This window comes from Aphelocoma coerulescens, chromosome 9, assembly GCF_041296385.1.
Source record: "Aphelocoma coerulescens isolate FSJ_1873_10779 chromosome 9, UR_Acoe_1.0, whole genome shotgun sequence".
In the NCBI taxonomy this organism is placed as follows: domain Eukaryota; kingdom Metazoa; phylum Chordata; class Aves; order Passeriformes; family Corvidae; genus Aphelocoma; species Aphelocoma coerulescens.
The window spans coordinates 19,392,283-19,464,371 of NC_091023.1; positions in this window are offsets into that span (position 1 = coordinate 19,392,283).

A 72,089-nucleotide genomic window follows, 5' to 3' on the forward strand; every position below is an offset into this window, starting at 1 on the left:
TTAAATTTTTCTTTTGCAGTAAATGCAAGGCAGATTGCTTTTGTCTCCTTGGACAGGAGACTACCTTGACTGACCTCATATTCTCTGTGGATAGTAAAGCCTGTAATGTGGTCAGGCATCTCAAAACAGCTGACACAGCCTGATTTGATATTTCCAGTATTTTTTCAATATCTCTTCGTGTGAACATATTTTCACTTTGACAGATCCCTCTGGGTTTACAAAACCTTCTAGACTTCTGCAAGACCCTGTGTACAGATAAGATGTGATAACACAGTACAGTAGAATGTCAGCCTTGTCATGGAGGTAGGCCAAAAACCTTGCAAGAGCAATGGTAACATCACTGAAAATATATGAGAATAAGAACTGCCATCCTAAGTAACCTAAACCCCTCAATGTTAATACTTTTGAAAGGCTCTCTCCTTTTGGACCTTGGCCCTGCCTATGTGTACAAGTAAGTGAATGGAGGCAAATGTAATAGGACTACTCATGCATAAAGCTGGTCACATGCATTAACGCTGGCAGGAACAAGGACTTTCTTTTCATACTTACACTAGAGGATAGTAAAAGAAATGCTGCTCAAAGAAATCCATCAACTAATTCAAACTCTAAGCTAGCTACTTCAGAACCTTGTACAATGGCCACACTCAATGGGTCCATTGAAGACCTGGAGATGAAGTAGAAACAGGTTTCTTTTTGAAGAACATTACGGGATCAATATAGAGCTGTGGATATTAGGAAAAGTCACTTTAATAAAAAGGAAATTGCACATAATGTAACAAAACAATGGCTATTTGGAAGGCCCTGAAGAAATGGAACAATGTAATATGATATTTCTTAACTTCATTTCCCATCCATTGCAGAAATCATAACAATAAAGTTTTCTACATAAGCAACTTTATGAGCTGAAAGAAGAGAATGTATAATTCCTTTCCTTGGACTAAGCCAAAAGAAATGAAGAAAAAAATTGATTCTTCTCTGTTAGCCTCCTGTGTAAAATTTTTCTCCTTATCATCTCATCTAGTCATATCTTTCTGCAGTTTGAATTACCCTCTTTTCCTCAATCTGGTAAGGCAGTGAAAGGATGTTTGTTCTGCTAATTAACTTTATTACCCTGATAACTCCCTGCAGCCTTTGACGAAAACAATTACCGTTCCTCTTTTTTTTTTTTTTTTCCCACTGGCAAAAAAAAAGAAGGGAAAAAAAAAAGGGAAAAAAAAGACGACTATTAATTAGAAACGAGGCCCCGGTCCCTGCCATGTTAGCCTGCCACGTTCTCAGACCCTCGAGCGGGATAGCATTACATTGTCAGTAGTAATTTAGCTCTCATCTGTCTCTGCTAATTATTGTCACATTCATCAAATTCATCAACAAAAGTGCTCTCAGAAGGATTGCATATTTGCAGTTAATACAGCATAAACTGGTATTACCCATCACCACATTTGTGATGATGAGAGGGACACAACTTATTCATCCCTAATTAGAGCAAGCTGGGTAATTAATTATACATTCCGCCTTATTACTTCTGAGTTCCCAGATATTGTTTGTCTAAAAAGGGGGAGAGAGAGGAAGAGAGAGAAGCCTGAAAATTAAAAAAAAAAAAAAAGGGAAAAAAAAAAGAAGGGGGGAGAGAGAGGAGAGAGAGAGAGAGAAATGTGTGATGTGTTTTGTCACATGTGCTATGCCATAATTCCCACCTGACAAACTAGCTGAATCAGTAGAAAATTGCAAGTTGTCAGCAGCAGAATAAACTGCTGTAATAGCTGATTAATGATCAACACCTGTGACAGGTGCTACACGGGACTGTAAACTTGGTGTGATTAACAGTCACCGGACGAATAAATATTAGTGACAGTCAGCGGAGAGCGAGTTTGTGTGTTTTAACAAATCTCACACATTGCAGTTATTGATATTTCCACCGTAGGCACTTTCTTTTTGGTAATTATCCGACAACACTGGAAATGTGTTTTAATCCAGTATGTTTGTTTCTCCTCTCTTTATTTCAGAGTTCAAAATGATGTTTTGACAAGATGACCTCGCAGAGTTCACAACTGCAGACAAATTTAGAATAGCCACAAATGCTTTGTTCCATGTCCGGCTCATGGCAACACTCCCAAATGTTCTTTTGAGGAATTTAAATATACCTATATTATAAGCCTACAGAGACAAAAACAGATATTGTATGTGTATTTTTGGAGCTACATTTTCAAAGCTGGTAGTTCTAAGAGTCAACTCAGTTTTGTTTCTTATGTCAGTGGTAATGACATACACCTGACTGCTGTGGGAAATCAGTATTTCTTTTATTTTACCCTCAAAGAGGCACGAATTTCTTCTGAGGGGCAACTTCATTCTCATTAATTTAGACTTAGAAAATTCCTGTTACAATGGGGCATGAAAGTTACCCAATTGTGTGATTGCTCTATGCTCAGTAGCATTTAATCAATTCCCAGATACTACTAGAGCTATATCAGGATACTCTTTGGATAGCATAAGCCACATTTTTCATCTTTGTGCATGGTTACAGATATGCTGATTAGGTAAAATATATATTCTTGTGCAAAAAGACATGTATTAGAAAGTGAAAAGACATGAACACAGAGAAGCCAGTAACTGCAGATTTTGCCAGCAAACCAATGTCATTCTCAAACTCTAAACACGATATAACAACACTGTCTTCTTCTACCAAGTTCTTTACTGGCCTGAAAAAAGAGAAACAAATCACAAGTCATGATTTCAGAGTTTCCCCTGTACATGTGAAAGAATCTAATTTTTGGTCAGATATAACTGATACATCAGTCTGTCCACATGACAGTTCAGCTATGTTAGGTCTGTTAGAAAAATAAAGCTCTGTATTTTCCTCAGAACAACTTTTTGGTATAGCTAGAAGTAATTAAATAATTGTCATTAAATATATCCTACTTGCCAAGCTTTAACTGTATCATGTAGCACATTAGGAGACATGAAAAGGAGTAAAAGACAAAGAAATTAGTGCTCATATCATTTACTGGAGAAAAATATTTTGAGATATCCTTGCCTACTCACAAAATCTTTCAGTCATTTGAACCTCTAATGGAAAATCCTGAACACATGGAACTGGCCTGTTGATTCTCCTCCCTGACTCACAGTCCTGCATCCATAATAACCAACTGGATATTTTTTTTCCATTTCATGTTTTCTCATAACATAAGGAAAGAAAGCTTTCATTCCTTGGTCTGACTGATTATGAACTGGCTTTGAGGCATGAATTGTTGCATGAACTCTTCTTTCAGATGTGGACAACTGTGGGGAAGGGCTTCAAAAAGGGTGAAATTTTAGATCACCTGAGAACCTCCCCATATGAAACAACTTCCCATGAACTTCCTTGTCATTCTTTTACAGTTGAAATATGGAGGAAATTAGAGAAAACAACACGAGTACTATCTCCACAAGTCCCAACACTTGAATAATAGTTTAAATATATTTAATATTTGTCCTTTAATAATGAAAAGAAGGTGGAAATATCATCCAGTCTGCTCTTGAGGAAAATATGATTTCTATTTTTTTTTACCAATGTGTCCTTCAATTCCCCATTTTCATTTATTCCTGCACCAGAAATATAAAAATTCCAAACAACCCATTTACAAAAAATGCAGAGAGATGAAAATACATTTTGTGGATAATAGTTTGCAAGGTATAATACTTTTGTTTTCTGATTAATCTCCAGTGTAGCAACCTGAAACATAGAAGTAATAGCTTGAAAGCTTTATGCAAAACATATGTAAATTTGTTATGCTTTAGTACAGATACATCTGAAAAGGCAGCAGTGCAGTGAGCCAACAGCCTCGGAAGGAGGCCAAGCCCACATCCAGATGCCACTGATAGAGAGACACTGTGTGGCATCAGTGCTCCCAGCTGCCAGGCTCACCAGGCTTTTTTTTACAACATTTGACGGTACGAGATCTCGCAAAGCTCTCTACTGATAAATCATAATAACACACAGAAACAATTCCAGCGAGTATAAAAAAATCTTAAAATAAGTATTTTCCTATTTAAGCAATCGTTAACTATCTGGAAATCCCATTTTTACTTCATTGAACCAAAGACAGAGCAAATAAGAGTCTCAAAATAAATGCTGAATGTAACAACTTTTTAAGGTGATTTGCATCTTTCAATACTATATTTTATGAAATTGAATCCATGACCAGTTCCACATACACAGACATAAGTTCAGTCTTTAAAATGAAGGGTGGGTATAAAACTCAATGAAGAGATCAATCTGCTCCAATTTGCTGTGCTTTGGAAAAATTTGTAATTTGAAAAAAATATTCAAAAAAAAGGAAAGAAAAATGGAAACTATCAAAAGACAATAGCATAGTAAATTAATCAGGCCTCAAACCAGGAGAAAAGAAATTACTCATTCCCCTGTAAATTACAAACCTTGTTATTTGCCTTCATTTAATATGTTGCAAACCTGATTGAGCAAGTAACTCTCATCCACTCTTTAGAGTAGAATAAGTTAAAAGAAACCCAAGCAAGTTTCATGAGGAAAGCAGCCATTGATGAACTATTGGACTCAATTTAACTAAAACGAATTTGGGATTACAATTCAATGTCACTCATACTGTTCAGGCTATGAATCAATCTTAAATAAGCTTCCAGACAGATATCCCTTTGTTTTGAAATAGTTCACTAAAATTTTTAGAGTAGGAGATATCATAAGAGAATTTCAGATTATTCACTGACCCGTAGAACACGTTATCAAATTTCACGTGGAAATGAATGTGTGTCCGAAGCAAAAATACTGAATTCAAAAGCAAATCCTTTATCTTCTAAATCACACAAGAGCAACAATTACCCCCCAAAATTACAGGAGATCTTGACCCAGACCTACAGTATTAGCAAAGTTCTCCTTTCATTCATTCCCAAATGTGAGGAAAAACCTTTGTCAGAGAATGTTAGTGTCACAAATAAATCTTAGAAATCAATTAGAAATATTACTTGTTTTCCATAGCTATTTCTAGCACAACATATCAAGGACAACCAGAATAAAATCAGAAGAGTATGAACAAGCATAGCTCTCATTCTCTTTTGTTCATGTCACTGCCTTTACCACTTTAAAAGAGAAATAAAAATTAATGATTGTTGAACTGTATTTTGGGACATCTTGGCTTTTTGTGCTTCTTCCTACACTGTTAACTATGTAATTTTATCAGCATCTCAGCATCACATCCACACAAGACTTCTAAGATATTAACTTGATTTCTTTGTACAACTCCTTTTCAGAAGTCATTTGCAAAGCATCTGCATCCTTTAAAGGAAGAAAAAAATACGCAATTCACCTGATGAAGATAGAAAATTGTAATTACAGGCCATCCAACAATTTTGATAATTTCAGCAAGGCAGCTTGCTGAAAACTATGTCTTTTAGTTTAGAAAATCACACAGAGCTGCTCTGGAATGTTGTCTGTGGTACAGAACTGCACAGGGAAGAATTGGGAAGAAAACACAGCAGTTTTGGTACAGGCTCCCCTGTTTGCAAGACTTAGTGACGCTCCTTATGGGTTGAAACGTCTGTGGGTGGGAGCTCACTGGTCCCCTTCATTATCAGTAGCAACATTTCAAGTACATGTGCACAAAGAAGTTAATATTTTTTGCTTTTTGGAAAACCTGAATGAGTAGATACACCCACACTCCACAGCAAGTAAACACTTCAGGAATACATGATGCCACTGTGGAAAGGTAGCCAAGAGAATACCTCTGGGGCAGAAACTTGGCCAGACTTCTGAATTTGTGAGATGGCTGCCTATTTTTTCCACAGAACCTTTAAGCATCTTAAACTTTTTGAACAACCTAATATTTTCCATCTTAAGAGTAATATTCTTTCTACGAATGAATAAAAATCTAGGCAGCTGATAGCATTCTTTCTTCTGTTTGTGATTTTTCCATAAGAAAAGATGGTTCCACATACATTAACGTTCAATTTAAGGACTCTTAACTAAGTCAAGAGATGAAGTCCAATATATGATCTAATTTTGGGTGAGTGGTAGTTTCCAAGATAAAATCAGATTTTAGCATATTTTAGTATTTTTCCTTATATTTTCCACTTGCACATATGTCGCCTATAACCCTTCAAAGTTGAACAGTCAAAGATTTTTAAACAGAAGGATCAGCATTTCCCCCAGATGTCCTTATTAATGAGATGCAAATATATTTTCTTTAACAGCAGCATTAATTTCTCTATAAACTTCAGTGTGTCATCATTGATGCATCATTCCAAAAAAGACCTGCACATACGAAATGCTCATCGATGGAGTCAGCAGTTAAACACATGAGGGATAACACAGCAGACACAGCTTTCATGATATGGCACTGCTAAAATTCCTGGTGACTCTTTGCAGGATTACTGAAATAGCAACTGCATGTCTCACATTGGGAAAAATACAGGACACAGTAAGTGACCAAAATCTAATCTTAGTTACCCCAACATGCACTGAATAAAGTCACTGACTTCAGTGAGGTCATTCTGGTTTTTCACCCTCATATTTGGTGTTCTCCCAAGCAGAAACAGCCTAAGGAGACAAACATCAACCTCCATATGATAAATACTCTCCAAATGATACTTTATTTCTACCTTACAATTCTTCACGTGATTTTATTTTTTCAATGCCAGGATGAGGAAAACATTGTTTTTAAAATCCCTTTTCCCAGAAGTGAGTCACATTGAACGCTGAAGGAAAAAGTCATCTGGGAGAATCATGAACGCCTTTGAAAAACTAACTTAACCATTACAAACCATTGATTCTGCTACCATTTTTATGAAAAGCAGTACAGGAATCGATGGAAGCTGAGGTAGCCAAAATAAAATAGTACTTATCTGACATACGGTTGGTGTTTATATTTAGGAGATGACGCACAAACACAAAAAAAAATCAAATTGCAAATTGAGAAAAGACCCCCTCACAGATCAGTAAGATGAATGAGGCAAAAAGACAGCTTTTTTGCTATTTTAAAGCATATTCCTCACCTATTATCTTGACCATAACACTGTCTCGGAATGACATTTAAATATACAGAAATGTAAAAAAAGAATAAAAATTCTATGTATGCCTACACATTTACATGCCTGTTTCTCCTCTTCACAAATATTCATTACCACTAATTCATTTTTCTGCTTAATTAAACTGTAAGCTGTGCAGGATAAATGTTCTATTCTTTCTCATTACACATTTCTTGAGTAAGTAGCATTTTGAGCAAGGGTTCCTCAAAACTTTGTTGTATAATAATATTAGAATATGGATGCAGTATTTACATGGTTTCCCCAATAAAGGTCCAGCATCAGATTTTAACCTCATTTACAATCCCACTATAAAAGGGACACATGTCAAAGAAACAAGCCAAACAATCTTGCTTGGATTATAATTAGATTTAGCTAATTACTGAATATTTGTTTAAAAGTCACTAATATACACAAACTAAGAAGTTAGATTCTGATGCATGCTTTGATGGATGCAGTGTTTTAGAATTAAGACTTATAAAGCTTTGCAAACATTAGGAGTGAAATTGTGTCCACTTGTTGTAGAGGAACACGAGGAGGCCAAGAGGAGACAAAGAAGTGAACATAACAGGGAAGGTTGTCCCCAGGCAAGCACTTGCCCCACTCTGGGCAGAGTGGAGATAGAGGGAAGTGTTAGGAAACTTCTGCACAGAAATCATTGCTTATCAAAGAGAAATCTATTTCTTCTGTCACTCAAGGCACTTGAAGTCCTCCAAGTACTTTTTGTGTTCCAGGAGCAGTGGATTACAAAAGCATTTTGCACTGCATTTCACTGGGTGCTTAATGTGAATGGTTTTCATTTTCATAGGAACTCTTTTCAAGGTTGCCACAACTATTAACACCATATTTTAAAAATACTACTGGAACAGGTTTACAGGATTTAAAGGAAAGCTCCTGTTTATATATAATTTGCCTAACAAAATATTAACTGTAAAACTTTGGTAGGAAAAAGCCGTTCCAAGTACTAGAATACAGCAATTACAATGTCATATGATTTAACAAATTATTTAACACTTGAAGACATCCTGGAATGTTTAATGGAAAATATAGATCCAAAAATGAGAACCAAAAACCCTCATTAATAAAAAAAAAAAAATTCTCTTTATTGTTGCATTCTCTATTTTCTGGAATAACTTGGAAAGAATCATGCAATGTTTTGTTAGAATGCTGTTCAATAGCTTTCAAAATTGAGTATTTGATTTGAAAGTAGACAGCTATTTTGAAATCAAGTTTAGACAATATATGCTTTGAGAACATAACCTAAAGTTGTCTTTTCTTAGGGTAATTCCATAAAATGGTTTTCAATTGCCTTATTCATTGACTTATTAAAGACCAAAACTAAAATGCGAGTAAAAATATTCAGCTGAGGGATACATAAGAAGTCAGCCAAATCAACTATACCAGTATTTTTCTCCATCCAAAGAAATTCCAGGTTTTCCCCATGAAAGAACAGAGTCACCGGAAGTTTTTAACGATGCTTAAAAGCAAACAAAAGAATGACCAGCACCAGCAGCTCCTTATACTCCAGGCCTCCTAGAAGAAAAGTCAATCTCCTGGGACACTGAACAGCCACAGTTGTGGAGCACCTGGGATCAGGCACAAACTCCAGGGAAATCCCCCAACCATCCCCAGCCTGGCCTTGGCTTTCATGGCAAGCTCCAGCCAGTTCTTCTTGCTGGCTTGATGAATGTCTGCTTCCAGGAAGGGAATTTTCTTTAAAAAGTCTTACTGTATTATAGCTTGCATCAATTTCACGGTTTTATATGAGCACATATTTAACAGATAGATGCTACAGATTTGTTGAAATTTCCTGAGAAGTCCTTATTTGTGGTAGGAAAATTATAAAATGCTAAGTGATACCATTGCAGAGATCAGAAATTCATATGAATGGGGAAGAAAATTGAGAAAAAAAATTTTTATTCTTTTACCTGGAGAGACAGAGAAGGGAGGAAAAGTTTGAATCTGCAGTTAGGCTTCCCAAAGATTCATATATGAACAGATCTAAGGATAAAAATGATTGCCATGCAAATTTTATATCTTAAAATTACGATTTGGAAAATATGACGACATAATGCAAAATAGGTGATTACTTTGAGTCAACTATACGGTTTGCCCACAATAAAAGGGTACAGCTATATTTACATCTGAAATAGTTCTCTATGTGATTTAGAGAAATAAATAAAATGTAAATATATAAGCTTTAGTTTTAGCTTTAATTTGATGAACATGCAATCAATGCATGTTCACGTTCCAGATTAATCTTTAAAACAGTGGGTTTGTTTCTCATTCTCCAATGCTGAGACCACCAATAGTTACACAGAAGCAAGTACAGATTGGACTTATTTTAAAAATTAGTACTTAGATTTTAGTAATATTCATATTTTTACCCTGCCATATAAATTAATTTAAAATTATTTATTTATTAAGCCAAGCTGCTGAATATTTATTCACATTCTAGCTAAGGGAATCAGTAAAAATGTTAAATATAAAACATATGCAATTTTAAGATGGCATTGTATTTCTGAAACATTTTGGTAAGAATATTAGGAATATCTTTTCCAATGAAGACCTAACAGCAATGTTTTGAAGAGTGACAGTGTGATCAGTCAAGGAATCTGATTTTTGAATTCTTGTCCAAACAAGTCCAATCTACATATCATTATTGCCTTCTAAAAAGAGAATTCAGTGGGAGCTATGTCTCTAAAAACTGAAGAACTAAGCAGTACAAGGTACTATCCTAAAACTTTTAAATTTTAATGACATACATTATTTTTTCAAGGGAAGGGAGTCCACCGTTTCATTATTTTCCTTCCTAAACTAGGGAGAAAAAAGCTGATAGGGATAGGGTCACATACATTAACATGATGTTGGTTTAAAAGGTCATCCTGAACTCAGGTTCAGCCCTTAAGCCCACGAGCAACTCCTGAAGGTGCTGAGTTCACTCCTCATTCTTCAGGAAGCCAAAGGCAGAGGGAGGGGCCTCACATAAGGCAAGATCTTAGAAGGCAAAATTGACACCTAACCCAGTTAAAAATTATTTATATATTACATTAATTTTGGTTTGAAAGCCTAATTATTTAATTTTCCATAGTGCACAGTTTGCAAGTGCTGAAAAAATTCTGTATCTTCTCAGCTTCTCTAAGGAGAAAGAGCACAGTACCATCGTGCAACAATAATTTATGCAACCCCTAAGGCAGGGGTACAAGGTAAGGGCTGCCTGGGTCCAGCCATGGAAGGCTTTTTTATGAATATCAGTGGCTCATGAATATAAACAGTTACAGAAAAATAAAATTTATAAAACCTAGACCTGGGGAAAAAAATCTGAGAGATCAACAACTCCGAAAGAATCTAGTGTCACATTCCTAAGAATGTCAGATTAAACTAACATGTGCCAGTCAATATTGGTACACTGTGACCCTTGATGCCTCCTAAGCAAAACTATTAAGTCCAACATTTTCTCCTGTAAGCACTTATCTGTAAGGATGGCTAACATGTCCTCTAAAGCAGATATTGAAACTGATTGGACAATAGGTAGATACCAGACAGGGGCCTGGGGGCCGACCTCTAGAAATAGGGGGAGAAAATCTTAATCTGCAACACAATGCAGCTCTCTTGAAACCCTATCATTTTCACTTCCCATGTGTCTGCTGCCTGACTGTGAATGGATTTGAAAAGGAATGGTTAGTGCTGAAAATTGGATCAGAGCTAACATTCTCTCATTTTTATCAGCAGCTGCCAAAGGTCATCTGACATAATAGCTGATGAATTCAAGCCCAGTGGATTTCATTTGCAATTTTCAATTTACTGAGGCCTCCAAACCCCACAGTGATAAAAGCTTCCCCTATCGTGGCCTGTCACAAACATCAAGAAACTGCACAAACCCACAAGAAAGAAATAGGAGAAAGCTGTGCATCATCACAGTTACAGATAAGGAGAACAGGAAGAAACAGTATCATGTAGAAAGGTGTGGAGCGGCATGTGTGGTTGAGTTTCTAAATGCCAATTGTAATGAAAAGACTATGAAGAGCAATCAAATAACTTCTACAGAATAACATCATGGTTCCCCTCCCCCCTTCAGTTTCAAAATTGCCTTCTAATCTCTTGCTTGACATCCTGAAGATAAAAGTGAAAGTGAAAATAACCTGTTTATTTAGACATGGAAAGTATTGTACCGTTGATATATTTACTGTAGTTTTGATTTACAAATTCCTGGTATTAAGAGACCTATTATCAGAGAAACTATGCCAAAGAAGGAATGCTTTTGTTCACTGGCAGATGGACTGCAGATCTTTACTTCTGATCCACAGGGAACACAAATGAGTCCCAGTCCATGGGTGCTGGAGGTTTCAGAGTCTACTCATCCACATCCATACATTCAGAGACTTTTCCATATGTAACTACATTAACCCTAGATCTTTGTCACATCGATATTGTAAGAAGTTTGCATGTGATCATGATCCAAGTGATCAGGGAAAATAACTAAATAAATCCCAAAGCCCTTCATACTGGCAAAAAACAACTTTTGCTAAAAGGCCAAGTAGCTCATGTTCTTGGCCTGTCCATGACTATAGGATGAAAGAATATGTACAAAAAGAAAAACTACAGTTTCACCTGTAGATGCAAAAAAAAAAAGATTTCCAGAGCCTAACCCCCAATTTCAAAGTACCAATTCAATCCCAAACACAGTAGCAGCATTTGAGGCTACCATCTACCATGTTTATGACTTTAATTTCAACTTTACTACATGTTGCAGTGGTACAAACTCAAGTTTCTCCTTTCAGTAATCTCAACTAAGTCAAATAAACAGGAAACACAAACACTGCCAGCTGGATTCTACTTGGACTCAAAGCCAAGGATGCAAATAACTCAAAGATGGTTTCTACAGTGAAAAGCTCTTGGTTAGTGCAAAACATAAAATCAGAGGAACGCCAAGTACAGACATTATACAGTGAATAATGGCACATTATTCTGTGCTTGGAATAGTTCAGCTTGTCTTTTGACAACTTATAAAGACCCCAAAAAGAGAATTGCTTATGATGATTCTCTGTTGATTAGATGTAGATAAATAAGTATCACAGAATTACAGAATAAGCTGAGTTGGAAGGACTCGACCAGGATCATTGAGTCCAACTCTCTGCCCTGCACAGGACTATGGTAGTCAGCAGTTCACCCTAGCATTGGCAGGTGAGTTAATAGAACTGTTCATGTCAAAAGAACATTTACAAAGGTATTTTTCCTTATTGAGCCTGATAATGGTGGTTTCTTTACCTTTTCAGGTAGGTGGTGACAAAGAAAAAGAAAAACCATGTGTAGATATAGGCAGCACTTCCAGGGAGAGGGAGAGAATTGCCAAGGTACTCCACCACAGAGCTGGCTCCTTCAGGTGTGCACAGAGCAGCCACACATTGGAGCAGCACAAAATACTTTATAGCACTAATACTGTCATTTATTTTCAACACCTAAAAATATGATGTACTTCTCTCTTCAAATAAAAACAAGTCCAAATATACCATAAATATAATTATATCTTGGACAGAACAGAAGAGGTAAAGATGAAATAAGGGATGTAAAGAAAATGCCATGGCTGTCTAGAAACAAGGGCATGCATTTTAATATTCTGTTTCCAATGAATACTTGCTTTGCTTGCTTTTCTTTCTATATGAAAAAAGAAGGCAGTCCTGGCCCTCCCAGGAAAAACAAAGCAATATCCTTTCAAGCTAAGATTGGCTTTTCTTTACAAGATTTACCACACCTGGTGCCAGCAGATAAATTAATACCAGGAATTAATACTAATGCCAACAGCTTTGTTAGTATTTACAGTGACAACAGGGAAAAAAATCTTGTTGTATAACTATTCTACTCGGCATTGACTCAAAATGGTCCATATTATATTATAGTCTTCTAACTCTCCTAGAGGGCTGCAAGCCTTCCATGTGTCTGTTCAGTCATTAGTCCTTTTTTCTGCCACTATAAAGGTCTATGTGTAAGAATCAGGAGGTCCTCGGATCTAACACTATCCCTGGCATGGGATATATACAGCCTTGGCTAAATCACTTCAGCTAAGAGCTTCAATATGCTCTCTGCAAACTGTGAATAAAGTCATCAGTGCAGGAGTAGAATTAATGCTTGAACAACTGATGAAGTCATATAGGGGTTAAGTATCTCCGAGCATTCATTCATGACTGATTTGTAATGATCACAAGCAAAGGCAGTTTCTGGTTTCTTCTCCTTGGAATCACTCATGTCTCAAGTTCCAGAATGGCTTCACATCTCTTTTGAAAGCAGGACACAGCTGGCACGAAGATAATTCTTTGGAAAAAAGAGCCCTGTATTGGTGAAGTCTCACCTGCTGAGTCTTGGTTAGAGAGAAAAGACAATGAGGGAGAAGACTGAAAATATGCAACCTTATTCATCATCACCAAGTTCTCAGCTGTTAACTGGCAAGTTCATACATGAAAGCCTAAGCAAAAAACATTTGACACTGGAAAATCAGATGCTTCTACCATGCAGAATTAGCAAGGATATGTTATAGGAAAGAAGTTATTAGAAACACTGTTATATAGAGGATAAAAATGTGAACATTAAATGAAAAGTGGTAAGTTAAAATGTACTTTTCATAGCCAGCCATTGTGTTATGACCACGAGCTACAGCTGAGCCGATTAGAACATCTACTGACATTAAAACAATGTAGATTAATACATGGCTGAGGAGTTATTAGTCTGGCATAACTGAACACATTACTCTGCAATACAACCAGAGTCTATTTATAGCAATTCCATTTGTATTAGGAAGATCATGTTTAAAACGATGTGCTTTAATTCACTCTTACATCAACCTTTTCATTTTAACCAGCAAATTATTATTTCAAAGCATTTATCATCCCTCTATTTTAAGTAAATCTGAAAAAAAATTTGGGGTTATAATTTGCTTAAATTCTGCTACTTTATAAATGCATGGTAAACTTTATTTATGAATAATAACTGATACTACATAGTCTGCAGTGTCATTTCTGTTCATTTCTCATCATCTCAAGATGATCTGCAGTATCTACAAGAAACAATACTTGCTTCAGTAGATTTGGAGAGAAATAACAGATTTGATCATGGTTTAGAAATAATGAAGTACAATAAAACAGGTCCAATCCAGCATCTGAGCATCTTCCCCTCTTAATGAAGCAAATAACAACTGCAAAAACTCAGTAGTATCTTGTAGGATCTGGCCCTGGGCACTTACAAACATGCTGTGGAAAGTCAGTCTGACTTCAGCAGACTGAAATTGGAAAGAAAACAATTTCCTTGCACCCGTGTTTTGCGTGATTCAGTTATCGGTGTCTGATCTTGTAAGGCATCAAGCACCTTCCTGTGAGGTCCTCCAATCCCACTGAAATGATCACTGGGAGCTGAGGGTGCTCATGGCCAAGCAGGACCAGACCCTAAGAGAGCAAGAAGCCATATGTAGGCACGGGCTGGCCTGAGCCAACCATCACTAAAGAGTGAGGCCAGAGAGATCCCAAATCTGGGATTGTATGGAAAATACTCCATGACCGAACATTTGTTGCAGTAAAATTTAAGCTGGCTCTTTCAATGCTTATTTTACTGTTATCATGGCAATACAGTTCTATTCTTATACCTCAGGGCTCTTCTCCTTCAACCCCCAAGTCTAAAATGGCATTGGGAAAATGAGTTTAGCTGCGTCAGGTTAGCCCTTCTATCACAGAATGCATCAGAAAAATATACAGAAATAATCTCTTACAATTCACAGATGCATTTCATGATCTGTTCCTCTTTCCCAGGAAACAGGATGAACAACACCATGACACAGTGTCCACCACAACCTAAAACTGGTATTTAATTACTTTGAAATTTGATGCTAATGTTTCAGTAAAAACATACTATGCTAAAATTAAATATATGTTCTGCACTGTATCTTCAGTCTTGGAGAAGAAATGTAGCTGAAGGCATGACCCATATCAGTACTCCAATTAATTTTAGGAATGAAATTAATATGTGCTATTGTTCACAACACTGACATTAGAAATGACAAACCTCCAAATGAGAAACTTAAAAATGTTACTAATGTATCACCTAATTAATAACGGTTATCTAAAGTAAATTACACCAATAAGGTACACCAGTTTCTTTACATCCAATTAAAAAATGACTTGAGAGGCAAGACTGAATGTAGGCAAACGTGACACAGTGTAGGAGCCTGAAGGAGGTTGTCCAGTTTTCTCTGTAATACTTTGAATAATACTTACTTGAATAGTACATATCTACTAAGTATAAGGAAATTCAGTTTAGATCAGTTTTATGAAATACTCTGAGAATTTTTGAGTATACAGAGTTATTGAACTGTGAGATTTGGCATCATAAAAATAGCATACCAAACTATAAGCAGAATTAAAAATTATATACTGTGCTATATCAAGGAAAACCCCTATTATTTTCATTTTTCTTCAGTATCTCAGTTTTATCTTATAATAATTTACTATATAATGGTATGTATTGCGTTAAACATCAAAAAAGTAAATAAGCAATAGTTTCTCAAAAAGAAGTCTTCCTCCCTACGTCAATATACTTCTTTTAATGCTACCAAAACAGATGATTTCACACAGTGTAGAGTTCATTATTGACATCTTGAAGACAAAATATCAGAGCTGCTTAATTTCCATATAGGTTATACCAATAAAAATATAGCAAATTCTCAAATGTACATGATTTATATTAATAAATAACAACATTTCATAACACTTCACAGAATTGGAGAATATAATCATTTTACTGATGAGGAAACTGAGGCTGCCAGGAACATAAAGTGTTCAGTATCACTTTACAAATCCTTAACTGCAAAGTCTGAAAAGTAACAATCAAGTATATCATTAAGATATCCTTCTTCCAAATTACAATTATAGCTGCAAACTTTAACGAGAAAACCCACTTATATTTTTTCCCACCAATATATTTTCCTTCTATTACTAAAAGTTTTGCTAGAATGAAAACAACTAGATTAAGACTATGGCAGGTGATTCACATCTCTAAAAGCTTAACCAAAGTTAACTCTTGTGAGAAGTCCATATATTTCCATGGGGGCAACATTAATTTTTCATTTAACAAAGCTTTGTCATCACTTATGGAAAAAAATTAGACAATCAGGATATTATAATAAGACAGAAATTTGTTTGGAAAAATTAAGGTTTTATTTTGTTTGGTTTCTTTTTTTGTTTGTTTGTTTGTTTTTTGGTTTTTTTCCACTAGAGACCCTTCAGGGATTTGTTTGTAAAAAGAAAGTGAGATGTTCCTGCTGAACTCTAGTGAAGACCTCCAAATTACCTTTGGATTTTCTTTTTCCTTTTTTAAATTTAAGGTTCAATTATTATGATTATTTAAAAGTATATAAGTCTTTAGTTTCTATTTTACCCCACCATAATGGTAAATGGTATTGTGATGAAAAGAAAACACTGCAAGTATCTTTGAAATTTTTTGTTCCAACTTTGCCTATAAGATTTTGAAACCACTGAAATACTGAAAGAGTATACAAGATCTCACAGGGGTTATTAATACAAATTTTGATTTCATTTAATACCCTCTTGTCAACTGTTATGTGACAATCACCACTATAGATATGACAGAAATTTTTTTTAACAGTCAATTCCCAAGAGTTCAAAATGTAGGGAATTGTCAATGTTAAGATTATCCAGTTCATCCAGTGAAATAATAAAGGACTATGAAATGATCTTCTGCTAAGTGTACCAAGACATGTTGTAAAATGGTGACTATTAGCACCTGAATGAAATACAATGAAAGTTGTTTAGAAAAGCTGACAAAAGCTACAGTATCCTGTGGGGGCACATCTATTTTGTTTATCTGTATTCATATTGCTGACATGAAGCACATGTCATTATACCTATACATAATTGCATAAATCATTAAAAACTACTACTAACCTTATAATCATGATATTTAAACATTACAGCTGCTTTCTCATTCCCACAATATAATGACTAACTGCCACTAACAACTGATCATTATCATGAGGCTGGGGCAGCTACAGCCATGAATCCAATTCAATAGTACCCAAAGAGGGTAAAGTCCTAATCTGATTGAAATTATTAGAAATAAATTAGGGAAATTAGTTTTAGTGGCAAGAATGGAGTTAAAAGTACTAAAGATGCAAAGGAGGACTTCCTAAACACCTAGTATGTGTCAAAAGATGATGGCCCAGTGACAAAAAGAGGAAAAGTTTCCCTCTCTTTGAAAAAATGAAGTTTGTCAGTGCAGTTCAGGATTCTTTTTACATGAACAATACTAAAGTCTGCATTATGAATCAAATCCTCAGGAGGTGGAGATGAAAACTGACCACATTTTGAAGGCTGTAGAGCTTAGGTTTTTCAAAAGAGCGAAAAAAAAAGAGATAAATTATGAAAAAAATCTGAAATGGAAAGCTAAAGTTGTCCTTCTGAAATACCTAAGGAGTTTGTCATCAATCACATTTCAGGCTCTGTTTGTCTTTGCCAGAATATAAACTGTTTCCCAAAATTTACCCACAGCTGTTGAACACAGATGTCAAATCAGTTTTAGGAGGACCCTACCAAACTGTGGAAGCTCAGAGGATATCCTCTGTCAGAAACATCCTTGTACTCTTGCCTTGTTCCTCCACTTCTCCCTACATCTTGGGCATAATGAATACTGAGCAGAGCAGGCCCCAGGCTGACCCAGCATGTCCTTAGGTACATCTCTTCATTCATGATGAGAAATTTTTTTCTGGCATGTCTTCTCAAAACAGTCCATCAGAGGAAGTGATCTATACCATAGGAAACTACCTTTGAATACTGATTTGTTCAACATGTAAGAGTCCATCTACTTTCCTGTTTGTGAGCACTGATAAAGTACAATGCCTTGCACAGAACAGTGACAGAAGACCTGCCATCCTTCTTGAATTATCATCTGCATCTACCCTCTTTGTCCCACGGAGTAGTGACTATTGCAATAAGGATCTCTGAAATAAAAGCTTACTTATAAATCCATTTCTCTAAGAGCATGGAATTCTAAGAGCCCTTATTCTGCATTTCATTAGTGAGTTTTACTTATTCATTTCATGGAAAATATAGCCTATTTTGCTTTAACTTTTTCTCTGTCATCTCCCTTTTAAGATACGCTCCATATAATGTTTATCTTTGATCAGACTTATTCAGGAGATAGTAGCAGCTTTTGTTTTCAAAAAGTGACCAGAGAATTGGTTTTCTATCAAGTGTGTAGTTAAGACACCTCACACAGCTCTGTTTTTCTGTACTTCTCTCATTCTCTGCCAACTGGTACCTCAGTCTTATTGGTATCCAATAATAAGCCCGATTACAGCTAGCCCTAGGAGACATGACAAAAAGAGAGTCCTCATCTTGCATTAATTGCTCGTATTGAAACTATGCCACATCTCTCGAAGCTAGATGTTGCTTAGTATCCCTTTGATATGATAATGACATGCTTCTTAGCAGATGAATATGCAAATTAAAAGCAGTAATTTGGTGGCATGCACCTGCTGACACTGCACTACTATGCTTATGTGCTCCTCTGTAACACTGCAGCTACACAAAAGCATCACAGAGGTAAAATTAAATTCTAATGTCGTATATATTAAACAGATGCTTCCACTTTTCTTTGTATATCTACTTTTTACAGAATTTGCTATTGGAATCTCAGCTCTCCCTTCATGCAATTAGTGGACATTTATGTGTCATACACAGAAATGTACTTGGAGCTATTTAAGGGCTCTGTTTTTAAAGAAATGGTTTACATGAACTGCACTCTCAAAGAGATTTTTTTTTCCCCCCTTCATAGCAGAGAGGCAGAGGATTTTAATCTTGATGCACAAAAGACCTTCATTCATAAAAGAAATGCATACTTGAGCACAGCAGCTTGCAACAGAAAATTTCTGTGGTAAAGATACTGCAGAGTATACACTTATCCAAACTTTCTGATACTGATGATGAAAATTTTCCAATGGGTTCTGTGAATTCGCTGTGTGTGTTAATCACATGGAGTCAGATCTGCCCTCAGGTGTGTCCTTGAAGGATTTTATATATGAGAAAAATGTTGAGTGTGAAAGTGGAATTTGGTTCCACATTGCCAAGATACTCAGATTCCCTAGGAAGTTGGTGGTGCCAACAGGCTTGGTCCAGGAGGGCACAGCTACCAACACTGGACTGCCACAACTCCTGCTGAAATTGCTTATTATTCCCTGGATATGGACTAAGTGACCCATTGGAGCAGCTCATAAGAGAACAAGTCATCATTTCCAAATGTGATAAGCTACAAATACTCTGATGTTATCAGGCTCAGTGGAATCTATTTACAAACAGGCAACAGAAGGAAGTGAACTGATATTTCATAGGGTTTAAGAGATTAGAGAAGATAAAAAAAAATTCTTTTATTTGTGTATTTATATAACTCAGGAAATACACACTGTGCATTTTACAAAAAAGAAAATAAACACATAGCTAAGTTCCATAAAGTAGGAAACTTTGGTTTTTGGAGAGTTCTTAGTTATTAACTGGGTGCCTCCACAGGTGACAGTCAAAGTTTCTCTACAGTTCTCTGCATCCAAGGTAGGCTGTGAGTCTGTACCTGTTTTCAGGCAAGGGGGCAGCCCACATCTCACAGCTGTCCTTTATTTCACACCATGGAATGGCCATTTGGATGTGGAAAAGAACACTCTCCCTGCCTCTTTGAAAGAGAACAGTTTCATCACAGAAGAGATGTTTTTTCTCCTGGTCACATTTTATTGCCAAAAAAATAAAGAAAGATGGGTTAATGGCAAAGCATGTGAATGATTAAAAGCATTATTTTATTCGCTTCACTCAAGTCCAGACTTTACTGCAACCAGTTTCACTATGCACCTTACATTTTGAGTGTTTTCCAGGTAATATAGGTTATAATTAAAAAGTAAATAACTTTACTTTATCTCTACTGTCAGTGAAGACAACTTCTCTTTCCAGCCATTCATTGTGCATATAATACATGTATTAGTTTCTTTTGAATAGGACTATGAGAAAGACTAAAAATATGAGGAATTTAAACAGGAAGAAATAGAGTGTTTGAAAATAATTCACTAAATGGCAAAGGGTTACAAATTTAGCATTTTTTACACACATAAGAATGATGGAAACAACGCTGGCCCTACTAGAGCTCTTATGTCAGTACTGGGTTGATCCTTGGGTCATGGTTTCCTCTCTCTACACCCCATGAGGAGAGAAGATATTGCAGACAGATATCCCTGATGAACACTAGAATAAGACAAACTCACTTCAAGTAATGCAGTTCAAGGAGAAATACAAGTGAGATATAAAGTAATTTGTGTTAGAATAGATTTAAAATATAGATGGGTTAAAAATATTTAAAAGGCACAGATGTGTTACTTCTTTCTTTATATTTTGAGAGTTTTAAATAGTACAGCCTTACATACACCATGTCAAGGGGTTGTCTGCTGATGACCACTGTAGAGGAGTACTGCACTATCCTATCTAACTGTCATTGCTGACCATTATGTTTCTTTGCTGTTCACTCATAATTTTCTCTGGTTTCATTTCCAAGGTTCTCTCTCACAATGAATATTCATTAATGAATCATCTTTCTGGCTATATTTAAACTAATACCTTTTTCAGCAAAATTCTATTCTTCTTGAGATTTATTTAGATCCACAGCATATTTATCTACTGCATTCTAGTGGTTCATTCTACCTTGTCATGGCAGTCTTAATTTTCTTTCACAATATTATTGAATTTTACCTCATCTTCAAATAACACTGAAGTAATTCTTCAGGGTCTTAAAGTAAATTCCATCTTGTTCAAACAGTCTTTGCTCTCTGTTTCCTCATGATAATGCTGACTAATAATTTGTTTTTCAAGAAATTTGCAAACCATATAAAATTTTCTGGATTATTAAATTCAGAAGAGCAAATTCTATGATGAAAAATTCTGTGCATAAAAACTTGTGTCACACATCAAATCTGTAATTACAACTTTTTATTCTGATTGAAGTAGCATACCTTTACCAAAGCTGAATGGGTTTTGTCTCAAAGAAGGGAGAAAAAAAAACCACACACTGAAAACCAACAACAACAAAAAAAAAGGGCATTTAGACAAAGCAAATCAATTAAAAATGAAAAATTGGAGAAGTCTCTGAATGTTCAGCAGTTTTCACCTTTCACCATCTTTCCCAGTCATGGTTCTTTAACTTTTTCTAAAATTTACTTATCCTATTCCTTCCCTTCTACCAGAAATATGTAAAAAGTGGTTCATATATTTACACACACTCAGATGTTTATACACATTCCCACTGTAGTTGTGTTGTAGTTATCTCTTACTATATTTTTAGTATGTGTTTGGATCTATTTTGCCCAGAAGACATTATTGCATTCTAATATAGCATCACTTCTTGCTTCCCAAATATCCACTTGTACTCTTAAAGCACTCCAATTTGTATCCTTTAACATATTTATAATTCCATTTATAGAGCACATGCCATTTCCTCAGCAGCAGGGGGCATTAGAATTAACAGAAACAATAACTAAACCAAATACATCATTATGCCAAGGAAAGGCTTCAATAAAAACACTGAATTTATAGTTAACAGTTCAGCATAATTAGAACACAGACATGAGGGCAGTATCCTCATCCCCAAAGCTTCAGAAATCATTAATGAAAACATTCTTTATGGATACACCACTTGAAGCAGAATCTCTGCTACACAGAGCTTTTTAAGACCCTCTGGGAGGTTTAAATTTGGATCCACGGGCACCCAAGATGAAGTGACCCTCAGAATCAAGAGTTTTCACGCTGATAATTTGTCAGCCAAATAAATCTCATAGCAGAGTGGCTTATGCAATCTGCTTCCACGATAAACAAAGAGAAAAAGCACAACCAAACCAGACCTGGGACATGGTCACAGAGCAAACCAAGTCTGCTGCTAAGCAAAACCAGTGCCAGGCTCAAGCAGCTACTGCTGGAACCCTCTGGAGCACTGTTGTAAAATCTGTAAAATTCCCTGAGACCTCAGTTATACCCTACTGCCAGGGGCTCAGGGTTCCAAGATAAAACACAAAACACTGTAGCACTGAGTCTAAGAGTCCAAAAGGCCTTTTGCCACACTGGGGCATAAGGCTGGCAAGGATCATACTGGACACAAAAATTATGCAAAGGACACTTCTCTTTTCCAAAGTCACCAGACAGCCTAAGGTGAACTAAAAAAAATCTTTTATTTTCAATCAAATCAGAACACTTCCTTAGGTGCATTAATTTGAAGATGTCCCTCAAAATATTTATAATTGCCCTGGGCTCATCTACAGGGGCAAAGTACACAGTTTCACATGCTTGGAGTTAGTTAAGCAGGATAACCATGGGCTCCTTTCAACCAGTAATGGAATTTCACATTAAGCAAGAGTAACTTCAAAATATTCACATGACTGCAGTAGAAACAGCTTATGTTACTCAAGAAATCAATCTTAGGAGTCTAAGAGCCTTGCAATGTAATAACACTACTTGGTTTCAGCCCCTTCTCTGTAGATCTTTTTTGCAGTAAAATGAAAACAGTAAGAATGTCAGATTGCCATTATCTGTCAGGAATTTGGGCAGGAAAACAAAACAGGTTTAGTGCAATGATGAACAGTTGTGACAAATCATCAGCATTTTCTCTAGATCCTCATCTCAAAGCAGTTTCATATTTCATCTTTAGACTCTACATTCCCTCTTACAGGAAGCAAAAAAATCATCCAGTATTTTACACTATGTTACTTTTACACAATTTAAATAGTACCTCTCCAGAAGAGGTGAAAAAGTTTCAACTTTTTTTGTACACCTAAATCTAACACCAAAGTCTTTGGTTCAAAGTAGTTCATACTAGCAATTATCAATGATTTATTTTACAGAAGTGCTTAAGGCTTCAACCACATCCTGCTACATTTGACCTGCAAGCTGTAGAAGGACATAACAGGACAACTGGTAGGGACTGTTGTAAAGTCCAGTTGTCCAAAACCTGAGCATCAGAGGGGCAGCTTACAATTTAATGGAAGAAAGAGAAGGGGTACAGCTTGAACTTTTCCTAGTAAGAAATCAAATTTAAAGGGTTTTAAATAAGTATTCATTTTTCTTTCCCCATATTGTATTACTCTATTGACAAAAAAAAAAAAAAAAAAAAAAAAATTGCTTTGAGAGATGCACTTGCCTCTGTTATATTTTTTTTTCCATAAATAGCAGTCTAGTGGGATTTGTGGGATTCTAGCTCCACTGAATCCTTCAGTGTTTTAGCCACGAGTCCACACTGCAGTGCAATCAGTTACAAACAATTCCCTTAAAAGCAGAGAAGTCCATGCTCCTGTACTGAATACCAGTATCAGGAGTCCCTTATTTCTTCCACTCCCTGGGCAGAAAGCTCATAGTCTAAACACCAAAGTTACCTCTTCAGTCAGCCTGGGAGTTTAGGAGCTAGGCTTCAGACAAAAGTTCCATAGGACATAGTTGGGATTTCTGGTCCCTCTGCCTAAGAGCTTTGGGTAAAATATGATAAAAGTATGTTTTTATGTACCTAGAGAGCAGAGGAAACAGAAAAAAGAAGAAATGGCAGAAAAAAAATACTCTCCATTTCTTGACAAGGACAAGTACTGACCTTACCAAGTGAATAATGCTGCTCAATTAATTTCTGAACTTCCCCTCTCAGAAACAGTGGGGAAGATTGCTTTTCCTTCTGCTTATACTTTAGAAAACCCAATATTGCTCAAAATGTTTTCACATCTAACCATGTTCTGAAAGCAAAATGTTCTAAAATGTCACACTAAAACTTTCATCTAGCAAAACACAGAAAAATCTGCTACAGTTGTACCTTTAAACACTGCAGCATACGTCCTAGGCCTGATTTTCCACTTTCTATGTACATCCAAGTAATAAAAATGTCTGTATCTATCAACAAAAAAGAAGCTTCTTTTATATAAACCGTGCTCAAGTGAGAGAGGAATTCAGGCCTCATGTTTTTATTCTTGCAGCAGTAACACTGAACAGCATTTCCCTATGTTACACAGACAGGACATGTATTTTCCATGTAAACATATGTAAAGCCATTGTGGGTGCAGACCCCTTGATTTAGAAATATTAGTATCTTATTAAGTAACCATACTGATGAAGAGAAAGTTTATAATGGTAAAACATACTGCATTAAGACCATTAAACATCAATTAATGTAAACAGCTTAGTCTCAGAGCTGTCACTGAATCACTGAATGCACAATGACACAGTGTTACTAATTCACTGTCAGTACAAAGCTGTGTACAAATAATCCTCCAGGCTATTTCTTACTGAAAAAAATGAAAGCAAAAAGTGTGTGACCACTCAGCTGACAGTAGAGTGTTTGTCCAACATTATGTCAGATTCTGTTATTCATCTTTCCTTTTTCTTTTTTTGGCACTCTCTGCTCAAACTAATTGATGGTGGTTCCACTGAAATATCATAGCCTTGTGATTTCTTCTCAGATTTACTGACCTCTTTTTAGCTCTGGGTTTCACATTTTAAAGGGGAAAAATTAGACAAACATCCTTCACAGTTTAGCCCACCCACACATCCCTGGGCCAACAATTCTTCAAATGTGTGGGTTCACCACACATGAGCTCCACCTGACTGATTCTTACCTGGTGCGTGACCTTCAATTGAAAATTCCAACAGCATGCAACTTGTCTTTGGCAAATGAATTATAAGTGTGCCAGCTGCCAGATGTCTTCATTTTAAAACACCTTCAAAACTGCTTTCTGGCATTGATCCATAGGCAAAACAAGCTAAGCTGTCGCTGTAATTTCTATTCTGTGTGCAGAAAGGGGAGGAAACATAAGATGTGTTGCTTTACATCTCTAAGAACGGTACAAGGCAGTGGGAAGAAAACCAACAACAACTCATTACTGATGCAACACATATTTTCGGGAAGAGTTTTTCCAGTACACAGAGCATATCCAAAATTTACATAAATATTCACCCTAATGAAATACTCGTTTGAAGTAACATAGTTCTGAACAAAAGGATTGCCTCTGTACCATGGAAATTAATGCCTGTGTCTCCAAATGTGGACTAGCCAACATATTTTGCCTAAGGTTTGCAAAAACTGTTTAGCAAAGGCACTGGAAGGTAGAGGTCTTAATTAAATCAGTGCACAAGACCTGGAATCACATGTTTTCAATTACTTTTGTTCTTTCCTGTTTTTCTGGCTGTTTCCTTTCAGAATCTGAAATTCATTCTAGGGACACGAGAAGTTTCTGTGTTATTGGCAGATCTTTCGAACAAATCTGCACATACTTGTTTTTCCTTGGCACCATACCAAACACATTCTCCTGTCACAAAAAATGACAATTTCCATTCGCTTCTCTTCGAATACCTAGATTCACCATATTCCATGTATTGGCTCACCCACACTACTCCAGAGCCTAAAATGAGTCAGAATCTCTCCTTTTAGCGACAAATAAAATACCTCTTCCTACATATAACCCCTCCACTTTCTGCCATCAGACTATTAACTAGTAGCTCACTTAGCAGCTGTCCAATCACACACACACATATATATAGCTAGCTTAGTAATTACATGTCTATTCAGGTTTTCTACTGTATACACGCAGTTATAATTCCAAGCAGAAAAGCCAAGGCAAAAAGTGAAGACACTGAGGACTCACACTTGGAAAGTGATGCTTTATATGGTAATTAACAGCCCGGACTGCCACATCTCCCAGTACATTTTTTTAAGGAGCCTACTACATGAGACTGCTGGATCCTGGCTGGCATTGTGTAGGAAACTGCTTTGATACATACAACAAGGATCTGCCATCTATAGCTGACAAAAGAGGAGTGCACAGAAACACAATCAGAAGAAGCAGCTCAGAAATCTCTTGTCCTGTGAAGTTGGAGAGAACCTATTTACAGTAACTAGTCTGAGCTCCACAGTTCATATACATACACTGTCATGTGCCTGAGCTCTGGGGAGAGGTCACTGTGCCTGGCAATATTAAGAGAGCAAACACTCAGCACACAGACTTTCTACAATGGCACAGAAAAGATAGAATATATCCGTCATGCCTGAGTTTCCCTTCAGTCATAAAGCTACAGATATGACAAACTAAAAGAAAACCAAACTAAAACCACCAAACCAAAACCAAGAGGGCAGGCTTTGGAGTTCTGTGTGCACTACACCTTGAAACACTTCAGGTATTGCAGAATAAAAAACTTCTTTTTCACAGTTGACTGATCTATTGAATGCACATACTATGCATGAGGATCCCAAAGCAACAGCTAATGCAATTGATTATTTTTTTAATTGAACATATTATTAAAACCAGAGATTAGAGACAGCATCTAATACCTCAGAATAAAACAGAGCATTTCAGGACTGCCAGAAACACATGGCACCACTGGGAACCACAACTACCTTAGGCACAAGGAATCCAAAATAAGATGTGACAAGTATTTCTCTGGCTTTTCAAAGAATCAAAAAGTGCAGACAGGCCAAGAAGTGGCTGAATAGGGATTTTCAATCCAGCTGTTAGCTGACATAAAAAAATATATACATAGAAAAAAAGAAAAATAATTTTAAGAAAACACCTCAGACTTTTATTTTTGGTTTGAGTTGCAGAAGTTTTGCAGCCATTGTAATCTAAAAGGCCATTTTGTGATGGTTTTCCACTCACAGTGTCCTTAAATAACTGTCTAGCTCTTCTGAAGGATGAGGGGACAGGCACTCTGGAAAATGGTATCTGATATTCTGTATCAGATCTCCTAAGATTTGCTGCACCAAGGATTTATGGGATCTGCAAATCACCCATTGGTTCCAAAATGTTATCATGCATTCATATTTCTTTCTCTGAACACACAAGCATTGAACTTCCTTGTCCAGCAATGAGGCATCATGATAGTTTACAGGTATAGAAAGAAAATAAAAGCAGAAGGCCATTTATAGATGTGTTTTTACACTATTTTTCCCAAAGTACATAGTTCTGTTATGAATATTTACAGGAACTGGTAGCAATTCTGAACTTCTACAACATCAGGTTGAACTTCTACAACATCTGCCTTCTAAGAGGAAGGAAAAGATATTTTGAAGTCCAGATGGTATTTTTTGTGATCATCTTTGCCATCTTGAATAGCTTCCAGATGAACAAACTCCATTAAATTTCAGTATTTTATTAAATCCAAGCTTCATGGCTACGCTCCATCCTCTCCAGAATTTGGGTAAAGACTCTCTTTCTTGCTTGATATGAGAAACCTTCTCTCACTCCAATACTAGGATGTATAAGCCCCTCCAGAGGGCCATTTTCCATTCCCTGGGAAAACGGGAATGGTTGCAGGTGAAATGAGAACTCGGTGGCCACAGCTGCTAATGTGTAAGGGAGAGCAATGCCATTTGCTTCCGAGTGACGCGCAGACTGGTCTGGGACTTTGAAACTGAATTCCCCAGGACTTTGGGTGATACCTTTTCTGTGAAGATGACGACCTTCCCACAGAATTGATAACTGGTCATCCCAAACTATGAGCTTTCTGAACAATATGAACTTCACAGGCTTTTTTCTTCCCTTACCTGCCAGGTCTGCTTATCTTTTATAGTTACTGCTAGAAAGAACAGGATCCAGCAGATGCCAGCGCTTTTAGTACTTCTCATAATCTCATTTGAGGTGATGGCCAGCTTCATTTGGCTAATTACAAGTCCTACAAGTGTATCCACAGCTGTTGTCTCTCTACCACCAAAGTCACTTTTCCCTGGAAGCAGAATAGAGAAGGTCCCCTATGGCTCATGCTGTTTCTTTGACTTACACAGAGAGACAGCCCACAGAAGATCCCTGGAATCCTCTGGATACTGTGGGTTATTTGAAGAAGACATTGTTTTACTCAAGGAGAGGATTGCTGCCAGAAACCTTATAAACTACTCTGGCTTTCACATATTCTTCACCCTCCTACTGTTAACCTCAGGTCTCTCAACAAAAGCAGGGTCATGTGTCCCTCCTGACCAATGTTTCCCAAACCTGTGAAGCAGCTTGTAATGGTGACTTCACAAATCTCCAGGTAAACTATTTCAGCGACTTTTTGTTCTAACTGCTAGAAATATCTTTCTTTCTAACCAAGAAACTTTCTTGCTGTAGTTTATTATTTCTTATTTTTGCTCTTTTCAGTGACAAGCAGCACAGAAGAATTGTTTCACAACTTGCTGAATATAATCCATTACATTATTTTCTCACAACAGCATGAGATCATCCAGTCTGCAAGCCATCACACCCACTACCTCATTCTCTGAAAAACTTCTGTCTAACTTTAATAAAAATAAATATTTAAATCCATGTTGCACCAATGCCTATCTAATATCCTGGATCCAGCCATGGTGCCCAATGAAAAGGCAAATATTAAGATGTGACATATGAGGAAAATGGCTCATTGGGTGTGCTGAGCCAACTTATTTTCTGAGACCCATAAGGAGATGGGGACAATGAGAGCAGCTTTTCCAAAAACATGATTTTTGTGTAAAAGAAGGATATCAAATGCAAAAGACAATATAGAGTTACCATTTATAGACACTACCAGCAGTTCAGGTTCTTGCAGGGTGAGAGTGGAAGTGCCACAAGCCAGCACAGTGCCACCAGTTCTCCACAGCTGAAAACACAATGTAATTCTTTTTCTCTTGGTTTAACACAGAATCCTCAGGAATCACAATCACATCAAGTAGTATAACAGTAAGTAACGAATGACGATTGAATTTCAGAAAAATACAATAATTTATTTTAAAGCCACATAGACTAGAGGGGAAATTCACATATTTCTTCCAACCTGTTAGTTACATTCAAGACATAACATTTATTTGAATGCAAGATATTTCAGTTTTAAAGTTCAGTATGAGAGATAGTGGAGCCTGTTTCTAGTAAAGTCACTCTGATGGCTAATTACTCTTTATGTTAAAAATTGGTATCTCATTTCCAGACTGAATTTGGCAAGTCAGCATCCATCCAGTGAATCCTGTTATGCCTTTTGTCTGCTGGATTAAAGGGCTGCCTACTATCAGAAACCTCTTCTTCAGAAAGCAACAATTAAATCCAGATGTGCTGAAGCACCGAGCTTTACTCAGGACCTTAATACTCAACTGCATTTATATAACCACACCTACTGTCACAGCTATCAATATTGTATCTGTGTATGTGTAGAGTAGCAAGAGGAGTAAAACTACACTCAGAATAAATTTTTATTGTGCATGCTCCCAAAGAAGTGCAAAACAAGAGTACCACATAAACAGTTTAGAAAGTCTGAATTATGTTTTTCCATTCCTTCTCTAACCCCGTATCTGAATGGCCACATTATGTCTAAATCAGATTCAAAATTCTCAGCACAAAAGTTGAAGTGATAAATGCTACTTGTGGAGGAAAAAACACACTTCTGATAGTTTCCCACAATATTTAGCAAGTTTAGGGCTTTTGTTTGTGTAAAATATTACACTAAGTGGAAATAAAAATTATAAATTGTAAACCCCATTGCATTATCTCCTCTATATGAATGGCAAACCTTCCCTATGGAAAAATTTAACAATCTATTCATATTTCGTACCTGTCTGAATAGAATGGAGAGGATGCTAAGAAACTACACAAAGGAAATATATATTGAGATTTTCAGGCATAAAATATTGTCTTGCTAGAAGCAAACAACATTTTATCTTCGCAATTATTATATATTTTCAGATGTACATGTTTTTCTCACTTGCTTCTCTAGGCAGTGGATCCTGGAAGTGCCTCAAAGATCCAATACAAATACAAATCTTTTCCACTCAGTTTGTCAAGCAGTGGGATTTTCTACACCATTTTTCCCAGTCAAACTGACATTACAGCACATATCATAACAAAGAGGTACTAAAGCTTAGGAAGATGTAATAAAATTAGTGATCTCATTCGCAGTGGATGTAAACCAACACAGTTTCACAGAAGGTAATGAAGGTAGTCTGGTTTACCCTCTTAAATGCCTTAAATATTACAGTTCAAATGGACTGCAGTTTAAACCAACAAATGCTTTTGTAGAATACAGACAGTTGCTTCAGAAATAACATTTTGGCTTACATTCAAATTATATTTGACAATATTAATAGATGTCACAAAGCCTAATTTGTATAACAAAACCCATGAGCCTGCTCTGTCATCATCAGCAGCATCAGTTCCCATAGGAGCACTTCAACAGATAAGCAAACTAACCTCAAAGTTCTGTGCACCATGGCACAGCCAAGACCTAATGACAGTAAATTCAGCTCTAACAAGAACCAGGCACAACTTAGTCAATGGTCAACAATACCCCAAAAAGATTTAATTTATTTGTTTTTCCTCAGCACTTTTTGTTTCACTGCCTATGGCAGTTTGAGAGTAGCCAAGGACTATACATTGCTAGAGCAGGCAAATATGAACCTCATTATTCTTAACTTACATATTTTTTTTCTTGTAACGAGTAAAACAATAGGTTTTTTAACTGTTATAAAAATACATTCCCAAACACTCCACAGTTATTTGGGTTTTTCTCCTGAACTTTCTCTGAAACAAAAAGCTCTCAAGTTTTCCTTCTCTTGGCCAAATTTTGTCACATTCATTTCACATGCCACTTAAAATCTCATTCTTCAGTCCTTTCCCTTTTAACTGCCACTTTCACTACTAATGGGGTCTTGCATCCCTATATTTGTCCTGCATCAAGTCTGCAATCAACACCTAATTTTTCAGTGTATTTATCTGCCAGGTAAGTAACATAAGTAATCCATTTTCCAATACATGAATCACATTTCTCAGATACATATCCAGGTTGCACTTGAAGAAACTAGATCACTTAGCACACTAACTTCTCCAAGGTAACACATAAGTACTTCCTTAAGACTGTAAATAAAATGATAGCCTGAAAAGAAGAGTTTGGGTCTATTATTTGGGTCTTTGTCTATTACTGCTCTCTCATAGCTTACTGGTGAAGATGGTCACCCAAAGCAAAACTTCTGTCATGATCTATTAATAGAGAATAAGGATTAATGAAGGATTATGTCATAATGAGTCTGCCTGCAGAGTTGCTTCAGTTCTTGTCCTTTACTGCCAAAATACAGTTCTCATTTCCAACAAACAAAGTCTATCTGAGAGCAAGCACAGAGCCCCTTTAGAACTGGAAACTCCTGTGCATAATAATGAATGACTAACTCTTCTTTTGCCAAAGAGCTTCAGCACTTTCCATGTCATAGGTCAAAGCAGTGATTCAGAGGGGCCTGATCCTTATCTAAGCTTCTGCTACAAAATTAGAATGTGCTGTATCCTTATTAAAGAAATGTTTGTTCCACCATCAATGAAATGAAAAGAAAGCACTTCAATGCAGTTTTGCAAACCACAGCAAAACCCACTGGAGTTAACTGTTTTATTAAAAATATTTAATTAGTCTGTATGTTAAAGATCTAGCATTTGCAAAGACAAAATTAGTAGCATAGTCATAACTTACTTGAATTTGCATGTATTTGAGAGAGTATTTTGTCAAATGGATTGACACTAGTAGCCTTCATGTTGAAAATATTAAAAAAAAAAAGCAATTCACTTTCACAGAAACTACTTTAGCTCCAGGAACATGAGCAATAAAAACAAAATCAGATTTTCTCTAAATTGATGATTTAAATATTTCTTCATATTTACAAAAAAGTTGCCTATCTCTTCTCAGTAGATACTGCATAAACAGAATTTATATACATGAAAGAATTGACCATACTATGCACAACTATTACAATAACACACACAGCTATTGCAGTAATTATCTATCTGATAAGTAATTTTTCTCTATTAAAGTTTTAGCTGCTAAACTTAATGGTTGAATTTAACTAGGCTAAATAAAATTTGGGAATGCAAGCTACTTTTTAAAACATTTACAGCAATACTGAAGGCTGTCTTTTAACATACAGTAATGATTTAAATAATTAATTAGAAGTCAGGTAATGCTAAGAAAAAAATGAGTGAAAAAATGAGACCATTACATCACAGTCACTGCAAAGAGAAAAACCAAATTAAAATTTAATTTGTGCTTGTTAGAATGTTAAACGGCAGCAAAAAGTAAATGAAGTTATACCTGATCTAAGTTAAATTTCAAATAGAATGTAACCAGAGGGTATATTAGGATTGAAAAGCAGAATACTAATCCCTAAAATTAGAAAATTGATCAACTGGGATATGCATCAGAGAGATTCATCAAAGCCTTGCAACAGCCTATCTCCATTTACTGTTTAGATACAGCTAATCTACATCATTAAATTGACCATTCAGCTACTGAAAATCTGCCATGTAGGTCCCGACTTTTCATAGAGGCTTTTAAATATGTATTCGGTAACTACAAAGTACTGAATATATTTTCAGTCTTTTTATACTAAGATTTACAACTAATGACCTTAAGCAATGTCATGCATGTAAAACAAAATTATGAGACCACCCTGGTTTGAGCAGCATTAAGGTATAGAATCATACTTCATTCTCATTCAAATTTAGTAGGATAGAACAAAAAAAATCCATAGTAATATAGCTAAACCTATTTCATAGTTTTACTTTGTAAAACATGCCTCTTCACTTGTATTTTGCTATTACAGGCTCAATATAAGTAGACAATTATCTAAGCTTAATGCCAAGAATGATAATGCATTGAGCACATGCAAAATCCTTGTGCAACATCAACTACAGCCTGCAGGGATAAAACATTTATCAGTTGCTCCTTAGAGCACTGGTGGCTCGAAAATTTGGCTGCCCATGCCGACATTTAGTGAAATCATAGTTTGAGCTTCATTCAGAGCCCGACACAGCAAAGCCCGATACCAGGATGACTCTGCTGGCAACCTGCCTGCCCATACCCACACGCACTGTGGGCTACTTTCTGTCCCACCACTTGCCATGAAAGGAGCCCTTTTACTGAACTGCAGTAGTTGGCACAGTGCCCCTTTCATGGACCAAGCTAACCGTCATCTTGGATGTAACAAATTAGTACATTCTCAGAATAATAATAAGTATGGACATGAAAACACCATTGTTTTTACTTGGAAATGAAGTAACTACATTTTAGCTGGGTGACTTTTTCAGTTCAGCACCACAGGCAAAAATAAATCTTATAAAAAGAATGGACAATTACAGGAGAGACGAGACACAGGCTTTTGCTGTGGGTTCAGAAGTAAAAGAGCTGCTTCACATAGTGCATGGAGATAAAAGTACTGTAAAATAAAATTTTGAACTGCAACTTGTTCCTTTGAAAAGGAATTGTTGCAGGGTGTTGCTACTTGATCTACAACTGATAGAGATTTTTTTTTTTTTGCCTGTAAAGTACAGAACTGCTTAAGTAAGCTCTGTTAACATTACAATGAAATATTTTACAAAATACACTGAAAACATTAAATATTGAGCAATGCAAGTAATAGACTCAAGCTAAGCATGGAAGGATGATTGTGTAGTTTCCAATAGTAAAACACAAACTTAGGTAATGTGAAATTTATCTTTACCTGGAAATAAGTATTTCTAAAACATTGCACACCTGCAATTTTATCTGGGCACTGCGATTATAATAAAAATGCATTTTCTGCTCAAGCTCTGCACATTTCATTGCATATCAGATCTTATAAGAACAGTATCACAGAACACATTTTATAATGTAATTTCAAACTGCTGATAAAAGTAAATTCACATCATTGTTCTCAGCACAGACGTCCTAGGCCAAGTTTTCTGAAAATTACAGATAATTAAAACTTTCCTGTATCATAGCCCAATAGAGTCACAGCTTTCTTGCCAAACTATGATATGAAACATTAATAGGGATTTGAATAACAAGTGCATCCCTTACTGTGTAACTCCTTAGCAGCAGATAAGACTAAATTAGTGTGAAGTGCTGACAAGTATGAAAGATTAAAACAAATATTTCTTGTAAATATGCTAAATATGTTTCCATTTTTTTGTCATGTTCAGCCTGTGAAGCAAAAAATCCAATATATATCACATATATTTCAAAAATACTGAATTTGAGACATTTTAAATAATTCAAGGTATTTTATGTAAAAAATGCAACAATTTTCCTAAACTTTCTGGTTCAAATGAGTCCAAGAATATCTCATTATAAATGGAGACAGTCCTGAAAAAGCAATCAAGCATGACTAAAAAGATCACTCTTTTACACAAAAAAATAGCCTTCTTATTTTACCCTTTGTTGGAAAGACATTTGGCCAGCCACAGGGGAAATACATAATCTACTTTTATATTCAAATAATATATTTCAAAATTCTATGCATACAAGGACCTTAAAACAATTCTGGGTGGAATATATAAGACATGGGTTTATGTGATCCTAATAGCTGAATTGCTGACATGGGCTGACAATTACTTGGGGGGCTTTATTTGTTTGTTTCTGGTACTCTAAAGTACGTGTACAAGTATTTTTTCTGTTATTTCTAATGTGACTTTGAAGGAAAATACCAGTGGAGAGACACTGAAATAAAATATGTAGTGAGATCCTGGCTAGAAAAATAGATTTATTACCAATAAGGAGTATGCATATCTTCATTGAGATGATGATTATTACAGCTACCTTAATGCTGAAGCTGTTCTGATCAGAGCAGCATTCCACCACAAATGTTACATGGGAAAAGTACATCTTTTTTATCTAAAATATACAAACCTCATTTTTAGTGCAGCTTTTATTTTTTATGTTTGTATAAGATATTCACATAAAGAGTATTGATGGTGATTTGCTTTCAGAATCTGGAGGACTAAAGTTACATCCTAATTTTTAAGGACACTAATGTGTCAGTGCTTCTGGAGGAAAATTGCTTTTCCAGGCAATACTGCCGGGTAAGAGTCGGGGAGGAGAGATGCAATTGATGTTTTTCACTTTAAACAAGACGACTGTTATTCAGTTTCTCAATACCTGGGATTAGGAAGATCAGAGTACTATACACCCCAGAAGAGGAAAAGCTTAGAGCAATTACAGTTCCCTTCTAAGTACTGTAGCACTCACTGTAGGTTTTCAACAAATAAGCAGTCCACACACATTTTTTTGCTTCAGAACTGTGTGAGGTTCCTGCTCCTGAACCTCACAATTATAAAATGAAACAGGGAATTAAATTAATGTAACATCACCGTTTCAGCCCTGAATTTTACCACTCATGAAGAGTTAAACTTTTCTCCTATTAGCTGGATATGTTCCCCACTTATGCCTTTGCTGAGGAGCAGTGATGTTACAATATCAGGGCAAAGGACTGATGAGTGAAATGTCAGTGTGACTTGCACTTTCAAGCTTCCTCTGGGCCCTTTCAGCTTCTACAGCAGAGCAGGATGAATATTTGTGCTAACTACACATTTCAGTACAAAGAGCCCAATTCAGGGGGGAAAAAAAAATCTCATCCCCTTTATGGCAACTGTGCACTTTACAAAATACAATTATAAACGGTTTATTCATTCATAGGGAAGAGCCTCTACAACTGTTGTGCAAATAACCTGCCCCTTTGCAGGGATTGATGAGCCAGATCCAAAGCCCAGTGGGGGCAAGGAAAAACTTACACTGACTTCATCTCTTGGGCTCCAGTCTCCTTTGCATTAAAAACCAAGAACTGTGTGACCAAGTTGGTGAGGTAGAGTTGTACAGAAAACCACTACTGAGGTTCAAACACCTGAGCTAAAGCTGCAAATGAGAGCATTGTCTGGATTTACAGATCAGCACAAAGCTGAATAAAAATGACTCCTGGACATTTTGCAGTTAAGTAGTAGTTTTAAAATAGCACTTACTGGCTTATGAAGACAACTTTGTACAGAACACACTTAAAAAGTGCCATATTTTTTGTTTATTCTTTTTCTACCCATGCATTTGACAATCATTAACAATTTCGCACCGAAGAAAAAGAGTGATCTTTTTAGTCTCTCCTAAAAAAGCAAACTAGTGTAGCTGTACCTCCACAACAGTTAATAGCACAAGCAGGTAATTAATGATGTACTTATGAGTGCAACCTGCTATTCATAGAAATTATACAAGCGGTTGAGCCCATACTTGCTGCACAAAAATACTTAATTGCCCAATGTGCTAAAAGTCCTATTCAGACTTAAAAAATTGTCATATCTAACTATTGCTGTAAGTTTATAGACCTTCAGGACTTACAGATCCAATTCCCCTGTCAATGACATGGCCATAAGTCATATTCATGGCAAGCTAACTTTGATATTATTCCAGATACACAGTAATGATGAGACAAGTTTGTATACAAACCTAGCAAAACTGATTTTATTACAATTAAAGAAAAATATTCTGACATTTATATCTTAGGGCTATTTGAAGACTAAAGATGCATAAAAACTGATTTTTATTACAACTAAAGGAGACCTAGTTCAACCCGTGTTATCCAAAGGACTTGTGTTCAACCCAGGATGTTTGACCCAAATAATATAATTTGCAATGCTAATTTTATTCCAAGATTTATCCTAGAACTAAAGTCCTGATCTAAAGATAGAGCAATCTTGCTAACATTGCTTTTAGTAAAAAATTATGTACAAACCTTCAAATTTGACATTAGATGTAATTGCTATAATGTCTGAACATCCTGTCTGCAGGGGTAGTATAAGATGTTTAATTTTGAACCTTTCACACATCCAAAATTTGGCTTCCCATCGTCCCAAGAAGTACCAGGGAAACAAGTACTAGCTCTCCACTAAGAGCAGAAAGAAAAAGACAATCTTTCCACACAAAAAGGGAGCCTGTCCCAATTCTAGCTACTCTAAAACATATCCAAAACTGTATCCTTATAAAAAAAGTATCAAAAAAATTATTGCAAAAAAATTCTAAAATTAATTAATGCATCCATTGCACAAATTTAATTTCTGTAATGTTATACTTGGCATATTGAAGAATGCTACACTTGGCATATTGACCAACTCACAGGTCTTGATCACTCATGATTATCAGGAACCAGATACAAACAGGAACCGGATATACAACTCAGCTGGTCAAAATCCACAGAATGACAAGAAATGAGGCTGAAGAGGATACAGTTACACTGCTTCAGATTAAGGTATTTTAATTTTTACGAATAATGATATTTTCTGTGTTTTATGATAAAAAAATCATTTTGCTAACTTGAACTGAAAAACTTCTCCTTCACCCAGTGACCCCAGATCTCAGTATCTTTTCCTATTTTTGTGTTAATTTAGACAAGAAACAGAAACGAACACTTCCTTTGGACAGAAACCCTCTCACACCTGCTGAGTCCCATGGATTCAACTCATTGATTTGTCCCTGCTTAGCTCTCTGTATTACCAATGGGGGTCTACATTTTGTCATGGACTGGGGTAAGGATCATCTCCTGCTCCAGCATCCCAGGTGCTATTAACCACCAGTCTGCTATGGGGCTGCCTGGGCAGGTGAAAGCTCTGTGGGTTGTTGGTAGAGACCCAGCACAGACCTTTTCTCCAAGAAGCTGCCCAGGAGTGCAGGTCCCTGGATGAATCCTCACACCAGAGTTGAGCATGGGAAGGAGAGCCCAAATCCAGCATGCAGCACTGCACATGAGCAGTACATGGTTGGGAATACCCCTGCCAGAGAGACAAACACCCAGAAGGAACCTGTCACATGATTCCATGGGACTGCTCACATAGGGACAGGGAAAGGTGGAGATCTTTGTCTGATGATTGAGGTCTGAGAACTTCGTTTCTATTCTGTGATTAAAATATGCATCAGGCAACTGAAGATAGACACTAGAGATAACTTATCACAAAAAGCATTTAATAATAACGAAATTAAGTGATGAGGCTAAAGAAAATGAAATATAAGAAGCATGGAAAGGCACACTTCACATACACAAACTTAGCACCACATTCCACTGAAACAAAGCCTATGCTTATATGGCTTTATCTGGGCAACTCTTGACTAACCTGGTATCAGTCTTTTTATTTTCTTCTTATTATAATGTTTCTTTTGATACCAGTAACAGTGACCAGAACTGAAATAAAGATGAGTCACATACAACCCTAACCGTGTGCCCACTTGCGTCTTTCTTCATGAGGTCCTTGCCTCCACACCCAGTTCCCCCACAGACTCAGGGATTTGGATTTACAACTTTTCCCCAATCCCCTGTAAATTCTTCCTCCTATTGCCTTGAAGGCATCACTGAATGCTGCTGCTCCACCCCCGCCACCTGGCAGCCTCTGGGCAAGCTGCAGGATTTTGGTTCTTCAATGGTGATCTCTGCTGTCCCCTCCTGCAGTCTTTGGGATCTCCTAACTCCTTGAGCCTGTAGCTCACAAGGGAAATTGCTGCCCCCATCCTTTCCATAGGACTCACCTCACCCCATCCTCTGAAGGCGAATCACAAAATTACAAAAAGAGGCAAAGCTTTCAACACTCACTTTCTCCTTTGTACTTCATCCAACAGAAAAAGTGACCTACAAAAACAAATTTAAATCTACTAAATGTTTTAAATTCATAGTTTCTCAACATATTTAGGTTTTCCACCTTTAGAAAATTTAATTTAAAAAACCCCAAACAAGCCCAACAGTATGGCTACACTTAATTCTGAAAAAGCATTAAATATCCATGCTGACATACAACTTTTGTTACAACCACTAAGTGAAAAATAACTTGTTCGCTCTGCTGACTTCTGAGGCATAGAGAAAGATGAAAATTGTGAAAAACAACCAAAACAAACAAAAATGCACAAGTACTACTTTTCTTAAATCTATCTATTGAGGATGCAATTCCAAACCAAAATCACACACATTCCTAACAGAAGGCTCAGGAAACTGAGGCCTGGATTCCACGATTCACCAAACTGTGCTTGCCACAGGCATTTGTGGGCAGAGCTGTATGATCTCTTTGCAATTCCCATTGCTGGCAGTGTCTGAGAGCAGTTCAATTCCTTCCCTCCCTGGTACCCCACAGTTCTGAGCAGCCTCAGGATGACTCATTATCCACATTCCTAACAAAAAATGCACGAAACAGAACCCAAACATTGCTGTTTAGTTCTGTACTTGGACAAGTCTCACATTTGTAGCAGCAAAATGCCAGAAGACCACAACCTTTTCCTCTAGTTAATTTTTAAAGTGAAATAATGCAAAAGTCTTCAATATTATGCCACTGACACCAACTTAATGTCAACTCCCCTCTCAGATTTCAGAAAACCACTCTTCAGTCCCAAGCATTGCAGAGGGTTAGAAAAGGTCTAGCCATTTGCTTATCATCTTGCATGTCCCTTCAAGTAAAATGACTCTGCAATTGGATTTGCCTTTTGTATCTTATAGTAGGTTATTTGAACATTATAAGCATTCTGCCTAATTTATAAATATAAAGCAAAAACACCCACAAAAACGTGTCTGCTCACATGTACTGACACAATGTTTGATGTGTTTCCACTCTAGAGAAGAAATGAATTGGTTTTCAAAAATGTTATTTGTACTGTTGAGTGGTCAGCAAGACTTCAGGCCAATGTAGACAGATTTGAAAAATGTATTTGCAAGGGTAAGTGCTTTTGGTTATCACTGCTGTGAAGTTTTCATCAGAAAAATCTGTGGGCAGATACTCTCTAGTGTAAATATGTGTTATTAGTTTTTGCTCAAGGACAGACTGAAAAAATTAATGTGTAGATGCCAGTTTCTTTTTTACTTTTTTAGAGTAAACAGTCAAACACTGAGTAGCTTAACTATCTGCTCCTTCACTAGGTGCACATGAAGCCATATTTTCAATAAAAACCTATGAAAATGTTAGCAGCACTTTTCTGGGTTTGTAATTGCAGGTAATACTGTGATAAATTGACTTGGAGTGTGAATGTTTTTATTTTAAAAAAACAAACTCACTCACATTGAGCTGCCTGTGCTGACTCATCCAGTTGACTTGGCATATTTTCCATATCAGCCTCTTACCTTTTTAGAATAAACAAAACAAAAATTAATGGGAGATCTAGTTAGTGACTGGTTGCATATGCTGCCTTCTAGCAATAACACCTTGTACTTTTTTCATATCTCTCATAGAAGGACCTCAAAGTAACAGATTACAATTACACTTCATCCTTCCTAAGAAGCAGAGAAATTGGAGCAGCAGATGGTCTGCAACCTTGAGAAAAAAAATCTCTTTGCAAGTTACTTACAGAAAGCAGGGATAAAACATATGACTTTCAGCTGGTTTGACCCTCTCTTTCCTTTTCTAAGAGTACAGCTATAGAGACTTCTGATGAAGGAAGAAGGGGCGTTTCTCACAAATTTAGGATTTCTTCAGATATTAGTGTTAGTTGGGAAAATCTTATTTCTTAACCCTTACATTATGGATAATTAATTCCTCTTTTCCTCCTCCCTAATTTTCCACCAGCACCACCCATTTAGTAACAGATAATTCTGTGCCTTTCTTCTTTTGACTACCATTGCTGCAATGCTGAAGAGAATGAGTGAGGGGAGGAGTAAAGTAGAGAGTCAGGAATGAAAAGGGAGGGTTTACATTGGGGGAGAAAGAGATGAAGAACAAGCAGAGGTCAAAGGAAAGAAGAATGAAAACAGGAACAAACAAAGAACAAGAAAGCAAGAGAAACAGAGAACAGCCTTACAAACTTCTGGGAGACTTGGAAATGTCCTGGGGAGGTGACTCGAATGCCCCTTAATCTTTCTGTTACACATCACACCACGTATCCTTCACACCACCTACCCCCAACAGGCTCAAGGAGCTTCAGGATGGGAGTATTTTCCCTCTGGGACTGTAATAAAAAACCCTGCACAGGACCTAGCACAGCTGAGCTCCAGTCATAATTTCAGATCTCTGGATACCACATAGTACAAATCCACAACATTTATGTTCCCATATAATTACAAACATTTAATGAAAATATGAGCAGTCCAGCCTGATTGGTGTGGGTGAAAGAGGACCAGTGATACATCTAAGAGAGCAGTGGCCAAGAGCTCTGCTCATATTCAATTCTGTGAAGTTTTTCAGTCCCTCATGCAGCCTGGACCACTCTTCTCTGGTGGAAGTTACTAGGGGCACGCTGCAAAGATTACAATATTTTTGTTTGTTTCTTAGATCAAATGAGATAAAGGCCCAAGCCTCCTCATAGCCAAGGAAAAAAATTGTCTTGCTGATATAAGCTCCTAAGAAACTAGAGGAAGAAAAGGAGTGGATTTATGCTAAGAGAAAACAAGGACTAAGCCATTTTTTTTTCTATTATTGAGTTTGCCACTCCCTGATTAAAGCATTAAGGAAAATATTACAAAAGTGTCAGGCAATTTTCTGCTTTATCTATGCAAATTGACAAAAATCTCATCCAGTCAACAGCTCTACAGTTTATTCTAATTAAAAATTTAAATTTAATGCCTGAATTTCTGACCATCTTGTGAACACCTCTGAATATAGGGCAATGAATATCTTATCAAGCTTGCAAAATCAATGGAAATTAAAAAAAAATCCTTTCTTATTCCACTCTGATAAAAGTGGAGATGGCATGAATCAAGGATAGTATGTTCATGAAATAACAACATGTAGCACTGATGCCTTCATTCCTGACAGCTTGAGCTATGTGTGTCTTTGCTCTGATCCAGTACAGCCATTCTTCTGCTTTATCCTTTGGAGATTTGTCTAAAAAATATCCCTGTGGACAGAGACGATTTCTATAGAACTGGATTCATCATTCCCTTCTGGTTTTAAAGTGGCATAGACAAATAGGGGGTTTGGAACTCTTCCTCAAAGCGATTCAGAAACGTGTGTTAGTGACATACAATTTGATTTTGTCTGTGCTCTGCACCAGGCTCATTGTAAAAGACTGCCATATATGTTCAAGGCTATTCAGGCTAGAACTTAGCATGTTAGAAATCAAAGTCCCAAGCCTCTGGAGAACAGAGCCAGGCTCACAGGTGGAGATGCACATAGATCACACCTTCTGTGGATCAGCATGGAAGCAGTGCGAAACTCAAACTGATCAGTAACCCCTGTGTGCCTGTAATTCTGTTTTAAAAAGGAAATTTAAAGCCCTCACATTTTAGAAGGATCACATCCCTTCCAACCCTAACTATTCTGTGATTCTATTCAAAGGTCAGAATATAATGTTGTGGGTAAGGTGCATGTTCAGCAAATATAGATTAAAATGTTTATGCAACTAAAGAGATAAAATAATCCTACCATGCCTCTGTTCAATTTTCCAGAATGCTCTATCCAGCTTCACAGTTCCAGTCTTGTTTTGACTTATCAACAAGCTCCTATACAGAAGTTAAGTTTTGCATTGTTCAATGTAGGTTATTTCTTGTCATCAAAAAATAGTCTATCCTTGAACTACCGAGGAAATTTATACCCTGTGGCACAATCCTGAGCCTTTTTCCTTTTGATCTCTGTACAGTCCAACCTTTAGTTTCACCATCTTCATGAAACAGCTGTTTTCAGTGTTCTCTTTCCAGCTGATAGGAGCCCACAGCAAGCAGACAATCTCCTCACCCTCTGTGCACAGGAGGAATAAATACAGGTTTAAAGTTCCTAGTCAGTCTGCCCTGTTTCAGCACAGGAGGTCCCATTAACTGGACAGCTCCCAGTCCACAAAACACAACACACACATAATTATGTCTTTGCATATCAGACCTGACTAATGTCTCATTCAAAGTACACTGTAAACCATATCACAAACCACAAAATATAAGTAATGAAGCTAATGGAATGCCTAACCAATTTTTTTTGTTTCCAAAACTCTGCTGAATCTAATCTTGAACAATCAAAAGACTTACTTTTATAAGCAAGTCAACAAATAGCTTTTTTTACTGTTTCAGATACAAAGTTATCTGTAAAAAAAAAAAAAAAAATCACAGCACTTAAAAATAGAAGTCATACTTACAGGGTTTTTTTTCCTTGGGAAAGGGGAATTAAACTATTAAAGGACACCTTGTTAAGTAATTATATAGCAACATCACTGTGCAATTAAATAGCCATCAGTCCCTGCAGCTGAGACATTTCAGGTAATTATTCAAAGATAATTTAATAGGAGAATTACTGTATTCAAGAAAGCATTAGCTAGTAATCTACCTCAATTAAAGCAGCCAGTTAATTTCAGCACCTTGATAATAGTTGTCTTCTGCAAAACTATCCCCCCCTACACACACACACAAAACCTAAATTTCAAAATAATGATACAAAAAATGAATTTGGTGCATTTTAACTTCCACAGATAACTATTCACTCCCAGAGAATTTAGAATGCTTGTATACATTATGTTATCTGTGTGTATTACTCTGGTTTAGTGTTCAACTTCAGTTTTACTGCGACTACAGATGTACCCATCTGTTTGTGAGTTAGGATGGTGAGGAGTATGGAGGAAACCTGCACAAAAGCCACAAATATTTGTATGCTCATACCAAAAAAGAACATAAAAAAGCTGCATAATAACTGAAAATGCATTTCATTGTGATGAAATGTCTTCAGGGAATGATGGGCCTCTCGCAGTGCATCTCTTGGTAGTGTTACTGTACATATAGTGCAGACAGAACTCATTATTAACACACAAACAGATTTTGTGCAGAAACAAAAACCTGTGTGTGTTACACAGCACTTGGTTACACTGCAAAATATTTTTTCAAGGTCATTACACACTGACATTCTTTGATATAATGGTGAATATCAACAACTTGTGCATCCTGCAACTTCATGCTTAAGAGTTTGGATTCCTTGAACAGAGACATCAGCAAAATTACTGGACACAAGTAGGACACACAGATAATTTGCAGAAAGACACAAAGGGACGTTGGGCATACAGCACTTACACAGATTCAGTGGTTGCTGAGGTCCTAGACTCCTCACACTTTTTTAAAAATCAGAATGTGTAACAAACAAGGAATAGTTCCTTTAAAAAATATCCCATCACGCAGTCACTTGTTTAATTACCATTTTCTCTCTCAACAAGAGCTGTATTATGTTTTCCTTCACCTTCTATGTAACTTGTCTTTAAGTAGAAAATAAGTTATGGTTGAAAAATCTATGTGATTCAGATCTTCATATATTCCTCATATATCCTGGGAGGTCTCTTCCTTCCCCCTTAACCCATATTGTTGGTGGTAGACTGAATAAGTGACCTTTTATCTAAGACTCGATAATATGCATAAACAAATGCAAACCTCAGTCCTGGCCAGCCTGAATTTGGATTCATTTAAGAAAAATACAGAACTGTATAGATGTCCAGCGAATTCATCCACTGCCCTGGGGCGGGGGGAGCACAAAAACAACCAAATGTAAAATCCTCCAAACACCACATCTGGAGTAAACTGTCCCTGAGCTATTGATCACTAATAGAAATTTGTGACAAACATGTACAGTAAAGCTCCTGTTGAAATCAGTCCATGTGGTCCTTAGAGCTGTTACTTGTTAAACAGCTGAAAGTCACATAAAATCTTTCAGGCTGAGGACCCTGGCCCAAGTCTTTGTTTTGCTTCAGTGTTTATTTCAACAGGTTTTCAGTGTTTCCCTTACTGACTCATCAGTGGTAAGTTTCCATTTAATTCAAGAGTATGCAGCCTTACCTTATGCAGTACCACTGTCCCAGAATTTAGAGAGGTATCCAGTAAGTCCATGCCCATGGTGCAACTATTTTTAGCCCATCTTAAATCTTAATATTTTTCTGTGAAATAATCATTGCAAAAAGTTAACTGAGCTACTTCAAATGGTACCAAAATTTCCTCAAAGTCACGACAGAGTTGAATGTATTTAATACATCCCTAAACTTTTACTCGTAATACCCAGATTTCAGCTCTTGGTTATCTCAAGTATCTTTTCTGCTTAAGGCAATAGAGAAGCAAAAAAAATACAAAAGTAACACACCACCAAGACCCAAACCACAGACAGATCCATTATATATATATATATATCTCTATCTCAAAATCTGTGTATCATTCTCCACAGTGATATCTAACAAGGTACTTCAGAACATATCTCTCTTAAATCACACTGATTAAAATGGGATTAATCATATAGCTAAAGCCAGACTCATCCTTAAGCATCTTGCCTTAGAGGAAAACAAAGGTATTTCACTGACCACTGGTTTTCTCACCTCCTCATCTAGTGACAGATACGAGAGGCTGTATTAGGCACCATTGGCTCAGGCTCTTAAGCCTTTGCAGGTGGTTGTGATCCCTGTGATGGAAAAATCTAATTTTTCTTCACTGTTGTAAAGAGGGTTGAGAAAGAATATAGCACCACAGAGATTAGGCAAGAGCCCTAAAAGGCTCCCAGTGCATTCTGTGGTAGTGATGAGCTGAACAGCAGGTAACTGGGACCCCTGCTCCCCTTCTTCTCTTTCTCATACAACATACAATGATATTTCATACCAAGCTGAACAAATAGACACAAAAACTACCATATATTGATAGGATTAGAATCAGAACGTATCAGGAAGCTGCATCATAAATTATACAACCAGAATAAGTAATTGACAATATTTACCATTGAGAGCTACAATGCTCTTGGCATCCAGAGTCAAATTATATGTGTATTAATCCCCCAATCACAAATTTACTCTCTGAACGATATAATCCAAGTGATTAGAGAAAGTAGAGAATCATCCAAAATAACCACAAGATACCTAAAGGATTTAATTTGCTCCATCACGGTGCCACTTGCTGTTCTAATTATCATTTCATCTGGAGTTACCTGTAATTTTCTTTTAGTGCCAAAAAAATTATACATTTTGTTTTCTTAACATTTAGTAGGAGTCTGCTATTAATCAGTCATTTTTCAACATTTAGAAAATTGTTCCAGGGATTTAGTACACATTTTATTAATGGACCATCCATGGCAGCATTATCTGCATAAAAGAGTTCGTAATTGATTAATAAAATATTAAATAATTTTAGTGTTAATAGGGGCCCCCTGAGAAGCTTCATCATCATCAGTCAACAGGCCAAATTCACAGACTCAATTAAGCACTCTGATAAATTGGAATCACTGAGATTCATCTTTAGGACCGTATATTATTTTACTACCTGTTTTGCATGAGGAAAGAGGGAAAAGAAGCTGAACTAGTCATACACTGAGGTTCACAACTGTTAAGCAAATTTGGTTTAGCCAGGATTCAACACCTGGGATTTGTTTTTCTCAACTACTTCTAGAAGGCAAGAAAAACAGCACGTTCAGCTTAGTATGACAGAAAGCAAAGGTGATAATTTTAATCAAATAAAAATGCCACCCATCATTGTGGTTTTCAAGTAGAAAACAACTCAAAGCTGTAAGGTCAAATGTTGAAACATATCCTCTAAACATCCCACTTTTGCCTAAAAGCTCCCACAGGAAGTTTTCTCCTTTGTTCAAGCTAACATTTGGAGAGATGGATGGAGGGGCAAGCAGGTGGTTCACAGAAGGACAGCACATGCCCTCAGTGTGCAGTAGCAGGTTCTGGTCCTTCTGCACAAGTGGGGTTTGGCAAGGACTTCACACAGAACCCTTTCTAAGCCACGATGTTCATTCACATGCAAACCACCACCATCACCTACCATTTCACACTCCCAGTGAGCAAACCCCACAGGATGGATTTCTCTTGCAGTCAGGATTCAGGGCTTGGCACAAGTGAATTGACCAAGATCAACTACAGGACAAAGAGCCCAACACACAAAGGACAACATCCTTGAGGCAAAAGAAGGAAGAAGGAAGGGCTTCAAAAACACAGCAGTTTTATGAGAGGAAAAGACAAGTACTGTATCTGATCCACATTCTCTGCAGTGACTCAGGTAAAAGCTGATCCAGCTTTGTATCCTCTCCGAGGGTAACCAGGAAACTTAGGTGCCCTGTATAAACCCTGCAGTGTTGATTCCCCAAAAACCTTTCAGCAATTCTCCACTTGACATTTCCCCACTCTCTAACAGGAAGGAGTGTTCTCCACATCACTGCATACGAATATACAAACAGGCACAAAATAAACAAATAAAACAAATACAGAAAATATCAAAATAAAAAAAAAATCTTCAGTGAGTACAACGTACAGGACAGTGTGCAAGCACAGCAAACTGAAAATTAATTGCAGAAATTATTCAGAGAATTGTTCCAATGGAGTTAAAAAACTCATAGACTGCTTGCAATTAAAGCTGCATAAAAAGGTTGACAATGAGTAAACCAGCTGCTATAAACACTATCATCTTTACTGAAAAACTTTAAAATAGCTCTCAAACATTTCCCAGACTGTAATTTATAAAGCTAAACATGTTTGTATTAGAAAACAGACTTCTCTAATACGGCAATGAGGGGAATAAAACATAACCAAAAGGATAATAGTCCATAAAGAGAGGTATTGTCTTGAACTGTTAAGTCTTCATGGCAGCAGTCACCTGTATATGATCATGAACCCTTCTGCACCTTTGATCCTCCCCTTTAGAAAAAAACCCTAAACTTCTTTTTCAGAAAATTAGAAGTTGAGATTAAAATTCCCCCTGAAGCTGGGGATGCAGGGAGCCCGCCATCAGTAAGGCTGTGACTGATGACTCCTACTCACTCCACAGGGGATAGTGACACCTAATGCAGCTCCCAAAACCTCAATCCTACACAGGGAAAGTAGACATTTTTAAAGATCTTACCTGAATACTGATTCATGTCAGAGTGATGGAGGGATTTTATTGCAACAGCAGTTGTGAATCTAAGAACTACTGGAGACAAAACAAACATCTCTGCCTCCCTGCTGTCAGTCAGGCACACCAAAATGAGTAGCATAAACACCCCCATTATAGGAAACAAATTTTTGTATATTTATTTTATTTTTGTATGTTGATGTTATTATTGTTACTGTCACCATGAAAAGTTAGTCATACAATAAGAAAATCAAATCCATTACATTCAGTCACCACAGAATTATAAAATGAGTAAAATTCAACTTAATAACTCTAGGAAAAATTTATTTTCTCTTGAGATTAGTTGACAATCAATGTTTTATTAAACAAATAATGTTCTATGGTGAAAAAGAAATGGGACTCCATCCATTTTATAAGCTACTGTCTCTGTGGATCTTGGACTGCTGTTTGTAAGACATATCGAACAGAAATGAACAACAGAAAATGCTTTGCCAAATTATCAAAAACACTTACATTAAAAAGCCCTATAAAATCTAATCCTGACATCAGTAGGTTACAACTTTGCATGTCCCCAGGGCACTAAAATAATACTCTTTAGAACAGCAGGTGGACTATTTTAGACTTCAGCTTTCTAGTTCTAACAAGGCTTTTTAATTTTTTTTTTTCCCCTGGGAATTAAGGATGCTAATCACAATCTCCAAATGTGCATTGCCGGGTTGTAAAAATATTAGACCACAAACTGACATGGCAGTAATGTATTATGCTGCTGTGAATGAGTCCTAAATAGGAGAAAAACTCAAGATTCCAGGCTTGCCATCACAAAGGTCAACATAATTGGCCACATACAGCAAAATCAACCCCCATGTCTTCCTCTAGCCAAGGCGACTGCTGAGGAAGCCCTGTCTTCCTACTGGGATAAATGAAGTCTAAAGCAGGAGGAGCTGGAGGTTTGGAAAAGTAAAAATGTAAGGAGCCCTAAAAATGACATTAAAATTTATCCTTAAAGATATTTTGTGATGAGTTAATGCCATTTGGTCGTAATTTTTAAGTGTTAATTATTCCAAATGTTTGATGTTATTTTTCAGTATTGATGTCTAAAAATTGTAATGCATTAGTGAGTAAAATATTTGGTAATATTACTATGCATTTCAGTAAATACTCATTTGCCTCTTTAAATATATAGCCTCCATTTTAATAATACAGAGATCAAAGGTATTTGAATAATCCTTATCCTCTTAGACATTAGCTCCACGTGTTGATTCCATGGAGCTTGAGTAGGGTGCTGCATATGCTGTGGATAACTTCTTCCACATGGAAGAAACTTATCCCAGCTGGATCACAGCTTAAATTTAGCCCTGTTAAATTTCAAACTCTGTGGCATCCCATCCTTACTCAGGATCATCATAAGAGAAATCAGCTGTATTTTGGTGATGAAAAATTTTGTGGCAGTGACATAGTATTGTCACTTGTAATTCCAAGAAAATAGACCTCATGATCCAATGATCCTTTGGTTGGATAGGGATCAAATTTTGTGCCACTTAATTCTGAATTATTCTTTCCAATGCATCTAGCTATATAAGTTAGTAAAAAAATGTTTTAAACCCCTCACAATTTATGGATTTATGTATATATAAAACAAAAGTCAAGATAAAATACCAGAGTAGTAAAAAGAACAACATAGTAAAAAATGCCATTCCTGTCAGACTGATTTCAGGAAAATCAAAATTTTAATTAAATTCCAGGGAATACAAAGGAGAAAAAAAAAAAACCAAAAAAACCAAAACAGCCAGAAAGAAAGTAAAAGTCTGAAAATTAAGAGAGGAGAAAAATTAATGACACTAAAAGGATTTATATTTTTCTGAACAATCTCATTAGGTGGCTTAAAACTTCTCCAAACCAAAAAAAAAAAAATACTCAAAGTACAGCAACCTTAAAAAAATCCCAACAAAACCACCATATACCTGAACACCACACAGACAAAAATAATGAAACCTGTTTATCTTGGAGTGACAGTAGTTTATAGATAAATAGTTTGTTTGCAAAACTAAAAGTTTACAAGCCAAATGACACACTTTTACTAAAGTAGCATCTTAAGTTCCAGAACCTGAAATAAGTGACTGTCCCTCAAATGTACAATGACTGAGGCTTCCATACAGGTAATATGAACTATCTGCTGAAGAGCAAATCATGCCACTCTGGCTTAGATTATCCTCAAAGTGATCACTGAACCTATTTCTGATTAAACCACACACGTATTTCACCAAAATATTGGAGAGTTATGATATAGTTTTTAAACTACAGAGAAATCTTTACAATGATGCATATTTTCACAGTGCTGAAAATACCACCATTGTACAGCAACTGTGAGCATGGAGGAGCTCAAAGCATCTCTGTAAGATCAACATTCTTATCTCCATTGAAATAGTTCACCAGAAAGTAAGGAAAGCACTACAACCTCTATGGAGGAGGCATTTGCTGATTGATTTCTGTGTTAAACTGAATTATTTTAAAATGGTTTGGACAAGTAGACAGTTTGCTAGAGCAAAATGAACCAGAATTTTAATAGAGGGTATTTACATGCATATACAAATACACATTTTCTCTATACGTACTTGTATATACCCATCCTAATACAAAATACAACTTTAATTAACACAATAATCAGCCTTCTGAGAACTAATCAACCAACAGAGTCCATTGCTGCATGACTGTGTTTTACAGCTCTCTCAGCCAGCTACCTGTACTACTGATTGAAATAAATATACTAAAAGTGTATAATCTAAATGACAGCTTATTGACTAATGCACAACTGCACTAATAAAGAGATGCATTTTGATTATAAATTAATATGCTCATGGTCATTTCAGACTTCCCTTGTTTGATATCCTAAGCACTGGACACATACTGGAAGTTTGGTGGGATCAGGCACAGTATGATTGAGTGGGTCAGCTCTCATCCTTCAAGAATCCTTTCTGCAGAATTCCCAGGAATTCTGTGTTTAGCTGCAGCTCTGGGACAAGAGGTGGTCAGCTACAAACTGTCTTCAGCTGCAATTTGGCTCGGTTGGATAGGGACCAAAGCACACACAGTCAAAATAGAAACCAATAGGGAAGTCAGTTGCTGGGCTGCACTTAACTTATTTCTTTCTCACTGAGCTTTAGATTTGTTGCACCACCAGTTAATTAAGGTAAGCATTTAGGTGTAATGAGTTTGTGTTCTCTTGCTGTTGCAGTTTAACCCCACACAGCAGCTAAGCACCATACAGCCACACACTCCTTTTTCTCTGGTGAGATAGCAAAGAGAATTGGAAGTGAGGAAACTTGTGAGTTCAGATAAAAGCAGTTTAATAAGTTTAAAAAGAGAAAAAAAAATCATCATCATCATCCCTCATAATTTATTATTATTAATAATAACAATGAAAAGGGTGGGAACAAAGAGAAAGAAAATTAAAACCCCAGAAACCCCAAGCGATGGAAACAGAAACAATTGGTCACCACCACCTGATTGATGCACAGCTTGTCACTGAGCAGCAGCCCCCCCTGCCAAGCTCCCCTCTAGTTTTACTGCTGAGCATGATGCCATATGGGCTGGGATATTCCCTTGGGTCAGTTGGGATCAGCTGTCCTGGCTGTGTTGCCTCCCAAACTCTTGTGCACCCCAAGCCTGCTCACTGGTGGGATGGAGGGAGGAGCAGGAAAAGCCTTAGCTCTGCACATGCCCTGTTCAGCCATAACTAAAACACCCCTGTACAATCAACACTGTTTCTGGCACAATCCAAAACTCACTCCCAAACCAGCTACCATGAAGAAAATTAACTCTATCCCAGCCAAAACCATCACATGTGCCTGGTGCAGTCTCCAAGTCAGGAATCACAGGTTTCAAATGAAAACTTGTAGGATCAAATGTTCACTAATCCTTGAGAACTACGTCTCAAGATTTTCCTGTGGATTCTTCAGGAGTCTGTACAGAGAGTAATGAGAATAAAGGAGGGAAACAGGCAGTAACAAACCCCATAAAAAGTATAAAATACCTTTGACATAACAAACTGGTACAAAAGACTAAACAAAGACTAAAAAAGTTGACTATCAAACAACCTTGCCAATGAAAAAGCACATTCCACAACTTCTTTAGAATAGAGGCTGGATTTATAACTTGTCCAAAAATGATGCATTTGAGGCAAAACAGTAAAGACTAGCCTTGGATTTTCTTCTGAGTCATATAAGGTCACATAAGCAGATTTTGTTTAACCTAGGCCAAGACTCTTGCTGTCTGTAGCTTGTCTCAATGGCAAGAAGAGATCCAGCTTTACTGTGAACTGAATATTTGAGAACCAAATTTCTTCCTAAAACTCTCATAGCTCAATAAATTAATCCTCCAACAAAGACAAAATTTACTTTGATTGTGTATAGGCAAACTCAAAAAGAAAGTTTAATCCTACTCAACATACAGGTTCAACTCAGAGATTAGCCTTTGATAGGTATCAAAGCATTTTTTTAAAAAATAAACAAAATTAAAGATCCAGTTGTACTGCAAATATTTTAACCTCATATGGGTCACCAGATCCCAGGTTCATCAAGACAACAGAACCTCTTGAAGTCTCTCACATCCCATGCCTTTGAAATCAAATGCTGATTCTCTGCTTTGAGCTTAGTAAAGCAGCAGTAGTGAAAATAACCATCCTGAAAAGGAAAATCCATGAATGATCTCTCCAGAAGATGAAGGGGGAAGGATCTCGTGCAGCTGGATCTGGAAGTGCTGTCAGTAGTAACTACAACTGTGAACACCAGCAGCAAAGCCCTAACCCAGCTCTGCCTTAGGCAGATACAGGAGGGATGAGAAAACATCCTAAGGAGCTTATTTTCTCCCACAGCACATTCAAACAGTGGCACAGAAAGATCTCTGACAAATTAAGTCTTGCATTAATTACGAATAAGATTGGTCACTTGATGTAAGAACACGGTCAATTCCCCAGCCTTGATGGGGCAACGCAGCTGCCAGTGGGTAAATGCAGTGAGATATAAAATGCCATTTAAACAGGCAATGAGGGGCTTTTAGGATGTTGCTACAGGCTGGCTTTAACCACAGCACTCCTGTTGGCATAAAAGCCCTGGACCAGCCATGCAGATGACAAGTCCTTTTCTGCACACCTTTGGAGAGTTATCTGCTTGTAAAAGCCTCCTATGTCAAAGAGGTTGAAGGAAACACGTGGCACAGAAAGCTTACAAAAAGTAGGGAGGGAGAGGCAACAAGGAAAGCAATGGAATAAAACCAGGATCCCCACTCATCTTACATGCTAAAGAAATAATGTCTTTTCTAAATTACGTGCAGACTTGTTTCCATTTTCATATTCTTTACTGGGGTTTTTTTTTTGGAAGCTACAGAAAATGAGCTTAAGAGACAAAAAAGTACTTCGCCCTGCAGGAATACAAAAATTGTAAAAGCACAGGCAGCACTACAGAGGAGCAGTGCCATTCACTCACAAAGAATTTTGTGCATGTAGATGGCTGATTAATTGCTGGCCTGCCTAGACGAAGCTGCAACGAGCCAGATACTGTCAGCATGCCATCTGTTACCATGGAAATGCACAATGTTCCTGTTTCTGACAAACCCTTGAATACTGGATAGATTGTGCCATATGTAAATAAGGCAAATTAGTTTTCCTATATCTTCCAGACAAGGTTAGACTAAAAGAAAATATATCTGTTTATATACTGTAACCTCCAAATGTGAACTAGGCAAAGCTTCTTTTTTTTTTTTTTCATAAAAATCTCATTCAATTTGTTGTTAGAACTGAAACAGTGTGGACTAGCACTAAGAAGCATAAAATTAATTCCCAACCAGCAATGTTTACAAAAGCAGTACTTAAAAATATGCATATTCTGTATGCATGCTACATTCATCATGATTGTTGAGGTTTTATTTTCAATTTTTTTTTGTTTCTCCCCAGTTGAGGCAATGCTATTGAAACAATACATAGAAATAAACAGGGAACTTTCTCATTCATACAGTGGTATTTGATGTAGTTTGGATCATTTAACCAGATTTTTTTTTTTTAAGAGATTCTATGGATTTTAAATATGGAAAAATGTATTTACTCACTTGAATAATAGTAGCTCACTGATAGCTGAGGCACATTAGCTTAGCTCCACTAAAGTCAAAGGAACTGTAGTAATTTGCATACGCTCAAGGTCTAGTGATAAGAGTTTTACAAACTAAAGCTTAACCAGTTACTCCAGAAATTGCATTACCATGTCAGGAAAATGAAAAGATTCAGTACTTAAGTCTTTGATTAATGTCTTGATTTTACAACTGTACATTAAAGTAAAAGTAAAGAGTTCAAAACCAGCAAGAAGTGTGTTCAGCACGCTCACTGGGAGCACAACACACCGTTTAGGGTGGCTATGAGCATTAGGACATACTGGGTTACCTGTACAGATCACTGAACACGAGCACTCTGCAAAATCCACCTGACCCACTGTGGCTTTATACTGATACACACCTATTCCCAGAAGGGTAAGAGTGGTATAACTATAATCTCCTGCAGTATAAGGCTTGTGGAATTAAATTAACATCATCCATTCCTCCTCTTGCCAGTTAGCTGTGTAAAGTGAGTTGATGAAAAGGAGCATATCCACTACATCCCCCCAAGGATAGGTATCCCCTGGGATAGACTGGAGCCCTTCTGAACCATTAAATAAATGCAAGTCAAAATTGTTTTAAGACAGTGGACAGGCATGCAGTGGTTGTAAGACTGGAGTAGCACCATGGTGTGCTTTCAGACACTTTCACTTTACAGATTTACATTATACTCAGATTTTCTGTTTTTACTGATCACCTTTATAGGGTAACATGACATTCTGATCTACCACAGATGGAACAGTCTAAACTAGGCTACAGAAATGACACAGGTCCCACAGTTTTTAATTTGCTGCATTGTTAATGCAGGTTTTAGGGGTTCTTCATTCCCCTTGCCAAATTCCTTGTGTAGCTTTCAGCATGGAGACTGATAAATGGTATAACGATAGCTGAGCAAAACGAACAGGCAGCTGTATATCAATATTTCCCTGATGTGTGAATTAATCAGTAGCTCCAGTAACAATAAGGTTATCATGTTCATGTTAAATGCATTGTGCATTTTAATATATTCTTTATACAGTCCCTTTGTTGCTGTGCAACTTTGCACTGCTATGAAATATTACTTCTAAAAACCAAGCAACTACCTATCAATCTCCAATATAAATTTGCTCAGAACATAATAATCAAGTTTGAACAAACACACTTTATTCCACACAGTGCCACAGAACCCAAGTCCCTAACAGTCCAGAACTTCACCAGAACCAAAACTTGTTAAACCAAAGTATGGCTTAAAAATAGTAAAAGTTTACATAAAACATACTCTAGAAGTTAACAAGCCCCATTTTTGTAGAATCAAATTAAGATTCATCACTCTTCACAACAGCATTTGTGGGATGCGTGGTGGTTGATTCTCTGACATTGGCTTCTTCCCACAGCAGCATCAATGCCTTGGAATTCTGCCCTTCTCTTCCTCCCTGGGTATTTTGAATGGACGAACATATAGGGGATGTGATACTCGTCAATTTAAATCATGCTGCCTGCCCAGATACAAGAATGAAATTCAGAATTTGAAGAAAAGGAGATTGATAGGGAATATGAACATGCAGAATCATTTTGGGAAAAAAAAATTAGTTATAGCTAAGTAATATTATTCCTTCTTTGAATGGCTTCTAAGCAGTCCTACTTATGACACAGTGTGAAAGCATTCCATGATAGTTTCTCATCTAAGCAAACTGACAGTGGCATGCTATTGAATCAGCAAGCAGAGAGTTCTGGTTTGCCAAATTGAGCAGCTGAATGAGGTACTACGTGCTAGTGTTTTGTCAATGTGAGAGCAGTGTTCAAATCTTGAAGAAAATTCAGTAAGAACAAGTCTAGATCACACCATGTAAGTCACCTTCACCCTGGGAAATATGATTTGATGCAGAAACAGAAGAGAAATATTAATTTACACTTCTTTATATAGTCCAACCAATTTTATTGTAATCTAATTATTTGCAAAACACATAAGAAAATTGACTCAAAATTCTGACCTTATTTGCTTAATTTTGTAAGATTTTACAATACTTGAAATTCCCATGAAAATTTACTTTGCTTAATATGAATGAAGTCTGGAAGTCACAGTCAGAACATTGATTTATATAAAAATCCATTATAGACTTACACAATTATTTCACATTTATCTTTTGGGAATTCATCAAGCACAGATTACCAGAATTTATCCTGACATGTTCAATTCCTCTTGAATTAACAAGTTTTTCTGATTGATTTTATCAGATGAATTAAGTAAAGGGGCTGTATAAAGATCTGATATTTTTCCTTGGCCAGCAACAGACAGTCAGGTTGGGAGAGTACAGTCAGCATATCCCATGGTCTCACTCATCCTCCCGATGATCAGTAGATCCTCCTCTACCAGTCCTTTCCACAGGAGCACACTCAAAACAAAATTCAGGGAATGAACCTTATTTCCCATCAACATCCCTGGATGCAGGAGGTTTGGATCTCACTCCAGCTAAAGAACAGGTCCGAATAGGACAAGTGCATTAAATTATCGAATCTCAGTGAGACTAAATAAGGTCACGAAACACCAGAAGCCAATTTTCTCTCTTGTGACTATAATATTTTAGGTTTCCTCTAATAATGTCTGCTGGAATAAAGAACAATTCTTGTCAATAGAGCTCCAGGATATTCCCTGCATGTGAAGGATCTGACTCACCTCCCCTATGCTGTTTGATTTGCAGCACTTTCCCTCTGACATTTGGTAATTAATGTCTAAGGACAAACCACACTTTTCACACGCAGATTTCACAGCATACCATGTGACTATGAAGAGTCATCTCCTTTGACAAAACTAGAGTAAAACTCAAGAGGAGTTAAAGCGAGATAAGTTCTCTGAAATGCTCTCAGAGATTGTTCCATTAGATGCACCTGAAAAGTGCTTTGGAAGAGATTCAGAAATGCTGTTGATCTCAGAGCACCACTGGAAGAGGAGAAAATTTGCACCAAAGCCCAGAGTGCTGCAAGGCCACACCTCTGTCCCCTGATACCATTTTTATGCCAGCTGTTTGACAGCTTCCTCCAACAGCAGCCTTTGTGGGGTTCACATGCTCTTATCTCCCCACTCTTCAGACAGATAACCTGTGTCTAGAGAAGAGACTGGTATGACAATCAGTGGCATTGGAAGGGAATCCAAGTAGCATTTGGATTTCACGTGGGCTGGGACAAAATTTTAACGTGGCTTTTACACATTGTGGTAAAGCATAAGAGAAATAATTTTCATTTCAAGATAGCACTTCATTTGCTTTCATGTCTTAATAGTGATCCCATGCACAATGCTGACAAACTAAGATTATTTCTGTAGTCTTGTTACAGAGACAACCAAGGGGACACAAGGCAAATTTTACTGCCCAAAGATAACATAGATCAATGCAGTATTTCTTTTCAAGGTCTCCAGTTTTTCACAACTGTTTACTCCAGGATCCATTCTCTCTTTCATTTGTCTTGTTTCTCACTCATTGGTTATCCTTGTGACTCTGGGTGAAGGATTTCCCTGTGGAGACTTCAACGCATCCACTTTTTCATCATCTTCTAAGTCTTCGCGAGGGATAATTTCAATTCATGATTTCCAGTATTCCCATATTTATTTTCAAGCCTTTGTGCTCTTCCTGATGATTTCTACAAATCCATGCATGTAATCTAGCAGATTTTTGTACCAGATGAAGACAACTAAAATGAATACTCTATGTTCACATACACAAATACATATTGTTGTGTATGCACTGCTCTCTGAAAAGGACAGTGATGAGAACACGGGAAACTGTTTGGATAGATCTGTTTGGCCACAATTTCCACCTAACAGAGTTAAGACTGCTCCATCATTCTTTGCTATAATCAGCTAAATTCAAGGGGAGGCAGAATGAGGATCTATGAAAAAGCTCAAGTGAGGAATTACCCACGAGGCTGTAAAGATACATGCCTTTCACTCTAACAATGCCTTTAGTTTTGTATCTGCTGTGTGATGATACCTAAAACTCAAAATCTAAAATCCTAAAAAACTTAAATAGAAACTAAATGCTGATCTGTGGTAAGTCATAATTGTTATTACAAAGTTAATAGAGCAATGTCAATTCGCGTCTGATGAAGATTTAATGCTTTAATGTACCAAGGGCAGATACAACAAAAACATCCAACACTCCTCACATTTTGCCTATTTTCAGTGGTAGATTAACGCTGCATTAACAGAACTTTACAGTCCAGACTCTTAAATGCATTACTCTGTCTGCATCATTCCCCCTGAATTGTCACAAGGCTCCATACACAAGTTCCCCAAGAACATATTCCTAGTTATTTTTTATTTTGTGGTATTTGGTTAAAGTATTCAGGTTTTCTAATAAGAAAAGTGTCTGACAGTACCTGTAAAGACTACTATTAACCAAACAGCTGTAAATATCCATAAATGCAACAAAATTTAGCTGCTGCTGTTTCTATTTATTCAGGAAATTTTAATTTTAAGCTTCAGAAATAAATGTGTTCAATCACTACTAGGGGGTCCAACAGAGAGGGGGAAAAAAGCAAGAAAACTCCAAGGCACAATTTTAAATCCATCTTTTTGTCTTCTTGCCTGGAAGAGTAAATAATATTACCTCCAGTAACAGAGTGACTTGTAACTTTGTCTCAGTTTACTTTAAGGTAAGATCCAAAAGAACCTCCTAGGATCTAATAAAAATATTTTTAATTCATCTGAAAAGGAGAAGCAGGGAAAGCTGACAAAGTTTAAGGGAACTGAGCAGCCATCTCTTTAAGAAGCACCTTTAACTTCAGGTAACAGCACTTCAGCATTGCCAGCATTATCTACCTGGTGGTTTTGATAATGCTCATAGGGAGCCTGGACATGTCAAGGTGCAGAGCTGATTAAATTTATTATAATCACCTGATGAGTTAAGAAAATCAATATTAGTTACAGAATAAGCTTTGCATTGTGATTTCCAATTTTATCCCAACTCTGCCACTGACCTCCAGAGTGATTTTGGCAAATCCCCTTCTCTGTTCTCTTTCTCTTGAGTGCCTATTGACAGTATAAATTCTTTGGGTGTGGGGACCTCTCTTCTCTGTTTATACCGGGGTAGCATAGTTGGGCTCCAACTACAGTTTAGACATCAGTATTTCTGTAATAAAACCAGCTTCTGGACGTCTTTCTGGAATTTTAACCCTCCCAGCACCCCTCTGAAGCTGGCAAGTGTAGCTGAAGTTCTGCTCTGATTTGGTTGCTTTTTACCTCTGCCACACCTCTTATCCTCTTCCAACAGCTTCATTGTTTTGCTGATGTCAAGACTGAACATGAATCCACAGGCAGGGAGATTTAAGGTTGGGAGTGAAGCCTTTACTGAAACTGATAAGCTGGGTTAGCCACTGATAACCACTGGGTTTTATCAGTAGCCAGAAACTCTCAGAATGGCTCATTGCTTGTTGCAGTGAATAGGGAGCACATAGACCTTAAAGTCAGAACTTTAAAGAGATATATTTGTTGTGTGTTCATTCTCTTCTACTTCACTTTTTGGTATAATATCACGGGATAAGAAATAATATCTAAAACCTGAAATATATATAAATAAAGTTACAATAATAAAACCGGTCCACTTTAAAAATAAGAAAAAAATATGCAAGAAATAAGTCAAAACAAGGTTCACCAAATAAGGATTTTTTTTTTTTTTAATTTCAGGTTTCCTTAAAGCCTTTATACAGTCCCATCACACCTACCCACCACTGCAGTAGCATTGCCCACATCTTGAAATCCTCATGTCACACAGGAGATATGCAGCTAAAATGCCCAAATGATAAATCCTCCAGCCCACAAAGCTAAGAATTAAGGGTAAATAATTAAAGAATCTAGGAGTTATTAACTCAAATATACCTTTTCAACTTTCCATAATCACATAACACTAAGGGAAAAGAAACATTAGTAAATCTTGCAAGTTTTTCAGCCTCTTTAAATTTGTTGTGAGGTTGATGTATCTAGCTCAGTGCCTGTGTCTCCTAATGTTTGTTAACTGATAACTATTTTTGTTATAAGCTTAACGCTGGAAAATTGACTTTTACATCTATTAGCCAGCTATATCTTCAGCTCAGATGAATAATTGATTGCACCATCAATTATTGGATAGCAAAATCTGTAGTGGTTTGCTGGTTAGACAGCATGAAAATTAGTTCTATTACTGCCACCTCTTACAGCCTGTAAAATGATTCATAGAACACTTCAGCAGAAGACTTTGTATTGTATGTGGCTTGTTTATCCTACAAGTGTCTTACACAGAATTCAGAGACCTGGGTAAGGCTGGGCCTATTAGGAAAATGAATGCATAAAGAGAATTATCCTTAAGGTCCTGACCCATCCTCCTGGCAAAATTCTAATCCTCAAAAAGCCTGACTTCCCACAGAAGAACAGACCTCCACCTGGGACTAAAGATCACATTCAGGTTCAATAAAACTCTCAGTGAAACCATATGGAAGAAAGCAGCATCTTTTAATAAAAGAAAGAAAGAGGAGAAAATTAATTTCAGAAGAAAAATTTTCCATTCTTTAGGTCTAGCAAAAAAGCCACAAAAATGGGAGAAATTCTTCAAGAGAGAAAAGCATTCACTACACTCAACTACAAAATTCCTTGGTTCTTATGACAGAGCAGACTTGTCTGACCAGAATCAAATACGCATGGACTATTGCTGGAAAGCTTCCAACACTGGAAACATGAAGTGCAAATGTTAAGATTCATGTAAGGAGGCATCCAACTGTTGAAAAAGCAGAACTAAGCCAGTGAGCAGGGTGCACAGTAACCACACTTCCAAGCAGAGCAAGATCCAATCATTCCTTGGCCACATGTCAGCCAAGGCTCAATAAGCACCAATACTTTGGTTACACAGGGCCATAAGAGGATCCATAATTACACTGGGGTGAGAATCAAGTCATAGTTCTTCAAACTGCTCCAAAGACAAGGAATACATCTGACAAAAATCCTAGTGCCAGGCCACTCTCAGAGTAGAAAGACTGGAAGTTCTGGCTAGAGCCCATAGAAAAGAAATTAATCCTGGTACCCAAAAGATAATTCAAAATCTTCTGCTCTCTCTTCATCAGTCCTTGGGCTATTTGCTAACGTACCATGGTTGGAAAATCAACTGCCATCAGTGAAACTGGTGTAAGAAAAATCTTGCAACTATTTTTCCTTTACTGCAGAGTACTTTGTGAACACTCAGCTGTGAGGCCTTTTACCTGTAAGAAAAATACTTCAAATGAATTCTGCATGGCTCAGACTTCACATGGATGTGTCCAGCAGCCATCAGAGATCCTGCTTTCATAAGATGCATCTTCTGCAAACTTCATGAGTGATTGAAATCAAATAGCTGGGAAAATCCAAAAGGCTAAATGGATGCAGTAACACTGGAAATGATATTTAGGACCCAGTTCAAAGGTGCTCTCATTGCAACCTGATGAAAACACCAATGACTTTCCTCAAAACAAACTGAAATAGAGGGAAAAGTTTACTTCTGGGAGCATCTTCGAAGAAATTGTCCCATGAATGAAAGATGACAATGTAAGGAATAGGCACAAAGGAGCTGCTCACAAGAAGATGAATCTCAGTTCAGTCAAGTACCACAAAAGAACAGGATGCACACTTATGTCCATACCCACATTCGTGTTTTCCACAGGAGCTGGCTTTGGAGCTATGAGCTCACCCTATAGCTACTGCTGAGATGAACAAAACCCCAGCATCTGTGTCCAAACACACATACACAGGTTAGCTGGAGTTACAAATTCTCAAAGCACTGGATAGATGCTGAATTAAGCCTCAAACCATATCTGGCTTAGACAAGAGAAAAAAGGCCCACAGCCTACTGCCTTTCCATCAGCTACAGGCCAACAAAGCACTTGAAGTGTTTGTCAGATAAAGTCATTTGTTACTAAGCAAGCAAGTAACAGTCACATGGTATTTGAGTTATGGCCAGTAAAATGTTAAGATATTAATGGAAAAGATATTAAAGAAGAAGTAATATCTGATTAAAATATGGATAAAATACATGGGAGGTTTATTACAAGATGAGTTCAGCTGTTTCACCAGTTTATAGACTCTTATACTCAAAAGAGCACTAGGAATGAAGGAAATGAAAGAGGCAACAATGATCCTGGAGGAAAATAAAAAGCTGAAGGGTCAGGGTATCCCAGTGGATGACAAGATAAGGTAGATTAGTTATAATTTCTTCAAAAAGAAATTCACTAAATACTCAACAAACAGCCCTCCAAGCACAGAAATAAAGTGGTCTTCTGTTAGAATCTGTTTGTAGGAGAGAAGAATAATTGCACATCCCCTTTTTCAGCCAATAAACATCCAGGATAAAGTACAGGTTAGTGTTCTAAATCAATAACTACATTACTTATGCACATAAGTCTGAGCAGAAATGATTCAAGAGGTGATGCTTTCTCAGAAATTACTCAAGATTATTAGAGGAACTTCTGTATACAGATACATTTGCTTATCCAAAACATTTACAGAATTCTCTCTCATCAGCTGCAGTGTGAAAGAATTTTAGCACATCCCAAGCATGCTAAATAGCTTATAAATATTATTATTGGTTTTTATTATTATATTTATTATCCATTTAATATTGTTCACTGGATTCATGATACATGATCTCATTTCAAGTAGCTCTTTCTGATCTCCAAAGCAGTTGGGACCATGGGTCATAACTCAGCTACTCCACTCCAACCCACCATTCCAAGGAGATGGGCAGGGCCTGTGACTGCAGGACAGACATCATGGCCAAGGGCCACCAGCAAACCCATGGCTGGAAAAACATGCTGGGAAAAAGAAAGGATTTAGCAAAAGGCAAAACTGAACCTTGTCCTTCTATACAGCTTCATTGGCAAATCTACCAGCTGCTGCAGGCAAACAACTACATCTGGAGCAGTTAAACTCTCCAATTTCACTTCACCGAGTCAGCAGCCAAATACCAATGGTTGTGTCACACACCTCGCTCCTGCCCTCTACTGAAGGAAAGCAGCGTGGTAACTCCACTGCAACATCACCTGGCTCTTCCTCTTCTCATACTCTGGAATTTCACCTACAGCAGGCAGAAAACTTTGCTTCCTAGACTGCCTGCAGCTTGCATTTTCCAGCTCCTAAAGACCATGTTATGGTCTCCTGCACCGAAACTGGATGTTGCTAAACAAAGGAAATTTCATTCTGCCCCCTCAGTTTGGATCACTGTTTCCCTTTTCCAGTCAGGACTTTTCCCTGTTATTCCAGTGGAGCCAATTTCCCCCTTTTGTCTCAAAATACTTCAATTCAGATTCCAAATTAGCAACCAAGTACTCTCTACAATGGCCTGTACCATCTGTGGGATAGATAAAGCAAAGTCCAAGAGACAATAGTCCTCATACTCTTGTAACCCTGTGAAAACTTTTGATTCTGGGTAAATCAATTACTTAAAAAGGATTTATAAACTATAAAACAGTTACAATGAAGTTACATATACTTTTCTTAGTGTATTCGTTTTAATTATTTGTCTACAGAAGTATACTTGGGTTTGGACAAAAATACCTTCTGACACTTATTTCAGACGTGTAAATAGATGTTATTTAATTTCTATTTTACAACAGAATAAAATTAAAATTATTTGTTCAAAAAAGACATTTTCTTTAAGAACACATACCCCAGTTCTAAATGGGATTTCTGTTCATAAATTTGCCTCCTCAGGCCAAAGATCAAAAATTAGTGATGGTCCACAACATACAGAGCTTTAAAAAATGTCACATTCTTTCATTTTCAGCATAAGAAATGGGCAACTTGTTCAGGGCAAATACTTGTTTGAACTGAGGATTTTATTATTAATCTCTGAAGACTGCTGAATTTAGGGTCACAGTAAGGGTTGATTAGGTACAAGGTGCACAAAGCTCTCCTCTGTCAATGCTATTGAATGAAGCAAGTAATTTAGATTCAGAATTGGTCTTGGATTGAAGCTCACTCCATTACCGACCATTTTCAATTTCAGCTATACAATAAACATCAAGCTCAGCAAGGAAATTAGTACATTTGGTAATGTATTGGGAGAGATGGGTGGGTCTCTGACAAGATGACACTTATCACCAAAGCTTCAGTTAATGAAACCCTTGAGTGGTTTCTGCGTTTGACATATTTTGACATTTTTTGAAATCACATCCAGCGGGTTTTTTTACCCCACAATGTTGTTCTTTATGAGAAAAAAAAATCTAGCTATCTTTAAAATGAGTACTGAGTACTGCAATATTATTGGGAAAAAATTAAAGAGACTGCACTGAAGGCAGGGGGGAAGAGAATCTGGCTTTCTTGAAATGCAGAAAGTAGAGCAGAATGCACAGTATTTAAACGGAGGAGATGCCAAAGCTAACGCATTTTCAGAAGAGAGCTTAGATTTCAACAGGCACATTTGCTCTTAGTGTTTGCTCAGAAAATGCCATAAACTGTAATGGGAAGTCTGTCTTTAGTGTGACTGCAGAAAATGTTTAAACTTAATTTGTTCACTGCTATTTTTAACTTATCCACACAAAAATTACCATAAAGCACTATAGTAGATTTATCATTAATGGGATTAAAATGATAAATTCTATTATAACCTGAACAGGCAAAAGAAGTTTTCCTGGGTTACTTTCACAACAGAATTGGTTTATTTTTGTTTAGTGTTGTGTTCTTAATTTTTGTTTGAAATAATGAGAACAAAGAAGAAGATAACTGGTTATAAATCTTGAGCAAATTTACTGTACAAAAGACACCAAAATAAGTGCAAAAATTAAAGCAAATTAGCAGAAGAAAGGGAGAATGAACAATTGCTGGCCTAAAAGTAGCTCTCTCGAGTTGATGACCCAAAAACACCACAATAGCCCTCAGATCACTTTAAATGCTGCTTTGTAGCAATGTGGCACCTACAATGTATGACTAGAATTAAAAAGGGTCAGAAGAGACAGAAGACTTAGAGATCACTAATTCTGAGCAGTTTGATATTTACTCTTTAGCTTTCCTGAAAGCCGAGGGAAATTATTATGGATTCATATATTTCAATCTCACACAGCTCTATTATTGTTCATTTTTTCATTCAGAGCTGAGAGAACAATTAAAACAAAAAATACAAAGCAATTTAAACAGGGACATTCCTGAACTCTGCTAGACCTACAAGGCAACACTTAGAGCTCCAGTTCCTATCCGGGTGGTCCCTCCCAAAGACTTTTTTCCAACACAAGTGGGAGGTCACCTTGAAGATTTCAGGGACAGGGATTGTATTGTACAGGATACATACTCCTGAAGAGTTGTATTGTGCTGCAATGCAATTTTTATTTAAAACCTTGCCCTCCCCATGACTCTGCTCTAAGCATTTCCCTTGCCTCCCTCAGTCAAAGTTTAAGGTGGCAGAGCAAGTACCATGTGTATTTCTGCCCTCTTGAAACCCTAAGGCAGGGAAAATAGAAAAAGATATCTTCTGAACCAAAGAAATCCTGTATCACAAAGGAGTTAATGATTATTTCTCTAGCTTTAGAGGAATTTTTTGCTTTGTTTTGTTTAAACTGGAATAGTTTCCCACAAATACTGTGACCAAAATCTGCCATATCCTACTGCTTCTTTGGATCTTTCTGACCTTGTTTCAGCTTACACTTCAAGATGAGCTCAAGCTACTCAGGCTGCAAAATATCAGTATTATTAATATTTAAGTCTCAGCTTCACCCAGAATATGCACTGTTCCAGGCACAGTAGTATAATAGCCCAGATTATTCTAGGATTCCAGAAAGTTCACTTACAAGCAGACCATATGCTCTACCCAAGATGTGTAATGTGTAAAAAGCCAGGAGGAATCCCAGTGATAATTCAAGTAGTCCCAGGTCTGCATTTCAGCATTGGAGATGTTTAAACATAGATTCTGTAATTTGACCCACTATTTTCAGGCAATAGAGGTTTGAAAGAAAAAGGTATCACATGGTTGGGGTGTTTTGTCTTATATATGTTTGAATAATCAGAATAAGAAGAATTCAGAATTTTACTGGGCACTTGGAAAAAATGGAACTGAATAAATAGTTCACATATCATCCTGCAGTCTCAAAGCAGGAGTGCTTGCACCCACACATCTTATTCTAGAAAGTTTTAAAAATTAGATTTGATCTTTCAAATTGCAGGGAATATGATCCCAACAAACAGAAGTGTTTAACTACTGTACCACACAATGTCATGTGTAATTATTTTCTGACAGTATTTACCAGAAATCTAGCTAGTTTTCATACTTTTAACTTGTAGAAAACATTTAGCCTGTTCCAGTAATAAAGATGCCTGTCAGTATATTACAGATAGGAACTCACATACTGAATAATCTTGTTCAGTCAAGCAAATTTTCATAGTAGGAAAATTTTTGTACAGCCTCAGTTATAAAATGCTTTTTGATCCTGCTGAGACTTAATACAAACTGCAGTGACTGTATCAGAAATAAGATCAAACTAAGCAAGTTAATGCCCTGCCTTATTACATTTTTTCTGCTAATACAGAGCCAAGTCTCCAAATTTTATTTAGTAAGTACTCAGTCTTAAGTCAAGGTCTTTCATTATCATTGCCCAAGTAACAGATGGTTTGGTTACAAAACAAGATGGTATTCAGTGATATCAAACCAGTAGCAATCTGTCACACCACCTTCTATTCTCTGTGCATTTGCAGGCACTGGACTGGCTGAGCCTACTCTCAGTTTCCCCTGACTTACAAAACCAAAGACTCCAGACTTGGTTGTCTGGAGCTGCCAGGTGCTGGAAATACCCCTCTTCATTCCATTGCAGGAAGGGGATAATATTTATGGTGTTTTTCTGCACCTCCATTTCCTCTTGCTTTTTACCAAAGGCCACTTCTTTGGCATATCTTAATCTGTGATGGATTTCTGACAGATTATCTCAAGCCATGCAACCTATCTCTATGCAAGGAGGACTTGTTTTGGACTCCCTCATACCACTAGTGGCCTCTCTGCTGGAGATCTTCTCCTGGCCTTTCACCTCACTCAGTAACTGATTATGCATCTGGCACAGGTTCCTCCCTAATTGTCCTTCACAGCATGAACTACTGTCCTATTCTGTCTCTCACTGCAGCCCATCGTTTCCCACTATTAAAGAGCATACAAGTGTAGGCAGGACTGGACAATTATTTTCCTCATGCTTCCAGGAAAAAAAAAAAAAGGAAATTTTAATTGAAAAACTGCAAGAAGAAAGTAACTGACAGTTTTTTAACAGTTTTTCTAGAAAGTTGATATTTTCTGCAGTATATTTCATTTTGGTGAGAGTCCAATTTTCTGTTTGGGCAGGTCAGGGGGAAATCAACCAGGTATTGTCACTATTTATAACCTGCAAAGTCATATGTACTTTTTCTACATGGCTTTTTTTAAACTGATTCAGAAATAAAGTTTACTAGAGTACTTAATGTTTTTTTAAAGTTTAAAACAGGTAGCCTGCTGAAACCCCAGGCTGAACACCCCCTCTTTGTCCCTTTGAGGTTAACAAATCGGTGACCCATAAAACAAGGTTACTTGAACCCAGATAGGGGAAACCAATTGTAACCTCTTCTTCCAGTCCCCAGAGAAAAGATTCTACATGGAAGACAGCCAAAGGTCTGCTGAGCAACAAAATGGTAAAAGAAAATGTATAACTAAGTTTTGATATTCCTTATCTTTGTTTTCTTTTAGAAGCAGATAAAGAAGCAAACCCCCAGTTAAGTACAAATTTACAAAGATATATACAAAAAAACAAGACCTATAAAAAGCTTTTGGGCAAAATGTTTGGTTAACTTAGGTTCTGATCACCAACAGGAGACAACAAATAAAATATTCTATTTTATTTTTAGGGATTTTTTTTCCCTATTACTTCCCTTGTCAGCCTTGTTCACTGTAAGAAACCAACAGCATAAGAAGTCCAGGTGAAGCAGGGGCTAGGAGCCAGCAAGAGAATATTGAAAGAATCAGGAAGAGCAGACAAAAGTTCAGGAGAGCCTCCTGGAGGTACCTCCCACACGACAGACACAGATGTCTGAAGTACTCTCTCATTAAACCATTGACAATTACCAAAGCCATGAGACAGCTGACAGTATGACAATCTTTGATAATATGTGATAATTGACCATATAAGGGTTTCTTAAAGGTTTATGATGAAGTAGATTTCCTTTTAAGATTCATATGTGTTTTCTTGATGGATGTGAATTTTATAACTCAAAAAAGCAATTAGGCTCCTTCCAATCACCCACTGACAGAATCTATCCCTTTACACCTGAATGCCTCTTCAGTATCATCAAAAGCACTGAAACCCACAGGGTTATAAACGATGCACTACAAGAGTGTTCCATGAATCAATATAAAAAACTAAAAACCCAAAACAGGATTCCCCAGCATTGGCACAAGGTACCTCTAGCATAAAGAAAATTCTAAACAATATCTGAGCTAGCTAAAAGCATAAAGATCTTTCATATATATTCTTTTTTCATAGTTTGTTATATTAGTGAAAAAATGAAAATTTTTATCTACTCTAAAACCTTGTTCCTCTCAAAAACAACTCCGCAAAGAATAATGAGCAGATGACTCCTTTGAAAGACAGTGTCCTTAGTTCAACTGCATAGACTTGGTGTCCACTGAATTTCACAGTACTCAAAGGTTTACTATAAAAGCTTTTTTCAGAAATAAGTTCAAGGTTGCCTTTTTCTCCCTACTTTAAACCATTCTTCTAACTCCAACTAGTATCTCTAATATCTCTTAATGCCTCCCCTTTGACACCTCCCCAAATGCATCATTTTTCTCAATCACTCTAATGAAAGACTTTTGACACCCCCATTCTCTCTCTGTTCATGATTCTACTTTGACTATAAGTTCTTCAGGTCAGGGTCTATCTTTTTCTTCTGTATTTGTATGTTATAATAAAAAGGGTCTGGATTAATAGCTAGAGCTTCAGACACCGATATAGTAAAAATACTAATAATCCTTGTAATAGGTTTCAGGTTTCTGATAATGAAGTTTTAGCTTTTAGTAGCCATTGTGAGCTTTCTGATCACCCTGGCACTTCTTAAAACTGTCCCAAAACCATATATTTAGAGAGACTACAACCTAACACAACATGTTAGTGAAGCTGGGCCTTGCATTTTCACATGGGTTAGAAAGTGAAGACTACCTTAATTACCTGGTGTGGTGAATTAGTGTCCATTTTATTGGTATGTCTGAAGATGAGACAATCAGGATGGAAGAATTTGAGAAAAGACAGAAATATAAGCAATCATTTTGCTGTTTACAGGAATCACTAAGTGAGACTTGCATTCAATTAAAACACTGTCTTCACCCCAGTATTTATTTCATGCAGCCTCATGCAAATAACAGATATATGGCTATGATTGATAAGCACCAAATCAAAGTCTCCTCAGTATTAATGATCAAGTTTGCTTCATGTTTATATCTTGCCTTTACCACACAAATTTTTAAACTGAAAGTGTTTAAGACTCCCCTCCTATCTCCCCCAAACTGTTTGAAATTATGAATCACTTCCAAGTTTTCTGAAACTTTTCTTCATATGTTCAGAAAAATAAATAAATAAACAAATATTTCAATATGTTTCAATGTTCAATCAATTTCTTTCCACTAAATGCTTTATACTCACACACATTAAGGTACATACATATACTCAATTTTAACAAATAAATTGGATATCTAAGGAAAGAACATATCATTGATTGCATCCATCACCTGAGTATAAAAATAAGAAAAAGATGGAGAAAGGTGCAAAAAAAAAAAAACCCTAGAAAGCAAATGTTTTCCTATTTTCTAACTAAACTGTTAAACAACACACTGAATCCAAAACTCTGTGTACGTACACCACTGACTTAACCTAGCTGTTAGAATCTCATCCTTCACAGTTTGTAGCTTTTTATTAAAGTTAACAATATAACCATTATACATGGGTTGTTTGCTTTTAGCAGAAAGAAAAACGTGCTTGTGTTTAATTAGGTTTGACTGTAAATGGTTGCAAGTAGACTGTGAAGTGCTCATTGTAGAGGATGTGATGTAGGAACATGGCAGTCCCACTTTTGCTGCTGTTATTGTTTGTCTGGAGACACCTTTCCGCAAGACTAAATTCAACATGACAGGGTGTCTGTCTGCACTGTGACATCTGTATCACTGCAATAGGCAAAACCCCAGAAATTCATTTTAAAATTAAAGCTTAAAACATGTAGGATAACATGAATCAAGGAATACAGACATATTAAAAAATAGTCTCTTGCTTTTCTGAATGTTTCTTTAGAATATTATAATTGTATCCAAATTTTTTTCCAACGGTTGAATAATTTTCATCTACTCTACAATACTTGTATCATGAGCTGGACAAATAACTTATTCTCCAGTTTCTGGAAATGCAATTTTTTTTCACTATTTTAACATTATTATGCAAACTAAATATTAATATTTGATATTAACATCATAGATTTTGCTTCAAATTTGAGATTCTTAAACTGTGTTAAATAAGATAATCCAGTAATTAAAAAAAAAAAAATCTATTTTTTAAATGTTTCAATCTTTTCAATGAGCAAATACCTCAGTGTAATAGATAAATCTGTGAAAATATCTAAGTGTCACTGAAACTGCTGCCTGTTTTTCAATTTTAACTCATCTCTCTCAGTTTGGTACTTCTCCTTTCAGGGCTATGCCTGTACTGTATTTCTTATTTCAATGCTCTTGTGCCCCAGCAAACAGCTAGAAGACATTCAAAGTATGAAGATGGAGGCAATAAATTTTCTTTACATCAGTAATGTCCCTATCCCAGCCTCCATAACATCGAGTCTCTTGGTAGCCTTTGCCATTGGCACATATTCACTCTGGTCCTGTAACTCTTAGCTTGCTGTGGCACCTTGAGTGACAGATGTGTCAGGTATGACTCAGAGTGCAGTCAGTTTAAGTATGGTTCATTAATTTGACATAAATAACTTTTCATAATCAGAGATTTTTAGGGAAAAAAAAAGTGATGGAACTGAAGGACACATGGATGAAAAATAGGTGTCAAAATAAGACAGGGTTTAGTGTCTCACATGAGGAGAAATTCATTTTAACTTTCAAACTACTTAGTAAAGGTCTTACAAAAATCTTAGGATACAGAAAACACTAATCTTTGAGACTTAAATAACGAAAAAAAAAAATTTCCCCAAGTTAAGCCAAAGTGTCCATTTACAGATGACTGTGCCCATTCTTCAGCCTCCTCCATATAACCCAGTCAAATTCAATTCTTGGTATTGTATTTCCCTTGATACGGAGAAGGGTCAAAAACTATTTTGTGTCTATTTCCTTCCTCTACAAAATCTCTGGAAATATTTTATTTCAACTTTCAAATAAACCATAAAACATTTTAGCTGCAAGCAGAAATCAGTTGAGCAATATTTCTTAAATGGTTGAAATTTTGCAAGCTTGAAGCAGATGAAAGCAAGGTGCTACAATGGCAACTTGCAAACCCTACATTCTTAACTATCATTTATAGGGCTCATTAGAGTTAAGAGTGAGTTTTAGCCCATTGTTCCACTAAACAGTGGAATAACCTTCTATAGAGGGTTATATGAGATCAATAGCAGGGAAAGGACTTGAGAGAGGAATAGAAATTAGAGGGAAATCTTTTCAGCTGAGCTACATAATTTCACTAAAATATGAAAGATATGGAATTTATTTAAGAATCAACAACTAGTTCTATTTGTCTGTGAATGTTGCTCTCCAATAACCTCAATGAATTAGAATCAATACTAGTGAGAAGGTTTAAACTGACGTATTTGAGATTTCTCCTCTTCCTTACATTTATTTTATTTTCTTTACTTGGTATACTTTAAAAGGAGTGTTATCTAGTGAAAAATTGTTGCTTCTCAACTTTAGATATACTTCAGTTCTCACTTTGAAATAAATTAGGAAATATAAGTCTATTATATTAACAGGTATTTAAGAATTACATTGTAATTGTAAATACTTCCTCCATCTCGATGCTAATAAATCACTCACAACAGTCTTTAACCAGACTTCAAAATGTCTCCCACTGATGAAGGGATGCAAGTTTATAATAAGATGACCTAACTTAAGAACTAAGGGGTGTATTTTTATATTTATATATGATTTTTTAAAATTTAAAATATAAAATTTTAAGACTTGTTCAACTTTTCTTTAATAAACAATACAGTAAATCAGAAGAAGAAAATGATTAGAATTTCTGATTCCATTTATTATCAAAACATAATTATTTACATTTTAAGCTATAGGTTAATGAATGAATGATCCATACTTTAACCTATTTAAAGGTTCCAGTTATTGTTTCTGTTTTTAAGGTAGACCATGCATAGCTATGTTTATCAAATAATTCCAAAACTCTATACTATTCACTTTTTTTAATGAGGAACATTTATGAAA